Source organism: Humulus lupulus, chromosome 9 (genome assembly GCF_963169125.1).
Source record: "Humulus lupulus chromosome 9, drHumLupu1.1, whole genome shotgun sequence".
NCBI classification, from domain to species: domain Eukaryota; kingdom Viridiplantae; phylum Streptophyta; class Magnoliopsida; order Rosales; family Cannabaceae; genus Humulus; species Humulus lupulus.
Window position 1 is genome coordinate 48,459,144 of NC_084801.1, and position 72,089 is coordinate 48,531,232.

General features: G+C 37.7%; 2 protein-coding genes across 5 annotated transcripts; one reads left to right on the forward strand and one right to left on the reverse strand.

The window, feature by feature from the left end:
* The first annotated feature begins 10,104 nt into the window (after positions 1 to 10,104).
* On the forward strand, positions 10,105 to 14,407 carry LOC133800504 (putative E3 ubiquitin-protein ligase LIN). Of its 3 annotated transcripts, XM_062238487.1 has the most exons (7): positions 10,110 to 11,360; positions 11,484 to 11,634; positions 11,717 to 12,693; positions 12,778 to 12,925; positions 13,095 to 13,328; positions 13,418 to 13,724; positions 14,119 to 14,407. In XM_062238487.1, the coding sequence occupies exons 1-7, from the start codon at positions 10,255 to 10,257 to the stop codon at positions 14,232 to 14,234; spliced, it is 3,039 nt and encodes a 1,012-aa protein (XP_062094471.1). In that variant the 5' UTR covers positions 10,110 to 10,254; the 3' UTR covers positions 14,235 to 14,407. The 3 variants fall into 3 exon arrangements, with proteins under 3 accessions (XP_062094472.1, XP_062094473.1, XP_062094471.1); XM_062238488.1 differs by lacking the exons at positions 13,418 to 13,724; positions 14,119 to 14,407 and having other exon boundaries at positions 10,105 to 11,360; positions 13,066 to 13,289; XM_062238489.1 differs by lacking the exons at positions 13,418 to 13,724; positions 14,119 to 14,407 and having other exon boundaries at positions 10,105 to 11,360; positions 13,085 to 13,270.
* A 2,488-nt stretch (positions 14,408 to 16,895) lies between these two features.
* LOC133800887 (protein argonaute 2-like) lies at positions 16,896 to 29,870 on the reverse strand. 2 transcript variants are annotated; one of them, XM_062238989.1, is made up of 6 exons: positions 29,100 to 29,870; positions 28,846 to 28,962; positions 28,642 to 28,746; positions 27,192 to 28,395; positions 17,454 to 18,797; positions 16,896 to 17,371 (listed from the first exon to the last, which is right to left on the reverse strand). In XM_062238989.1, exons 1-6 carry the CDS (start codon positions 29,845 to 29,847, stop codon positions 17,332 to 17,334), a joined length of 3,558 nt encoding a protein of 1,185 aa, XP_062094973.1. In that variant the 5' UTR covers positions 29,848 to 29,870; the 3' UTR covers positions 16,896 to 17,331. The 2 variants fall into 2 exon arrangements, with proteins under 2 accessions (XP_062094973.1, XP_062094972.1); XM_062238988.1 differs by having other exon boundaries at positions 16,939 to 18,797.
* Between the last annotated feature and the right edge of the window lie 42,219 nt (positions 29,871 to 72,089).

A 72,089-nucleotide genomic window follows, 5' to 3' on the forward strand; every position in this document is an offset into this window, starting at 1 on the left:
GCTAGGAATGAAGAAGGATATAGCGGAGTACATGTCCAAATGTTTGGTATGCCAGCAAGTGAAAGCAGAACATCAGCGGCCTGCAGGTTTATTACAACCACTTAGCATTCCAGAATGGAAATGGAACGACATAGCCATGGATTTCATGACGGGTTTTCCTCGAACGAATAAGCAGCATGACTCGGCTTGGGTAGTAATAGATAGATTAACCAAGTCAGCTCATTTCGTGCCTGTCAAGACTACGTACACAATAGAACAATACGCAGACATTTATGTTCAAGAAATAGTAAGACTGCATGGAATCCTTAAGACAATAGTGTCCGATAGAGGATCGGTGTTTACATCAAGGTTTTGGGGAAGCTTGCAACAAGCCATAGGTACCAAGTTAAGTCTTAGTACGACGTTTCATCCTCAAATAGACGGTCAGTCCGAGCGTACCATACAAATTTTAGAAGATGTGTTGCGCGCTTGTGTACTTGATTTCAGAGGATCATGGAGTAAGTATTTGTCGCTTATAGAATTCTCCTACAACAATAGCTATCAGTCAACGATCGGGATGACACCTTATGCATTGCTTTATGGAAGGAGATGTCGATCGCCGTTACATTGGGACGAAGTAGGAGAAAGGCAACTTCTTGGACCCGAAGCTGTTAGAGAAGCTCAGGATGTAGTAGCGCTAATGAGAAAGCATATGTTCGCTGCTAAGAGTCGTCAGAAAAGTTATGCAGATACCAAGCGGCGTGATGTGGAATTCAAAGTCGGAGATCAAATCTTCTTAAGGATAACTCCTATGAAAGGTGTGAAACAGTTCGAGAGGAAAGGCATGCTTAGTCCCAGGTTTATAGGTCCTTTTTAGATATTGGACACAGTGGGAGCAGTTGCATATAGATTAGCCCTACCGCCAGCTCTAGTAGATAGTCACAATGTGTTCCACATCTCGATGCTGCGTAGATATGTGTCAGACCCATCTCACGTCCTCAAGTAAGATACGATAGCACTCCAGAAAGACTTGAGTTATGAGGAACAGCCGGTTAGCATCCTAGATAGAGGGATGAAGCAGTTACGGTCCAAGAGTTTTCTGATAGTCAAAGTTCTATGTAGTAATAGTTTTGAACGGGAGGCAACGTGGGAGTTGGAGGAGGACATGCAAGCTCGGTATCCGGATTTGTTTGGTAAGTAAATTTTGGGGACGAAATTCTTTGTAGTAGGGGAGAATTGTAGAGTCCTAGAATTTACTTAGCTAGTTAGATAGTAGTAGTAGTAGCTAGTAGTAGTTATAGTATGTTGATTACTGTGGATTTTGGTTCAAGGCGAGACTTAGTTGAACACTCGTAGCAACACTTATAGATTTTATGAGTTTAACCTATAGTTTAAGAATATTAATTATAACATAAGGTTTGATTAATATTGCTGGTCCTAGATATATTATTTAATTATAACCTAAGGTTTAGATAGAACCAATAAGAACACGACACTTTTCATAAGCATGATTATTAATGAATTAAGTATTTTGATGATAAAATAAAGAAATAGAAGCTTTAGCACCTACCAGAAACTGTTAGGGTTGTATTATGACTCAGTCAAAGCAGTTATCCCATTCAAATTATGCTGAAAAAGTGCAATTACGTGTTTAAAATATTCACGTATGCCGATATATCGCAGCATGGGCTGATATATCGCCTAACGAAGGATACGAAAAATACGTTGACGTTGCACGAACGTACGAACGGAGGCTCGGGATTAGGGCAGAGTCGATATATCGCCACCTAGGGGCGATATATCGCCCTTAGTAAGATTTTTTTTTTCTTTTGTTTTTAATTTTGAAAATAAGCCTTAACTACTTAAACCTACCTCTGAACATTTTGACTGAGTCTTAAGCCTCTGATTGATGAATATTCAAATATTTTCAATTATATTCATTATTTTTATTCAAATAAAAAAGGGGTTAGTTTCACTCCTTACCTCTATAAATAGGACCTAGTACCCAGCCTTTCCTCTCATTCTTCAAGCTGTGATCAGAGACTCCAAGGTGCTAGTGTTGCCATAGAGTGATAAACACTTGGATTGGGAAAAAGCTTTGTCATTCTTAAGCTTTATAAAATACTTGGGAAGTGAGGTTTAGTGTATTTCGGTATTGAAGTTAGACCAATCCATAATGTCAACTAAGGTACTCTTATTCTTTAAGTCCAGTTCTCTAAAACTCTTTAGTTTCTTTAGTTCCTTTTATTCAGATCCTAACTTTTGATATTGGTTTTTGATTAGGTTCTTAAAATTTAAAGATCTTTCTTGGTAAGTTTCTTCTTGAAGGTTTAGTTTCCACGTTTATTCTTTACTCTTTAGTAATACTCACATTCTTATTGTTGATTTCAGGAGTGTTCCAAATCCCGTCCTTGTCCTCATCCCGGTATTGGTAAGGAAAATATGATAGATTTTGTATGCTTTTATGTTTTGATATATGTTTATGTTATATGGATGATATGTTTTTAGTTGTTTTAGTATATGAATTGTTTAGATAACAATCACATAATTTGTTTAGATAACAAATATAGAACTTGTTTAGATAACAAGTCCCAATAGTAGATTCCTTTGGCATATGATTGTTTAGATAACGAGCCCCATAAATTTATATGACTTATTTAGATAACTAGCCCCATAAATTTATGGGCATATGATTACCTAGCTAGCAAGTCCCAAGAAGTACGATGGCCATTATAATAGATGTTGTTTTCATATAGCCATATGTTTTATAGTATACGATTATGATATAGCCTCATGTTTATGATTTATGTTGTATGTTGTGAGATTTTCCTTGTTGGGCATTAGACTCATTCCTTTTTTTTTTAGTGTGATGCAGGGAACTAGATATGGAGGCGGAAGGATTCTTGGAAGCTTGGCATGTGTGTTGAGGATGAACGGATTGAGTGGACTGCGAGTCAATCGAGGATGACGTTATTTTTAGTTTTTTAAAAATTATGTTTTTATGTTTTAAATAATGGGTACCCATACCAAAATTCTATTTTACTTTGTAATTTCCACAATATTATGTTGAAGTTTTAATAAATTATTATTATTTCTTATGTATATGTTCTTCAAAGTAATATCTATATTTAGTAGTTCTAATGGTCCAAGGTCTTAGAATAGTTGGGTCGTTACAAGTATAGCCTTTCTGCTTCTCTTGGTACTTTAGATCATTTTCAATTCAATGGATTAAATTATTTTTCGAAGAAATTAATAACTTTTCATATAGCAAGTAGAAATTGATAACTTTTCCAAGAAATTCTAGACAAAGACATTTGATCAAACAATATACAAGCACTTTTAAAACTGTTACAAATACACATAAAATACTTAGAATTAGATGAAACAAATGCATTAAAACTTGTATAACATAAATTTGATCACGCATTGTTATATTTCAACATCATATGATTGCTATAATAATTTCTTTTATCATCACAAAGAACTACAAGTCAAATAAGCCACCAATTTATACAGAGAAACTAGTTCTCTCCATCCCCTTTATTCACAACCCATTTTCACACAAAAACTCAATTACTTTAACAACTTAAGGTATCCCCTCACACTCCCTGAAGGTCACAAGTTAAACTAGTGCCACTCAAACAAAATTTCAAACATGAATTGTCACCATTATATTTGATTGGGTACTGAATACTAGAGTGCACCATTACAAAATTAAAAAGTAGTCAAACAAAATTTGTTGCCTAAATCGCTAATGCCCAAAATATATTGAGTAAATGTGCTATAAGAACTTACCTGAAGAACTCGACACAAAGACAAATTGATGTTTTACATTAGAAAAGTGGGCACTCGATCCTTCCAACTCATAGCGAACAACATCGGCTGTAGAATCGTCCATATCCAACCCACACCAACATAAATTACCAAGCTCTATCTGCCCCTCCACTACTCCAAACAAAATAATTAAACCCAAATTCTGCAAGATTGCTTTTCAGTTTACTCCCCCATAATGTGATCCAAAAATAGACCCTTACCCATTCGACCCTCTCCAAAAAAAAAAAAACAAATCAAACTTCTTCCTTCCAAATGATTATTGCTCGGGTTCGGAGGGAATGATCCTTTTAAAATGAGTCCTTCAAATAGAAGAATAACTTAAATGGGCGAAAAAAATCAAACAACAACAAAAGGTGTTCGGTTACTAAAGGGTGACTAGGGGCATAATGATACTTTGACATCCAATAAATTCAGCAACTAAATCTAACCGTCCACTTTGTAAAATAATAAATCCAATGGCTCAAAACCAACACAGGACTATGACATGAAAAAGATTCTTTTGCTCTATATTTTATTCAGTTTTGTCCTGGAACCACATAACTGGTTGGAGGAAAGTAGTTGGGGAAGAAGAAGAAGAAGAAGAAGAAAGTAATTGCATAGAGAATGGGTAGTATATATTAAGGGTCAGATCGGACCCACTGCACTCACATGTTCCAAACCCTTTCTTCTTTGATTTGATACTTTGGATTGTATTCATATCTTATCAGAAATATATAAATTTTGTATTATTTTCTTCTATCTCCGTAGCTACCACTTCCACTTTATAAGCAAACAACCCAAATAATGAATCTTTGTTTGTTACCTGGGTCCAATCACACAACAATATCCAATATAAATTTAAAAGTGAGTTAATTTAATAAATTTCATCAAATTATATTACGTTGTAGTTAAGAATATATTTTAGTTTTTTTTGTTCTTAAGATTTAAATAGTGATTTTTCTAATAAATTTAAATGGTGAGTTAGTTTAGTAATTTTGATCAAATTATATTATATAGTGGATAATATATTTTAGTTATATATCTCTTTTTAATTTTTTTAATATTATTAATTACACTTGATAAAAAATTAATTATTTATCTAATCAATTATTACTATACTCTATCATTCATACTTTATCTTTATGTATCAATTCTCAATTCTCACTTCACTATTTTATGTTTGCTCTATACTTTTAGTATTTATTTAAAGAAATTTATTATTTAAAAAAAATGCATTGGATTTTTTTTTATTTTGTTTAATGTTTCAAATTTAAAAGTTAAAACTTTTTTGTTAAAGTTAGTAGGATGATTTGATTTTAATCAATTTTAAGTATTTTTTCCCTTTTTCTTCAATATTTTATTGTGCTAAAATGTAATATTTGCACCTTTTAATATTTTATATTCCAAATCTGAATTATAAATATTTTTTTAAAGTTTTAATTTTACTTTTAATATTGATAGATAATTATTTAATTGTTTTCTCAATCTTATTATATGATTTTTTTTAAATAATGAAATTTTTTTAGTTATTTAAGTTTTCTTTAATTTTTTATGTAAGAAAAAAAATGCAACTCTTCTTTATTACAATTAAAGGATATATTAATTAATTTAATTATAATTTTAACTAATTAAAATTAAAATTTAGATTTAGATTTTAACTTAAAAAAACTTAATTTTTTCACACGTGCACGTGCCCTACCTAGTATATACACATTTATTTGAAAAGTAATGGCTTCAAATATATATAGAGCAATACTATTTGCTGTTCAAATTGAAGCTCGTTTTCTTCTATTGGTTGGATGATCTATTTACTCGATTGACGAACTTTAGGGTTTTCTTTTTCCCTTGAATACGGTAATATATCTAGGGTGCTTATATATATGATCCAAAAATTACTATTTGTAATTATTTTTTTCTTAGAATTTATGTTGTTTGCGTATATGAAACAAAAAAAAAATGTTATTATCATAAATAATTATTACAAATTAGATACTTAATTTTATATTTGACTTGCTGATAACTTGGTTTGTAGGTGTTTAATAAAAAATAACTTTTTGTAATAAAAAATTTGTAATTATAAATATTTTTTTAAAATAAACACAAAAAGAAATTTATTTTTGAAAAATATGTGTGTTAGCTCAAGAATCATTTTTCAATAGTTAATTCAAATTCATTCACAATACTATTTCATAAAAAAATGTTTCATTTATTTATCATACAAGTCAAGAAATATATATTTTTGAATTTTAAACATTAATTGATTCATTACGAGTATGATGTTGCTAGTTAGTTATTATTGTTTTTTAGATACGAAACAATTTTTACATTCAACTTTGTATATACGAAACAATTTTTATTGTGACTAATTGGTATTTAGATCATTAATTAAAACAGCGCGCCTTTGTAAAGTTTTACCTACAATATGATGGTGTAATTATTAGTTTTAATAAATGTCATAACATTTATTTGTTTTTACATAAATGCACTTTTTTCTATAATTTTTTTTTTCTATCCGTCTATACATCCATATCTAATATTAATTAATAATTTAAATATGAATAAAATTAGAGGGTAGGTAAATAAAAAAAAACAAATTGGTGTATGAAAACAATCACATTGTCAAATAAATACTGTATACAACTATCTTGAGGTATATGTGGATTCACGTGAATTTTACAAATAACAATGAATAGTCTTTATTGGAGAGACGTTGATTTAATTAATTGTATTTATTAGTCACATATATATATATATTTATAATAATAGGTGGCCCACGTACCACGTATAATATATTCTATGATATATATTCACATCAAGAATTACAAAATTATAAATCAACAGTACTATTACCTATGTCTTAGTAAGGGGACAAAACAACACGTCACATAAGAGATCCGAAAACAGTGTAAAATTTAAAGTATATATTCGATCGATTTTGTTCTCAAACAAAGTTTTTATAACAGCCATCAAAAGATTAAGAATAAATGCATATACGTTTTATACTGTGCAGACCCCACCGATTTATAAATATATATATATATAATTATTTATTATTTAAATTGATGACCATGTATTTTTAACAAAAATAATGATAATAAGTATAGATAAACATATATTTTAAATTTAATTTTGATTTTTTTTTTAATTTTTTGATAAGAACCATCATATCCTATCTAAAAATCAAGAAGTGATTAGTCAAGTTACTTCTATTTTTATAAATAGTTTAATATTCTTACACGATGTAACAAGTAACATTTTTCAGCTGACTTTATATATTTTTTTAATTTGGCTCTTTGTTTGGATCGTGTGGATCGTGTGGATCGAATGTCTGCTAAAAACCTGACTTTTATACCATAACAAGAATCATGAAACTCCATCTAAAAATCAATGGGTGATTAGTAGACTTACTCATATTTTTATAAATAGCTTAATATTCCATGTGAGACAACATACTCCAATAACTTTGAATATTCTACTTTTATAGATTACCAAGTGATTATTTTCTTCACACATGAACTCCTTTCAATATTTGATGACAAATATTCTTTTGAAAATAGTGTTTTCTTCCTCTTCGTAGAAAATTTTAAATGAGTCTTTTTCTGAAAACAAAAATGATCTCGTTTACAAGTAGTGATGAATTCTTCTTTTAAAAGAACGTGATGAACTCGTAAGAGAAAAATGCTAAAGAAATACACTCTTAATCTCACACAAATAAACTCTCTTAAATATTGGGACTAAAAAAAAAAACTCTCTTAAATATTAAGAAGAGAAAATGAAGGAATAGAAGATGTGAATATTTCTAGTTGTTTGGACTATTAAGATCTATGGCAGTAAACAATTAGGATACGAATCTTTTTTCACTAAGATCTGAATCCTTAATCATTATATAATCAATCAATTAAATATACCAAGATAAATGAAAACAATAGTCTTAAAGCGTAAAAAAGAAAATAATATATATAATAATGAACGCAGATTATTCTTTTATTTGCACAAAATTAGTAATTAATGACGAGAATAAACATGTAAAAATCGTCATATTAAATACACCCGACTTCTTAAAGATCACGAATACAGAAAACATTGCAATTAGCAAAGAAAAAAAAACAATAGAAAACATAAATCTAAAAAACAGCTAGTCACGACAAATTTTTAACTGTCGTGACCTGACGATTATTGAATCTGTTGTGATATTTTTTTTAGGATAAAACAAATTATCTTTAAAGACAACCAATTTTAAAAGTTTTACTAACCTAATTTTAAAAATGTTATATTAAATGTATTAAAGTAGGGAATCAAAAATTAGATTTTATTTTTTAAAAATTATATGAAAAATATATATATATATCTTTTCTATATAAAAAATGTGTAGATAAAATTATTGGTTTTAACCGTTTGTTTTATTAATTTTAATAGCATATTTTAAATATTTAACTGAATATATTTTTAAAACTAATTAAAAATAAATATTTATTAATTATATTAATATAAATTCAAAATATATATTTAAAATTAATTAAAAGTAGATATTTATTAATTATATTAATATAAATTTAAATATTATAAAATATTATTACAATAATAATATATAATCCTAATTTTTTACTAATTATATTAATATAAAATTAAATATTATTATTATAATAATATTCAATACAAAACTAGATATTAAGATAAATTTAAATATTATAAAATATCATAATAATATATAATAAATAATCTTAATTTTTATTAAAAAAATATTATTTATGTTTAAAAAGGTTATCATATTATATATATTTTTAAAAAATCATAAACAATGTTTTTGTTTAATTTTTATTAAGTCATTTTTTTATATATAATATTTTTTATTTATTTAAAATTTATATGACAATGATACAAATTTAATAAAAATAATTAATAAATTTTATAAGGGATATTTGCGGCATAAGTACCCAATGTTAGGGTTTTGTACGCGGCATAGACCCAATATTTATTTTTAGTGGCAAAAGTACCTAAAGTCAGTAAAACTGTAATTCCGTCAGTCTCCTCCCTTAGGTTTCCGTTTGTGATGACTGGACCAACACGTGTCACTTCGTGATTGGTCAAACTCAATAATATTTTAAAAATAATTATGATTTGGACCAATAAAAACGTGACACGTGTCTACCTAATGGAGAAGACTGACGGAATTACAGTTTTACTGACTTTTGGTACTTTTGCCACTAAAAATAAATATTGGGTCTATGCCGCGTACAAAACCCAAACATTGGGTACTTATGTCGCAATTATCCCATTTTATAAATAAAACTAAACAAAAATTGCTTGTATCTAGTAGAAGAGATAAGTGAGTAGTTAATTACTTTGGAGGGTCAAGAACAAAATGCTAATAAAAATCTCAAAATGCAAAAATAAAACAATTTAGGGCTATCATTAATTTATAGAAGAAAAGAACCATGCATGTAATAACATATCTATATAACTAGGGCTGGCAATTTTTGATTCGACACGATGACACGACTCAAAAACGACACGAAATAAATGGGTTTGGGTGACACATTTAATTTTCGTGTCATAATCGTGTCGACACGTTTAACACGTTTATTAAACGTGTCATTTTTGGGTCAACCCGCTTAACCCGAAAATGACACGCTTAAGACACGTTTAAGATTATATAAACATTTTAATTTATTTATATTATGTCAATCGTGTCAATTTCGTGTCGTGTCATTACACGTTTAATTGTGTATTAATCGTGTCAGTTTTAGATTTGTGTCAAATGACAAATTTATTAAACGTATTATCGTGTCGACACATGTGACCCGCTAAGATAATCGTGTCGTGTACGGGTTTGGATTTCTGACACGAATAATAATCGTGTCGTGTACAAATTTACTCTAATCGTGTCGTATCGCCACCCTTAGAATATAACCCATCACCTATAGCATTTGTTTGTAAATATTGTGGATATTATATTATGAGTTGTTGGACACTATTATTTTTTTGAGATGTACCAAAGGTCATATTATTAGGATTGGAAAGAAAGATAAAATATTTAAAACTTTGTAATGCCTTGAAGTATTACTACGAGTAGAGAATACTATTGTGAAGTTGGAGCTCAATATCATATGTTGTATTGTAATATTTTTAGTTGTAACATGCTATGGTTAAAGATATTTCTTGGTGTAACGTGATTAAAGAATATATATTATATACAAAAAATATTAAAAAAGACATTGTAAAGTAACCTTCACCTAAAAACAGTTAAAATCCAATAAAGCTAACCTTTGGGTTGTCCTGATATCAGTGTCTCTTAGAAAACAAGATAATATTATCAGCAGTAGTATTATTAGTAGTGCATTCTTCTTCTGTAGCTGTCTTTTGTTATTATCTTTTGTTTTTTTGTGACAGAATGTTAGTGAGGCTTCTTCCAATCACTTCCTTTTCTGTGCTCCAAAAACACCATCTTCAATCAACTCACCTATGGCTTCTTCCTTATCAGAATTGCTCGCCGATGAGGGATTCCAACGAGGAAGTAGAAGACGACTCGAACCCAGACACAACAGAGACAGAATTGCACCACCTGAGAATGAACCCAATGCACCTCTTCCTTTGTACATCTGCCAGGGTGGTGGTGACCATGATCGAATGATAAGAAGAAGAAGGAGTAGCAGTTATAATCATAGCACTTCGTCGAAGAAAAATGGTGAGAAATCTCTTGTGGGAAGTGGGTCTTCGGTGTTTTCGTCGAAAAGGGTCGGTTCGGTCTCGGAGAGATCGAATTCCAAGACCTCTGTTTCAGAGTGTTCAAGACGAGAAGAAGAGCCTTTAGTTGACGATGTTGCTGCTCGAGCTGTGGTTTCCATACTTAGCGGCTATGTGGGAAGGTACATTAAGGACGTGACTTTCCGGGAAAATGTTCGGGAGAAGTGTACTTCTTGTTTGGTCAGGAGGAAAATGGATTTGGATGATGGGATTTTCGCAAACTTGAAACTGGGTTTTGAGAGTGTAGATAAGTTGATGGAAGACAAAGGGAATAGGAAAGAAATAAGGATGAAGACTGTACGGAATGCGGTTCAGCTTTTTAGCACTGTTGCTGCTCTAAACACAAAGAAAACGAAGAATGGTTTGAGTTGTGGAATACCCAATTCACATCTCTCTTCTTGTGCTCAATTCTACTTGGCCATTGTTTATAAGATTGAGAAACATGATCGAACATCTGCTAGGCATTTGCTTCGAGCTTTCTGTGATTCACCATTTTTGGCCAGAACCCATTTGGCTCCTGATCTTTGGGAACATTTCTTTCTCCCACATCTTCTTCATCTCAAGGTTTGGTATACCAAAGAGCTTGATTATTTAAGAGATTTTGACTATGGAAATAAGGAGAAGAAAATGAAAGCTTTGAGTGAGGTTTATAACGACCATATGGATAAGGGAACAGTTGAGTTTGCTTTTTACTACAAAAAGTGGCTTAAAGTTGGGCTTAAATCCCCTGCTGTTCCCCAAGTCCCTTTGCCTGAAAGGCCTTATAACAAATCATCCAGAAGATCAATGGATTCCTCTAGTACACAATCCTCAATTAACAACTTGTAAGTACTAAAACTTAACATACGAACTTAAGTGATTATCTGTGTAAATTATAATTGTATGGCTTATGTTGTAGTTGTATATTTTGCTAATATGGTTATCTGTTTCAATATTGTCACCACAAGATATCGTGCTGTATTTGGATCGATAGCTGAGGGTCAATCTTCGAACGATGATAATCGAAATGGAGACTTGAAGGGTTTGTGGGGTTTAGTGGAAGAGGAAAACCAGTGTGCAGATAAGGATAACTACAACAATATTGGCAGTTTTCTTCACGTGAGTTATTCTATCTTCATCTAAAAGTTTATCAGTTTTTTAGATCAATTGTATTTGAGAATATACTTTCTGAATTTTATAGGGAAACCACTCGAGTCGAAGATCTTCATGCCAACTTGAAAGAAATCAGAAATCTGAAACATGGAGAGATACTCAAAAACCAGACAAGTTTAGATTAATTACTTGCCAGAACACAGTGGCAGTACAAATAGAATGCTTGCTAAATGGGAATTCTTTATCAAAGAATAGCTCTGTCCGGAAAAAGGAGGAAAATACTTATCTTCCAACCAATTTAAGCAGAGCCATTGCCTCCATTTGCTCTTCTAAAAGTCTAAGAGAGTGTGAAGTTGCAATCCGTGTCATTACCAAAGCTTGGTTGGATTCAAATCTTGATCCTGTCATTGAAGCAGCATTGTCCAAATTACCTGCTATTGAGGGAATGCTTGAGGTGTTGTTCGCTTCTGATGATGATGAAGTTTTAGAACTAGTGATATCAATTTTAGCAGAACTTGTAGTGAAGAACGAGATGAATAGATTAATTGTACTGAATTCTGATGCACAGCTTGAAATCTTCATGAGACATCTAAGAAGTAACAGCCTGTTTCTAAAAGCAGCTGTTCTTCTTTACCTGTCGAAGCCAAAGGCAAAGCAGATGATATCAGTAGAGTGGGCTCCATTAGTCCTTCGAGTTATAGAGTTTGGAGACCAGATGCAGACTCTTTTCACAATACAATGCCGTCCTATAGTGGCGGCATTTTACCTTCTAGACCAACTTCTTACAGGTTTTGATGAAGACAGAAACTTAGATAACGCGAGACAAGTTGTTTCTTTAGGCGGATTAAGCTTGTTGGCATCAAAAATTGAAAGAGGGGATGCTGTTGAGAGGACCAATGCTGCTGTGTTCTTATTGTGTTGTATTCGAGCTGATGGAAGCTGTCGAAACTACTTAGCTGACAGTTTGAACATTGATTACGTTCTGGAACTCATTGTACTCGAATGTCACAAGAATCCAAGTGGATCAGCATTTTCTTTGTTGATGGAATTACTCTGCCTTAGTAGGTAAGGACATATTTTTAATATAATTCAGAATCGTCTACCTACCATCTGTTTCCAATTCTAATCAGTTGAGGAATACCTTTGCAGAAGAACACAAATACATACAATCTTGGACAGACTGAAAGACGGTTGGGGAGGCTTGAACACTATGCACATATTTTTTGTTCATCTCCAAAAGGTTCCACTTGAAGAACGCCCGCTTGTTGCAGTGATATTATTACAGCTTGATATCCTGGTAATGTTTTTGTCCTTAAGAAAATAACAATTGGCATCCAATAAAGGAAAAGTTACAAGTTTCAAAGATTCGTCAACCATGAATAATTGTCAGTGCCCAATTTAGTAATTTAAATTATATTCATTTTCATACCTTGGTAGTTCCCACATGGAGTAGCAGTTTTGTGCAGGGGGGTCTTTCAAAGTGCAGCATCTACAGAGAAGAAGCAGTTGAAGCAATTATAGCAGCTTTGGATTGTCAAGCATGTCATGAAAAGGTTCAAGAGCAATCAGCTAAAGCTCTTCTAATGCTAGGTGGTAGGTTCTCTTACACCGGGGAGGCTTCAATTGAAAGTTGGCTCTTAGAACAAGCAGGTTTTCATGAGTGTTCAACTTCAGGGAACTCTTATCAGAGACCGGAAAATGTAAGCTTATCACAATAGCTCTTTGCTGTTTCCCTAGTTTTACTTTCTTAATGATCGGTTTGTTTTCTGTGATTTATTAAAATGATTAGAGAGAAAAGGAAGATGCAGCGGAAAAGTGGCAAAGGAAAGCAGCTTCTGTCTTTTTCAAGAGTGGCAACAAGAGATTACTGGCTGCCCTTTCGGATTGTATAATGAATGGAATCCCTTGTTTAGCTAGAGCTAGCCTTATTACGGTTTCATGGATGTGCATCCTTCATTTGATCAAAGATGAAAATATGCAGACAATGGCATGGTCAGTTCTTGTGCCACAGTTGGTAGCATCCTTGGATTTTGACAAAGATGTAGAGGAAAGAGTGCTTGCATCGTTTTCGTTACTAAATCTTACCAAGAGTTCAGGTATATCCATATACTTGTGTTCAATTCCACACTCAACAATACATACTGCATACTCAGACCCAACATAAGCTAAAACTAATTGGTTAGGCCTCGTTGCAAAAAATCTTCATTCTTCCAATTTATCAATTAAAACTCATCTGGAACTAGGCTAAACCAAATAACTAGGCCTCTAGATTGATATTGGGATGCCTATAATAATCAATAATAAATAGAAGTACTGAGATATTTTTCAAAATCTTGAGTTTGTAGCAGCAAAAGAACTAAAGGTGTCATTTTGCTCTCAAAATATTTCTCTCTAAATTCCTTCCTGTCACAAGTACATATTACTCCTTTTGTTTCGTTTATTAGTCGATTATTAACCCTTATTGTTTTATCTATGTTGGAAAATTTGCAGAAGAATGTAAATCAATGCTCTTATCAACGGAGAAAGGTCAGTTGGTCAGCCATCTAAAACACCTTCGTTTAGTAACATGGACAGCCGAGGAGCTTCTTATGATCATCTCAAGCTGATTATACTCAATATAGTGCCTAGATTGGGATATTTTATTATCCCCGGGAATTTGAAGATTACCTTTTTATATCGTTGTGTAGAATGTGTTTTATTCTTTGACTTTACCCAATAAGAGTTTGAAATCTCAATGTATCATGTTTATGTTGAGTAATATAAATCTACAATTATATTACGGCATCGTCAAAAAATTTCATTTGAAATCCTTTGGTTGGTTTCACACACAAGCTACATACATCCATACACACATCCACACACACACACACACACACACACATATATATGTACTTTCTCTTCGTGCTATCTATCTATATATATATATATATGGAGTTACAAATTCTCTAAAGTTTGAGGGTCAAAGTGAGATTAATTAATAGATTGGACCCTAAGAATGTAGACCAATGTATCCTCCCAAAAAATAAATGATAATAATAAAACAAACAAGGTAATGCAATTGGTGAGGTTATTACTAGTTGTGCAGACAGCTCAAGTTCCAATTCTAAAGCAGAACGAACAATCAACCACGCAACTATTTTGGGTTGCATACATTCAAATTGATGCCACATTGCTTTCAGTATCCACAAAACAGCCATCAGAAACAACATCTTCTATATGTACAACGACTGTAACAATCTACAGTCATGTGCCTTAACTTTAAACCAGAAAAGGTCCCCCCCACTATAGATACTTGCTCCCTTCAAGAAAAAGACAATGGCCATGTGTCATTCCCATTGTTAAAATTCGTTTTCATTCTTGCTTGAATTTTGATAGGGAGAGAAAAGGTAAGAAAATATATAACTGTGAAAAAATATTGGATTTATTTTATCAGAAAATTTTCTGGTAGGGCTTTTCTTTTTTCTTTTTTACATCTCAGATTGCATTTCCCATTTTATTTACAAAACTAACTGAGAAATAAATATTTACAATAATATCAAATCAAGTATACCAAAATATGAAGTTTTTTTTTGGGAAAATTACAAATGGTACGGTATTTGAGAAAAAAAGTCTAAATATACGATTATATAAGTTTATTACAAATTTACGGTATAATTGTTATTTCTCCTATTTGTAACTTCTGCTTTAGTCTCCATCTACAAATTAATTCTTTGTTTTTGCTGAATCACCCATCCAATGATTCCAACAGTAGTATAAATGTTTTTTTTATAATATGCTACTTTTATATATAAATATATATCAACTAAATTTATTTTGTCTTTTTGCTAATATTTTCCATTTTTTTTGTCTTTGTAGTCTACATTTTTTTTCCTATATCTCTTTTTTTTGTTTTTTTTAATATTTTACTTTTTACTTGATATTTAAATAGGTTAACAAAGCATTATATAGACAAAACAATTATAATATTGCTTTAAGAAAACATATAATATTACTATTAAAAATAAACTTATTTTAATTAAGTCAATCAATAAATTAGTAATATATATGTTGAGAGATGTTATAAAAATAACAAAGGATAAATAATTAAAAAAAATTGATCAAACTAAATAAATTTATGTTTTATTTATTGCTTTCGAATTCAATATCCATGATTACTAAAAAAAATCAATATCTATGAGTTACATTAGTTATTGGTTTAATAATTATATATTACAATATAGTTAATGATCGTCACAATATTATTATTTTAATATTTTTAAATTAGAATTATAAATCTTTGTTACAATTATGCTAATAAAAATTATATAATGTTTTTGTAAATATTAGTTACAAAATATATTTTCTAATTATAAAACTAGTTTAAGAAACTTTTGTTACAAAAATAAATTTTTTAGTTACAATTTAATCTCTTTTTAAACTAATTTTTTAAATATTAATTACAAAAATGTAAAAATTGTTTACCATTTAATAATAGATGTTTACAAATTTGTAACAAATATTTACAATTGTAACATGTATTTACAAATTTGTAATAGATTTTCATATATTTTTTATATTTTAATGTATTTTTGTAGATTTCCCTTAATAAAGTGTTTTATAAATAATGAATATCTTAAATTTATATTTTTGAGTTGTATAGTATAAATAAGATGGTTCCTGTAATTTTTTGGTATAATATTATAACAATATGAAAAAATATATTATTTTTATGTAAATTTTGGTTACGATCTCTTAACAATAAATTATTTTCGTAAATGTTAGTTACAAAAAATATCTTTCAAAGTTATGAAACTAAATTTGTAAACTATTGGTACAAAAATAAAAAATTTAGTTACGAATTTGTTCGTAAGTTTTATGTAAAAAAAAAATACAATTCTAAAACTGATTTTTGTAAATATTATTTACAAACATGTAACAGATGTTTACAATTTTGTAACAGATATTTACAAGTTTGTAAACGTTGATCACAAAAAATTGTATTTTACCACTTTTATTTACAATTTTTCCACTCCGTATTTACGCTTTTGCCACTCCGTGTTTTTATCAAAAAATTTCGTATTTTTGTAATGTACCGTATTTTTCATATTTTTTTTAACTCTTAGTGTATTTTTGTAAATTACCCTTTTTTTTTAAACAAAAGTTCTTAGAGCTTGTTCAAGCTTTCTTGATCTTGTCATTTTCAATTTTCTTATTTTTTTTTAAGCATTTTGTGTTGTATCTCATTCTTCTTTGTATTATTCCCAATAGGCATGAACTCACCCCCATCCTAAAACGTAAAAAATTTAAATTTAAATGACTGAGTCTGAGTCGGACGTTAACAACCAAATTGCAAATACCGAAGAGAGAGAACAGATCAACAGGGTGGTACTAGACCTAGCTTCAGAACTTAGGCAATACATTTAAACATATTCTCAATCAACTCTCTGACCCCACGCACATATAATGCATGCATTAAAGTAAAAGAAGCAAACAAGCTATAAAGCGCACCAAATACAAATACCAAAGGTTCCCAGGAGTCACATAAAAGTCAGCAGAGGAAAATCAAATTAGGATAAACAAACTAAATGTGAATGTAGTTCAAAATTCAAATCCACAAACGTACGGCATCTAGCGCCATATCCTACCACGTACTCCTAAACCTTCATCACTTTACTCAGATAGATTATTGACTCAAACTCATTATCTCCACGCACAAACCTCTCCTCAACCAAAAGGGAGAGGAGAAGAGCACCATTTCCATAACCTGTCAAACAAAAAACATTTGGTCCTTCAGTTTATCGTGCAATTTGATTGAATTCTGGACAAGTGAAGGTGAGGGGCACGACCTAGTGACCGTCTCTACAGTTTCCTGGTACTTTCTACCTCTGTATGCAGCGAGGTGGGCATAGAGCACCGGTGGGACCACCGAGACAGGTTTGGTGCAGCGAGCCAAGGAAAAACACATATCAAAGACGAGCTTCTGTAATTGGACAGAAGTAAATTTGTGCTGATCATACAAGACATGGTAGTGAGTGGGCTTGCTAGTCCCAATGCTACCATGGTGACTGCACAGGTAGAAATCAAACTCAAATGGGTGAACGATTGTTTCCTCCACAACTGTGCCAGGGAGAACATTATCCATTAATCCACGGGAATTCTTACGGAACAAACGAGTTTGGTGGCGCTTCTGGGCAACAATAAGAGTGACAGTTGGGTGATACTTTTGAAGAGCAAGTTTTTCTTTCAGACCACTTAACTCTTCATTGAGAACCATATTGAACTGGCCCTCACTGACCCCATCACGGAAGATGATAATTTTCTTTGGTTTGACTTTATTGAGTCGTTGATAACATTCAATAAGCTCCAAACACATGTCCGCGAATTCAGCAATTTTCTCAGTACGGCACTCTTGGGTTCTCACTCTTGCAGCATAGCGGTAAGGAGTGGGCCAATTCATTGAGGCAGCAACAGCAGCTATGGATGGGCTTGTGGTCGTATTCCGAGAGCCAGGATGGTTGACATCAGCCCCTATAAACATTACATGCTCTGAAACAGTCAGAATGCCAAGATGGCAATCCATCTCTACCTGCATATTTATGCCTCCAAGCTTGGCATTAATCTTGAGAGCAAGGTTGGCAAGATAATTGCCGTCTACTTTGTTTGCACGATTAGCCAAGCAACACTGTGTCACAACACCTATTTTTGTTTCAGCGATCCACTTCAGATACTTGTAACCTGGGTCTTTTCTAGACATTACACAAAGAATAAGTTGCAAGGGGCCTTCAAGCTTCGGGCGAGCAGCTTTAAGCTGGATATCAATAAACTGACCAAGTGTTTCCACGCTAGAGAAATTTTCCATTGATCCTGCTCCATATGCCGGATTTTCCGCTATACTTATATCCAATTCTCGGCATCGCCTTGTAAACTTCGGCAAGAAATTTGTGAATTGTAGTTTGTTTCCTTGCTTCTGTTCTTCACTGCTGAAGTCAAGGACAACCCAATTATTTATGCGTGTTCCTTGCACTAGTGACCTTCTAACCAGGTTCCAATCCAAATTTTCGGATTGAAAAATATTTCTCTTCTTAATTCCTTTCTTGCCTAGCCTCAACTCAGGTGGCTGAATGAGACGTCCACGTACAGTGGTCATACTAGTGTTGACTTCAATTTTAAAGCTTTTAGCGATTTCTCCACTGCCAATAGGACATTATAAAAAAACAGAACCAGTATTAGCTGACTGAATCCACATACCACTATCATATGCTAATAGTATTATTGCCACCATATTCTAATACCATGAACTCATATTTCATCTATTAAAACAACTCACCCTGTTCATCCCAACCAATTAGCTAGCTATTGAAGAGGGCTTCAATAGGAAATAATACGAGTGACAAAGTGCATAAAATAATAATAATAATAATAATAATAATAATCAAAACTGCAAAACTTTTACATATGCCAGATACAAAGCCAGGGCCACAAAAACGAAGATCATTAAATTAGCCATTATATAAGTAAACAATCTGTGGTAAAAATAGTAATCATGACATAACTAATTAGCTATATTTCGGTTACATTTAGTTATTTTTAAACAAACTTTCTGAGGTGTCCAAGTTCTTGAAGACCAATGTGTATATATATAGGAGAAGCTCATTATTCTAAGGATGAGGAGAGAAAGCTGAGAAGAGTGCTCTGGTTTTTCAGATTGAAGAGGTTCATCAAGAAGTTCTAATACATAAGGTTTCGACTCAGAGAATTCTTAGAAGAGTTGAGTGAATTCTTGTATGAGTGTGTGAGGAAATCTTTGTATAGTGAGGAGTTCATTCTTGAGTGAAAATCGGAGAGATTTTGGGAGGCTTAGTAATCTACTGGCTTTCTTGTTTAAAGGATTGGTGTTTTTCGGACCAATTTGGAGCTGTTGTAACAGAGGTGTAACATTTGCCAAATATCAATAAAACCCTTGGGGAAAGCTGGATGTAGGCTAACTATTTGTTAGCTGAACCAGGATAAAATTTATGGTGTTCTTCTTCCTTATTTTCATATTTGTTTAATACTTGTTTCTGTTCTTAACATTGTTAAATTGTTTATTCTATTTGATCTGAATCTTTAAGATATTATAAGCTTAGAACTCAGTTTTATATAGCTTTGATCTTCACCTATATTCTCAGTTTTCTTCCTACAATGGTATCAGAAGCCAGGCTGCAAGGTTAACAAGATCATAGCTACAAGCAAATACAGATCAAGATCTCAGTCATCACCATGGCATCAACTTCTACACGGTTTGATCTTGAAAAATTTGATGGAACGGGTTGACTTCAGTTTGTGGAAAGAGAAGATGATGGCAATCTTGATATATCAGAAACTTGATGAAGCCCTGATCAGTAACACGAAGGATAGCAAAGAACCAAAAGAGAAGAAATCTTCAAGTCTTGATGAGAAGAACTTGATTGCAAGACAAGCTCGGTCAGCTATAATAATGAATTTGTGTGATAATGTGTTAAGGCAAGTCATTGGGGAAAAGACAACTACTGGTCTATGGAATAAGTTGGAACAACTTTACATGACTAAGTCTACTGCATCGAAAATATTTCTAAAAGGAAAGCTATATGGCTTCAAGATGAATGCCATGAATACTCTAGAGCAGAACTTTGATGAAATGACAAAGCTGGTATTAGCCTTGAACAATATGGAGGAGAGTATAAAAGAAGAGGATCAAGCTGTGATACTCTTGAATAGTTTACCAGATCAGTTCAAAGCGATGAGGACTGTCATAATGTACAGTAGGGATACATTGACTTTGGAAGATGTCTTGAGTACACTAAGATCACGAGATGCAGAAATGACTTGGGACAAGGCAACCAGACAACAAAGAACTAAAGAAAGTTTAATTGTTCGTGGCAGACAACCAAAGAAATACTCTCACAGAAATCATTCAAGAAGCCATTCACGTGGACATCACATGTCAAATTATAGGCCTAAAGAAACAAGAAAATGTCACCATTGCGGCAAAGTAGGATGTAACGACCCAAATTCGCTAATAAGGCTTAAGGGCCTTGATTAGCGTGCCAGGAGGGCATGATGGGATTTATGTGTGATTTTAATGATTTAAATGCATGGTTATGATTTAAAGCATGTTATATGACTATTTGTTTATCTGAGATGCATGACTATGTAAGTTAGTGTGCATGTAGGCCCGGATCGTGTTAGAAGGGCATAATTGTAATTTTGGCCCTAATTGGGCGTAACTGTATTGATATGTGTTGATTGTTGAGGCCACAGTGGTATGTGGATGTATCTGTGCTTTGTGACTCGAGGCGATCCCAGTGAGCAGGCTAGCGGAAAGTGTTGACAGGAATTTATACCCAGCTCGGGGCGAGCCTGGGGGTACGAACAGGAATTCAGAGAAATAGATTGAGATTTATTTTGATGATGGGGGATAATTATTTGGTGATTTATCAGGTATTGGGAAGCAACGGGAAAATATTAGAGACACTTGAGGATTAGCGGGAATTGGGTGAATGACTAAAATGGCCCTACTTGAACAAAAGGATTTAGAATTTATAGGGAGGGAGTTTTGGTCATTTGGCTTTTGGAGATAGGTTTTTTTATAAGGCTTTATAGAGAGAGGGAATGCTGAAAGAAAAAGAAAAGAAAGAAGAAGGAAAGAAAGAAAAGAGAGAAAACAGGGGGGGTTTTCTCAAGGAACGGTTTGTGCGTTCTTGCACCGTTCCTCTCCGTTTTTCTTGGGGAAAAGCTCGGTGGAGAGCTAGGATAGGCTGGGCATCAAGAATCTTAAGGTTATACTTGAAGATTTGGCAAGGATTAGCAAGAACACATCAACTTTTGAGGTAAGTTTTAGAGATTTCAGTTTTAAGGGTTTTTGATGGTTTGAGCTGTGTTTTGAGCTGAGTTGATGGGAATTTTAGGGAATTTCTGGGCAAGCCTTGATGAGGAACAAGGTAAGGAGGTCTAGGGTTGAATCAAGGTCGAAATTTGCATCAATGGTAAGAATTCTAAGCCTTTAACTTTGTTGTTGACTGAATTTCTGAGTTTAGGGTTGATCATGGTAGATTTTGAGTTTTGGGTTGCTTGAGCTTGGGATTGAGTTATTGGGATGCTTGGGATGAGTGTGAGGTGTTTATAAGCTTGATTTTGGGTTTGGAAAAGGTTTGGGGAAGTTTGGTTTGAGATTGGTTGGAAGAAATCGCAGAAATGCAATTTTGGGATTTCTGGGCTGCAGCTAGCGCTAGTCAGTGGGCGCTGTAGCGCTAGTCCCTGTTTCTAGGGGGTGCATTCTGCTTGTAGCGCTACAGCGCCCTCTTTAGAGCGCTGTAGCGCTGCACTGTTCACAGAGAGGAATTTTTGAGTTTTGATGTTGGATTTTGACCTAGGGTTCGGGGCTTGTTTCCGCCACTTTGTTTTGGGGATTTGGGACTTCCCGGGGGGCTCGGGATTGGTCCCGAGGCTAGGTATTCGGACTTGGGGTTCGGTGTTGACTTTGACCTATGTTTGTGCCTAGGTGTGCGCTAAGGCTCGGGTGGGATCGTGCTCAAGGAGTCAGGTGATCTAAGCTATTGATTGGAAAGGTAAGAAAACCGTAACACCCGATAATAGGGCATGGCCCCAGATTGTATTATGTGTAAATCTTAACCTTAAATGAACCGTGATGTGTGTGAATATTCATTTCGAATGTACTATATGTGTGATTATGATGAAATGAACGGCAAGGGCCGAGTACGGCGTAGGTCGGGGCGGCCGTGGGGCCGAGTACGGCGTAGGCCGGGGCAGCCGTGGGGCCGAAAGTAACACCTAGCACATGGGATGCTATAGTCAGGGCGGGGCCCGGTGGATTCATGTGTTATACTATATTCAGGGTGGGACCCAAGGGATACATGAGTTATCCTCGCGGTGAGAACCGATACCCCAGGCTTCGGTAAGGCTCTGGGGCGGCTTGGCCGTGTTTGCTTAGTCTAATGGTTGACTTGTTTATCTGTGGATTATCTGTTATGATAAACTGTATAAACTGCATATGTTATGTTCTGCATGAGTTTTCTTGCTGGGCTTCGGCTCACGGGTGCTCTGTGTTGCAGGTAAGGGCAATGACTGAGTCAACCAACCATGAGTACGGAGGGCGTGAAGCGACGCGTACATGTTTGGCCTGCCCGACTGCTTTGGTTGGGGGTTTATTCGAAAATGGCTGTAATAATCTATGATTTTATGATTTCTTAACTGTAACCTTATTTCAAGATGTAATTAGTTTCCAAACCTTATTTTGGGATCCCAAATGTTTAATGATAGAAGTTTTAATGAAACGACGCATTTTCAAAGATTACAGCCTTAACTTTTAATTAGTCACACTTTTGCTCAAAACCTCGGTTAGCGAGTTCATTGCACACTATTTCGTCTTAAAAACTCACTTAGTAACGGCTCTAAGGAAGTAGGGCGTTACATAGGACATCTCATCAAGAACTGTTGGGAGCTTAAGAAAAAAAAAAGAGAAGAAGAGCCCAAAATCACACAGCAAGATGGCAACACATGAGACAATTATTACAGTTCAGATGGAGAAGTTCTTGCAGTCTCACAAGACAGGAAAGTCAAAGAATGGATATTGGATAGTGGGTGCACTTATCACATGTGCCCCATTAAACACTGGTTTATGGATTTACATGAAGTAGAACAAGGCAGTGCATTGATGGGTAATGATCACAAATGCAAAGTTCTTGGGATTGGCTCTATAGCTATCAAGAATTCTGATGGGACAGTTAAAACTTTGAATAAAGTCAGTTATATACCAGATTTAAAAAGGAACTTGATTTCACTTGGAACTCTTAATGATGAAGGGTATAATTATAAAATTGGCAAGGGTACTATGAGGATCACAAAAGGGCAGCTAGTGGTGTTTAAAGGGATTAAAAGAAATGGTCTGTATGTGTTAGATCGGGAAACAGTTCTACTAGCTCAAGCTTCATTTGTAAAACAGAATACAGTGGACTCACAGACATGGCATCTCAGAATGGGTCACATCAGTGAAGCTGGACTCATTGAGCTTTCTAAACAAGGTATTCTGTCAAATTATAAACATATAAACTTACCATTTTGTGAAGTTTGTGTACAGGGCAAACAACATAGACTAAAGTTTGACATAATCAAATTTCGAGCTACAGGGATATTGGAATATGTACATTCTGACTTATGGGGACCTAGTAGAACAACCACAAGAGGAGGTAACAATTTTTTTTTTTCAATAGTGGATGATTATAGTAAAAAGGTTTGGGTCTATCTACTTAAACACAAACATGAATGTCTTGACAAATTTAAAATATGGAAAATATATGTTGAAAATCAAAATGGTTTTAAAATCAAGACATTAAGGACAAATAATGGTTTAGAATATATTAATCATGAGTTTGATAAGTTGTGTTTAGATTGTGGTATAGGAAGACACATAAAAGTGGTAAGAACTCCTCAACAGAATGGGACAGCAGAACAAATGAATAGGACCTTGCTGAATAAAGCGAGATGATTGTTACTTGAGTCAAGATTGAAGAAATCCTTTTGGGGAGAGGCTTTAAGTACAACATGCTACCTGATTAATAGAAGCCCCAACAGAACAAATAATTTCCTTACACCCGAAGAGAAATGGACAGGTAAATCACCTAACTTAACTCACCTCAAATTTTTTGGATGTTTAGCCTATGCTCATCAAATTAATGACAAGCTAGAAAAGAGGGCTGCCAAATGTATTTTTATAGGATATCCTCAAGGAATCAAAGGTTACAAATTATTTGACATTGAATCATCCAAAACTATTATTAGTAGAGATGTAGTGTTTAATGAGCTTGATTTTCCTTTTAAAAGAAATGAGAAGGGTACTGTTTTTTACATGATGCAGGAACCAAGCAACATGAAGATCAAATAAAAGGATTAGAGATAGAAATAACTCATTCAGAAATCAATGACAAGAATGATGACATAGATGAACAACAAGATGACAATGTGAAAGATTATCAGCTTGCTCTTGACAGACAAAGAAGAGAGATCAAGCCACCTATTCGATATGCTAAAGCAGATATAATTGCTTTTGCTTTATCTGCTATGACATCAACACCAACTATGGAACCAACCAGCTATTTTGAAGCTGTTAAGAGAGAAGATTCATACAGATGGAAGGCTGCAATGGAAGAAGAAATGAAGTCCTTAAAGAAAAATGAGACTTGGACATTGGTACCTAGACCCGAGGGACATAAGGTGATAGGGTGTAAGTGGATCTATAAGCTGAAACCAGGCATAACTCCTACAGATCCTATGAGGTATAAGGCATGGTTAGTGGCCAAGGGTTACTCACAAACTGAGGGAATTGACTACTTAGAATTTTTTTCACCTGTTATCAAGCTTAAAACAGTAAGAATGATGCTTGCTTTGGCTGTGCAATTTGATTGGGAGGTAGAACAAATGGATGTTAAAACAGCCTTCTTGAATGACAAGTTGGAAGAGGTTATTCTAATGGAGCAACCCGAAGGATTCAAAGTTGAATCTAAGTTGGAAGATTTGGTGTGTTCCCTTAAGAGGTCATTATATGGCCTTAAACAATCACCATGGCAATGGTACAAAAGATTTGATGAGGTAATGTCTAAAATTGGGTTCAAAAGGTCTGCCTATGATACATGTCTTTATTTCTCAGATTTGAATTCAAATTTTCCCACTTTTTTGCTCATATATGTGGATGATATGCTGCTCATAGGAAGGAACATACAAGAATTCAACAAAGTAAAAGAAGTATTGAAGGGAGAGTTTGAAATGAAGGACTTAAAAGCTGTTAAAAGGATTCTTGGGATCGAAATTCATAGAAACAGAATTGAAAGAAGGATGGTACTTTCTCAATCTCAGTGTCAGTATGTGCAAACTCTTGTGAACAAGTTTAAGATGGCAGACTCAAAAAAAGTTCTTGTCCCTCTAGGTGGTCATTTTGAGTTATCAAAAGAGCAATCTCCTACAACTCAAGTTGATATAAATCAAATGAAAAATATACCTTATGCTGAAGCTATTGGGAGTATAATGTACTCCATGATTAGTACCAGACCTGATATAGCACACTCTTTGAGTGTATTATGTCAAATCTGGGACAAGAACATTGGAAAGGAGTAAAATGGTTACTAAGGTATCTCAAGGGAACATATGATGTTGGTTTAATCTATCAAAAGAGAGGGTTACAGATTAATTTGGAAGGCTTTGTTGATGTTGATTATGCATCAAGTAAGGATGACAGAAAGTCCATCACTTCCTATTGTTTTCTCATTAATGGTTGTTGTATTTCATGGAAATCTCAGCAACAACCTATAGTGACATTGTCTACCATTGAATCTGAATTTATGGCAACAACAGAAGCTTTCAAAGAGGCTATATGGTTTTCGGGTATACTAAGGGAGATTAAAGTTTTGAAAGAAAAATCTATTATATATTTAGATTCTCAGTCCTCAATTCACTTATGTAAAAATCCTGTTTCTCATGAGAGATCCAAGTATATAGATGTGAGACATTTCTGGATAAGGGACAAGATTGAAGGAGGAGAAATAACTCTCGAAAAGGTGGACAGTGAAGAGAATGCAGCTGATGCTGGTACTAAGATTTTGCCTGTTCTTAAGTTCCAACACTGTTTGGAACTTATGAATGTTGGAAAAGGCTAAATCTGAGTTTTTCCCCAAGGTGTTTATAATTAGTCATGTCATGATTAAGGAGGAATTTGTGGTAAAAATAGTAATCATGATATAACTAATTAGCTATATTTCGGTTACACTTTAGTTATATTGGTTTCTTGTTCTTTTTAAACAGAACTTGCTGAGGTGTCCAAGTTCTTGAAGACCAATGTGTATATATATAGGAGAAGCTCATTATTCTAAGGATGAGGAGAGAAAGCTGAGAAGAGTGCTCTGGTTTTTCAGATTAAAGAGGTTCATCAAGAAGTTCTAATACATAAGGTTTCGGCTCAGAGAATTCCTAGGAGAGTTGAGTGAATTCTTGTATGAGTGTGTGAGGAAATCTTTGTATAGTGAGGAGTTCATTCTTGAGTGAAAATCGGAGAGTTTTTGGGAGGCTTAGTAATCTACTGGCTTTCTTGTTTAAAGGATTGGTGTTTTTCAGACCAATTTGGAGCTGTCGTATCATAGGTGTAATATTTGCCAAAGATCAATAAAACCCTTGGGAAAAGCTGGATGTAGGCTAACTATTTGTTAGCTGAACCAGAATAAAATTTCTGGTGTTCTTCTTCCTTATTTTCATATTTGTTTAATACTTGTTTCTGTACTTAACATTGTTAAATTGTATTCTGTTTGATCTGAATCTTTAAGATATTATAAGCTTAGAACTCAGTTTTATATAGCTTTGATCTTCACCTATATTCTCAGTTTTCTTCCTACACAATCAGGCAAGAGTTAAAAGCATTCAAGAAAGGTCTTAATTATCAGAAAATAATCCATTAACTGAGCAATTAAGATCGTCACTGTAGTATATATTCTATGGCAAGAGTTTTACTAATATTATTGTTAAACAGACAAGAATGAAATTAATAAGAATGAGGGTTTGCATACCCGTAAGGACCATCTGTTGAACGCGCTATTTTCGCTATCTTATCTGCTCTTATATCTGGCTTCATCAAATTAACATTACCTCTTTTCATGCCTTCATCTTTCGGTTTATCACACCTTTGCCACTCAACAATTTGACAGAACTCCATTGGTACATAGTTACGTCTATCGCTTCTCCCTATATCCAAGCATGGTAACGCTGACTTCTTAATTTCAATGCCATATTTCTCCTTAAAATACTTCAACAGTTCAACCTCCCTGTCAGGAATCTTACCAGCTGGATCAACAACAGCAAACTTAGTACATTCAGCAATTTCGGGAGCTAACCCTTTTACGACGAACTTTTGTTTAGTTTTACGGTGAGTCACGTAAACTTTCAATCCCTTCAACACTTCCTCGACTGATTTTCTACGGGACTCGAAATCGTTGGGTGAACAAAAGTAATTATATGTATTAAAACTTGTAATTTGTTTCTTCAGGAACTCCAAAACTGGCACACGTTTACTCATAGCCAGAGTAGAGTGGTCTAGGCACAAGGATAAACCCTGAGAAGTAGGCTTTAAGCTATGCTGAAATCCTTCATAGTTATAAAACCCACAATCCGGGCCCAGGGTGTTTTTAGACTCTCGAGTGTCGTAAAAGCTCCGGCCAGAAGAAATCATACTCCTAGCCGGATTCTCCTTCATCACCAAATCCAACCCCTGTAGTACTTCACGAAGGTTCTCACTCGACGGAAGCCGTCCATGTAAGTATTCATCTAACTTGCGCAGACTCGAATCTTTGTTACTGCATGGTACAATGTTGACAGTTAAGTAGTCTTCCACCGGAAATATTCCACCTTTTCTTTTTTCTTCTTCCGCACAAAACAGAATCTTCTGACCATCGTAGGCAGTTTTCTTCCATGGTGGTAACTCTGTAGGATAGTCACTGAGTAACTTCTCTATGATCGTTCGAAGATCAGAATTGGGGATTTTCACAGACCGATCACGTCCAGCCTTTGGGAAGACACTTACGTCATAGCGATGTATACTTATCTCAGGATCGAATGTCACAAGAAAGTGATTGGCGAAGAGCTGAACTTTTTCTCGTTTGTCACCATCCTTATTAGGCGGAGGCCGTTTTATTGGAACTAGATTGTTTGCGTTTCCGGATGGTTGAGACTGCGAACTTGAGATTGTCGTCTTTTGCATGTCAGAAATAACGAGATCTGTGAACAGAGTATATATATATTTATAATCCCATCATCATTCCGAAAATTATTATTCTTACATAGTGCAATGTATCATAACTAAAGTAGACAAATAAATTAAACAACCATTCCTAAATCAGTCCAAACTTCTAGTTTCTATAGTAACATTTCTATTTTGTTTTTCACTTAAACAGAGGGAGAAAGCAAAGTATATGTGTGTGTACAACAGTATATATATATGAAACAATTAAAAAAACTCCATACCTAAAGAAGAAGTCTCGGATTCAACCGCTGTAGGCTGGCTTGTAGCAGAAGGTAGCGGTTTCAATCCTCTGTCAGGACTCCCCCAAACTCCACCTCTTCCTACGCCTGGGCCATCAAATCAATATTTCTATTTAAATTTTCAACGAAATAGCAATGTAGGTGTGTGTCAGTGTGTATATAATATTTATATATACAAATCCGTACCCAAAGTAGGCGTCTCGGGCTCGGTCGAATGAGGCGGACTTGTACCAGAAGGCAACCGCACTTTCAGTGCGCTGCGAGCACTCCCCCAAACTCCACCTCCTCTTCCTACACCACGGCCTGAAAAATATCCACAACTCCACCTCCTCTGGTCAAATTTTTACCGAAATATAGCCAAATAGCAGTGCGTGCGTATGTATATATATTACACACATATATATATATATATATTTATAGATATGAAAACAACTCTGTACCTGAAGAAGGTGTCTCGGATTCAAGAGGAGCATTCGAACTTGTACCAGGACGAAACTGTTCCTTCAACCCTGTGCCAGAACCTCCCCAAACTCCACGTCCTCTGCCTACGACAGGGATAGAAAATCCCTGACCAAACTTAATCGGACTCGGAGAAGATAGTGTCTCCGTCTGACCGCGATCGCCACTAGATTGGCTGCCAGTGCCACTGCCACTACCACCAGATTGGCTAGACAAACGCCTCGTTTGATTCCCAGGACGCAGAGGACTGAGAGCAGGATATTCTTCTTCCTTCTGGTTTTGCTGGTATCGATCTCCAGCATGGCGACCACCACCATCTCCACTTGTACCAGCACTATTTCTTCCTCTACTTCTTGCTCCACCAACGCCGCCGACACCAGCATCTCCTCCTCTACCTCTTGCTCCACTAGCACCAACATCTCTTCCACTACTTCTTGCTCCACAATCGCCATCAGCAGAAACTCCAGCATCAGTAGCTCTTCCCCTACCCCATGCTCCACTAGCACCAACATCTCTTCCTCTACTTCTTGCTCCACTATCGCCAACATCAGCAAATCTTCCCCTACCCCTTGCTCCACCAGCATCAGCATCTCTTCCTCTACCTCTTTCTCCACTTCCTCTACCTTCCCCGCGGGCACAACCACCAACACGTCGGCCCTGGCTTCCGCCGACATCGCTGCCTCTTCCTCTTGCTCTACCCCTGCTAGTACTGCTTCCTCCACTCTCCATTGGATTTTTAAGCGGGAGCTCTACCCTGCTAGTCACTGATTTTGAGTGTTAGTACGACACCTTGATTTTATATTCTTACTACTGAGAATAGGAATGAAAAGACGATTTTACCCCTCTAACGGTTTCTTTTATTTATACTTGTTTATTTTATAAATTATTACAGAGTTGGGTTTGGAGAGCATCGGGTTCGCTCTTTTCGACAAAATTCTCTGGCCACGTCTCACACGAGAGAATTCAACATTCGGGGTAAGAAGCTCATGTCCTAAATTCTAAATTTTCCAACAATATTCTAAATTTTGTTTGATTTGTAAATATTTTTTAAAGTCAAATTATAAGGAAAAAAAAAGGCATTGCCAAACATATGTCAGGTACAAATGGATTCAAATCATCATTTCCATTAATAATTTTTATATTTCATAAATCATCACGTCACAATTTACCAAATTTGTGTAAATATATTTGTTATATATATATTAATTGTTATATATATGTATTAAATATAGCAAAATTTTCACATATATATAAGTATACCCTTAAAATTATATGTTACCATAGTAATGGTCTTAAGCACAACATAAACAAATTAATTAAAACTAAGTTATATAGATAATGAATTAGGCAATTAAAGAAGAGAGGGATATGAGAGGTGGCCAAGGGGAAGCTCCACAAAATATCCTAGTATAATTAATATTACTAATTTTGTGGACGCAGATTCTCTGTTTTACTTTTCTGTACAATTTTTAATAATTACGTAATCATGATTACATTTTTAGTGATTTGCTATAATAAGTTAATAAATTATTATTTATAAAGTTTTTGTTTTAAGAATTAAATTAATAATAATTTTTTTAAAATATATTAATTATTTATTATTTTAGAGTTTAGATTTTAGTCCTTTTTAAATATTTCACATTCCATCTATCCAATACATTATATCCGATCCTGAATTCTTACATATCATAAAGCGAACCAGAACTAAAATTATATGATCCTGAATTCTTACATATCATAAAGGCAACCAAAACTAAAATTATATGAACCTGAATTCTTACATATCATAAAGCAATGATAGTACTTTAAAGGAAGACAGTGAGGCAAGGCTAATGAAGGTAGCATGGTTGACTTTACCAATAGGAGTACTTGTTAGGATGCTTTTTTTGTCTTTTGGTGGCAAGAATTATCTTATCTGATTCATATAGGCAAGCTATCTTTGGTTAATAGTAATTTGCTATATCTCTCTGTATATGGTATTTGGTATTTCCCCCCTTTTTGCCATCTTTTAATGAAACTATCTAGCGGAAGATTACTCCGTGTTATACCCAAATTTCGAGATTAAATATATAGTCTCGAAATGTAGGCTCAAAAATGTTAAACTCGAGATTAACAAGTATTAGGAATACACTTGTATAAATTGACAAATGGTTCTAGATTTGCTATATGCATTCTAGCATGCATGCTCGAAGATATCAACTTTCTCCGAGGAATGAATTCGACCGAATTAGTGGACGAGGAGGAGGCAACAACTAGAATGATGAGCTCGAAGCTTTTCTAGTTTCGAAAGTGCGTCAAGACAACAATCGAGCTCAACGACGCGTTTACCACATGGTAAAGCTTTAAGGAAATCCCTATTTCGTAGGGATTCGGTAAAATCGTGTCTTGAATCCCTATTTCCAAGGGATTGTTATTTTAATTGATGCACTTGATTGTATTATTTATTCAGATATTTATTTCAAATTTGAATATTTGATTGTAACTTCCCTGAATTGGAGGGAAGATACTCCTACAACCAGGTCTATAAATAGCCAAGAATGAATCATTTGTATAGAGGCTGAAATTTGTACTCAAGAAATTCTGCCAAATTGCTTTCATTCGAAGCCTTGAGAGAGTATTCATAATAATAGTAACTCGTGGACGTAGGCAGATTTTAACTACTGAATCACGTAAAAATCTCTGATTTCTTCTATTGATTCTATATCATTGTTTAGTGCTCTTCATAATTAAGTTGACGAAAAATGGCATCAATAGTTTGGTACTTTCGTTGAGAACATTAAGCAAATATATATATTGTTTAATCAAAACCTCCTGCACAACATCAATGGCTGCCTTGAACATCCCCGGAACTGGTGGACAACCATTACCCCAAATTCCCAAGGAGTGTACTCCTCAGGTTGAGAACCACCCACGGAGGCCCGGGAAGCAGCCCATGGTAGATCAGAGCCCCGATTAGGGGAGTGCATCATCAGCGTCTAGAGGGTGGCCTAATCAGACCCCCAGGCCTGATGAAGACTTGTACTATAATCCTGAAAGGTACATACCGATCATTGAATTGGAAACTCGCAAATTACGTGAGCAGTTGGCTGCGATGAAACGAGGAGTTGGTGAGGCAACCCGTTTGAAGTACATGTACCGCCTCAAAGGGCCAAAGGACAACCCCGAAGGAGTACGGCTGTCAGGATGGCTGAGCAAAGGGCCCAACAGCCTCAACCGAGGCCCAGGACAAACACCGTCAATGGTCAACCTGGAAAAACGCTCAAAATCCTGCTAGGAACAATCCTACAAGAAATGTCCCTGCAGGAACTGAGAATAATCGAGTTGTTCCGATAGCTCGGAATGATAACCCTGAACCTGTCAGGAACAACCCGGAGCCTGTCCGAGCCAATGCTGAACCTTCTAGACCAAATAACGGGAGGCCACCGCCCTCGCCAATAAGGCATCCACCTTCTCCAATAAGACATCCCTCTCCAACTCGATAGGCACCCCAACCAGTTCCCAATGGGAACCGGGCAGGGGATCGGACACCCCAGAGGCCCTCTCGGAGTGCTCGAAGTGGGAGCCGAGACAGAAGCCATAGGGCTCGACCTGAGCAAGGGGTGAACGTGAGGCCCCGCGAGAGGCTCGTCGAGGACATATGGCACCTGAACCATCGGAAAATCATATGTCGAGGTCATAAACAACTGGGGCGAGGGTGTAAGTAGAAAATCCACCTCGTAACAATCGAGCCACGCAACAACAGTAACAAGAGAGGAATGTCAGCTTCCTTAGTGGAAGTCTGGACCTTAGTTGGTCAGTGAGTGTGTATAACACCGAGCCCAGAAATAATGGGAATTACGAGAATGACTATCTTAATCTTTGAGATCATCTGAATCAAAATCAGGGGCAGACTAACCCGCCAAACCTGGACTTACGAACACATTTAAATAACCAAAGGGAGCCTTTGCAACCAGCGCATGGGAATCAGTATAACCCTGTACTAGGATAAGGAGTTGGAGTTCTTGCGAACAATAACCAGCTGCCACTAATGCAAGCTCCCCCTCTGATGGATTTGGTCCAAGAAAGGATCAAACACCTTGAAAAGACATTCAGGCTTCTTCCAGAAGAAAAAAATAAGGACAAGGCTTACGACTCCAATGATGAGCTCGAGCCTTTTGCTCCCCACATCTCAAATACCCCATTTCCTCATGGCTTTAAGATACCCCATGTGGCACCCTACATTGGGACTTCTGACCCATATAGCTACATGAGTACGTTTAACACAATAATGTGAGCCAACAACGTTGGATACGAGCTAAGATGTATGCTCTTTTCGACCACACTCACTGGACCAGCAAAAAACTGGTTTGACAAGTTCCAGAGACACTCGATCTCATCACGGGAACAACTGTCTTGGAAATTCAAGAAGCAATTCCAAGCTATGAAGGGTGTCAAGCCTGAGGCCTCAACATTGACTAATGTTAGGCAGCATCCACGAGAGTTGTTAAAATGTTACCTGGCCAGATTCAACATAGAAGTGGCACGAGCTCGAAATGTCGATGACAGTGGTCATCTCATGGTAGTAAAAGCTGGAGTATTTCCAGGGAGTCCCCTTTGGGACAACATGCAAATAAAACCCGCGAGGACGATAACTGAGTTCAATACTAGGGCTTAGAGATTTGTCAATGTAGAAGAGGCGAGGTCGGCACTCAAGCTGACTCCTCAACCCATAATAACTACAACGATAAACATTAACTCAACCTCGGCTATGCCCTCCATGTTGCATCCCTCAGGAGATAACCCTTCCAAGAGAAAGAAGAATGAAGGGAATAACTCGGACGCTGATGGGGGCAAGAAGAAAAAAGGAGAAAAATACTTCTCTATTTACGCAGTCTATACCAAGCTCACAGATACTCGGGAGAACATTTTTGTCACAAATGAAAACCAGGTTTCTTTCAGACGACCTGATTCGATGCGAAACCAGAAGTCTAAGAGGGATACCAAAAAATTCTGCAGATTTCATAGGGACATTGGTCATACCACTGATGAATGCAGACAATTAAAGGACGAGATCGAAGATTTAATCTCGAGATGATAATTTGGGCAGTATGTTACAAAAAAAAATCCGACCCAAGCTCTGCCTGTGCAGAGGGTAGCTCCTACACAACCTACCCAATAGATTGCGACCCCACACACAAGGGAGGATAAATGACCTCCCACGATCGATAGAGAAGTTGTAATAACCATTGTTGAGGGACCAAATATCACTGGGTCGGGTAGAAATGCCCAGAAGAGATATGTCAACGAGCTCAAAACAAGGGATGGATTTCCCTATGAACCTGAACCCCGAGCTCTAAAACAATAGAGGGTTGAGTCCCAACCCATTACATTCATCGAAGAAGACGCCTCGCACATCCAATTCCCTCATAATAACCCTTTGGTCATTACTTTTAGATCACCAATAAGAGGGTGCATCGAGTCCCGATCGATAACAGGAGCTCGATCAACATCCTCTATAAGCCCACTTTAGAAAAAATGGGACTCTCCGTCCGAGACCTAAAAGCCTGTGCGACGACATTGTATGGATTTTTGGGAGAGGGAGTAGCCAGTACGAGATCTATGAAGATCCTCGTAACCTTGGGAGACTATCCAGTCTCAGTAGCCAAGATAATGGAGTTTATCGTAGTAGACACCCTTTCAGCCTACAATGTACTGCTTGGAAGACCAGCCCTAATTAGGCTGGGGGCAGTTTCATCTGTGAGGCACCTGGCCATGAAATTCCCATCACCCAATGGCATTGGGACGCTAAAAGGAGACCAACTGGGCGCTCAAGAATGCTACAACAGCTCGATGAGGGGAAAGAGCCAAACAAGGGCACAGACGCTTGTTATCATACACGAGATAAGTGAGACGGTGTATGAGGTCAAAGAAGAGATCGACCCCAGATAGAGGAGGATAGGGCCAATCTCGTACCGATCGAAGAGCTCGAGGACGTTGAGCTTGATGATAAGGATACCACTAGGGTGGTAAAAATAGGGAAGAACCTTGCAAAGGATGAGGGATATCAATTAATCTGCTTCCCACCTAAACAACAGAAAAGGAGGCTCCTAGATGATAAAAGGAAAAAGGCCTTGAAAGAGGAAGTCGAAAGACTGAAGGAAAATCAGTTTATTCGAGATGCTTTCTATCTCGATTGGATAGCCAATCCAGTGATATTTTCGAAGCCCAATAGAAAGTGGTGAACTTGCATTGATTATTCGGACCTCAACAAGGCATGTCCAAAGGATTGCTTCCCCTACCTCAAACCGATCAGCTCGTGGATGCTACCACGGGTCACGACATCATGTCATTCATGGACGCATATTCTGGACATAACCAGATAGCCATGCATGCACCCAATCAGGAGTATATGAGCTTCATGACCGATAAAGGCTTATACTGCTACAGTGTGATGTCTTTCGGACTCAAGAACACCGGGGGCACATATCAAAGATTGGTAAATAGGATGTTTACCGAGAAAATAGGGAACAACATGGAAGTGTATGTGGATGACATGCTGGTCAAATCCAAGCATAACTGCAACCATGTTGACGATCTTCCAGAATTCTTTGCTATACTCTGAAAGTACAATATGAGACTTAGCCCACATAAATGCTCATTTGGGGTGTCTTTCGCGAAAGTTTCTCGGGTTCATAGTAAACGCTTGGGGCATAGAGACAAACTCGGATAAGATCAAGGAATTAATTGATATGCCCTCACCTCAGGAGCATAAAGATGTCCAAAGTTTAACTGGACGAATGGAAGCCTTAAGTAGGTTCATATCGAAATCTACGGACATATGTCTTCTGTTCTTTAATCTTTTGAGAGGGGGCAATAAATTTGAATGGTCAGAAGAATGCGAGCTCTCTTTTCAAGCCCTTAAAAAGCACCTCGCTGAACCACCAATCTTATCCAAACCAATCACAGGGGAAATTTTGTACTTGTACCTCGCCACAACTGAGCATGCAATTAGTGCAGTACTTGTTCGGGAGGACAAGAAAGTACAAAAACCTGTTTATTATGTTAGTAAAAGGTTACTGGGGGTAGAGTCGAGATATCCATTAATGGAAAAGCTAGCCTTGTGCTTGATACATGCATCTCAAAAACTCCGACCTTACTTCCAGGCGCATCCTGTACACGTGTTGACTAATCAACCATTGAGACAAGTGTTGTCAAAACCTGAGGCATCCGGGAGACTGTTAAAATGGGTGGTCGATCTCAGACAATTCGAGATCACATATCATCCGAGAATGATGATCAAAGGACAAGACTTGGCGGATTTCATAGTTGAATGTACAGGAATCACCAATGAGGAAGTCATAACCCCAGCCTGCGAGTTGTGGATACTTTACGTCGATGGGTCTTCGATTGAGAACGGATCGGGGGTAGAAATTATCTTAATCACACTGATAGGAAATCGTTTCACTCAACCTTACGATTTGGCTTCGAGACGTCAAATAACGAGGCTGAATACGAAGCACTATTATCAGGACTTCGGATAGCTTCCGTCAACCAGGTTTTAGGAGAATAACAAGCTCGGGGGATCAAAATGGAAGCTTACTTGGAGAAGGCCAAAGCAGCAGTCGGGCAAACCAAGTTGTACGCCATTGAACAAGTTTCGCGGTAGCAAAATTCAAATGCAGATGTGTTGGCTCGACTCACCACAACCAAGTAAGCCAATACACTCAATGTGGTGTTGGTCAAATTTCTACCAATTCCAAGCATAGTCGAGCCTAAAGAAGATGACGTCAACATGATAGACTCACAACCTATGGGCTTACAGGACAAACAACTCGAACCTCAACAAGCCACACCTTTTCTCCTTGGCTTACGGTTGCGAAGCTATGCTGCCTATCAAGGTTGAAATCCCAACAATTAGACCTGAAGCATATGACCAAACCTCAAACCAATCTTAGCTCGAAGAAACTCTGGAGCTAATCGAAGAAAAGCGAGACGAAGCCCAATTTAAAAATGTCGCATATCAGCAAAGGGCTACAAGGTCCTTCAACAAAAGGGTTCGAGAAAGAAAATTTGGATTGAGAGATTTGGTGCTCATGCGTGTGCTGGTCACACGAGACCCCTCTCCACGCGTACTCGGGCCTAATTGGGATGGACCTTACCAAATTGAATCAATTATTCCATCTGGTGTTTATAAACTAGCGAGATTAAATGGAGAATTGGTTCCACAAGCTTGGAATGGTGAATATCTACGACCTTATTATCAGTAATGTAAGAATGATGTTTATTCAGTTGTAACCAAGCTTATACTTAATTCTTTCTTTTTATTAATAAAGCATTGATTTTTATTCCAATTTTATAAATTTTTATTGTTATACTTTTTGCAAGCTCTCAAAATTCAATAACCTAAGATTACAATCATAAGATATTAAAGGGGCATAAATGGTATAAAATCATACCATAAGCTCAAAAAAAATATAACATCAATAAGAATAAACTCTAATAGCAGTGTATGGATTGTTAACCAAGCATGAAGTAAACAATAACATTGTATGGATTATTAACCAAACACAGATTAAAAAAATATGGAACAAACCAGCAAACTCTAATCGACATGATTAAAAGTTGGAATTTTAGATAAACCAATAAAATTTATAAGTCCAGACAAAGTTGGAAATTTTTTCAAAATAAGTTTTGATCTCGCAACCTCGAGACCATACTTCAGGAGGAGAAAAAGTTACTATAGTTAAGCAAAAAAAAAAAAAAAAAACTAGACTAACGAGGTTACATGCCAATAAGTATTTTTTTAATGAAAATATGTGGTAAAATTAATATTCGACCTTGAAGATAACGAAGTCAAAAATGTGCAATCGAATGAACCACGTATGAATATATGAAAATTCGAACTTAAGCATGACAGTAATTGTATAGATAAACAAATACAAAAGCAAGTACTTTATAGTATGCTCGAAATATTTCGAAGCTAGAAATATGAAGTATGCGATAAAGGAAAAAAAATGATAAAGGTAGATAATATGCATAAAGATTTCGAGAAAGGGATTTAAGCATAAAAAACTACCATTTAAATATGAATTTGTCAAATAACTCAAACCTTGAGTTATTATTGTCTTTGCTCGAGGGGCATCAAAAAGAATTAATTACAAAATAAAATATAAGGGACGTAGTCCTTGTAAAACATGGATCATTTATGGCTAGCAGGAGCAGACTCAGTTTCTTTGCCCTTCTCCTCTTCACCGCCACCCTCCAAGGTGGTGCCTATTACCTCTTCCTCAACCAATTGAGCCTTCCACTTGGTCAAGAACTCCTCTTCCTTATCCATAAGGAATGAAGTATCCATCTCGAGATTCAACAACCACATTCTGTACATGGTTCGATCGTTGGCCCACTCTTTCTTGGCATTGAATTCCTCGAGCATGCGTTTCTTCTCATCCTCAAGGATTTCATGAGAGGCGTTATTCTCCTCCTTCAAGCGATCGATCTCGGCCTTGGCAGCGTCAAAGTCGATCATCCTAGTGTCGAGCTCAGTCTTTAGATGACTAGCATTGACCTCGGAAGAGACGAGCTTAGCCTGGGAGGCTTTGAGGGCATCCTCGGCCTTAGCTTGGGCCTCCCTAGCCTCTTGAAGCGATGTTTGGCTCTAGCTTGGACCTCCTTGAGCAAACCCTCAGCTTTAGTCTGGGCTCCCTTGGCCTCCTTTAGGTCATCCTCGGCCTGGATTCGGGCTTGGTGGGCATCATTGACTAACGTCTCGACAGCCGATATCTTTGAGGAAAGGATGGAGCACTAGCGTATGAATCTGAGGAGGGTCTGGAAGACAAAAAAATAACAGTTAGAGTATAAAGAAATAACCTTGAAAATAAAATTCAGGTAAAGTAGACTTACAGAAAACCTGAGCTTCATAGTTTAGTCAAAGAGGACCATTGTGTTATCTTGTCTCAAAAACCTCCACACGTTAGCATCGAGGTTGTTGCATGATTGGCCTTCCTAGGACAGTAAGTCCGAGCATAGGTCGACCCCTAGGGTCCCAGCCACATTTTCCAAGGGGTACTCTGGCATGTGCGGCATAGCATAAAACTTTCAGATTACGATTGGAGTCGGGGCACCCATGGGTTTCGAGGCTGTAAGGTCCATGAATTTCTTGCCTTTGTCCCCAGCGGGGCAATGCGAGGAGGAGGAGGATGAGTTTTCTTTCTTTGAGGAGAAGGCACGACAGTTTGGGGCTTGTCTGCGGTGGTCTTTGAGGTCGTGAGAGAGGTGTCCTCTACCACCTTCGTGGCGATGGGAGGAGTCTGGGCCTTAGGCTTGTTGGGGGCAGCCTTCGAGGTCGCCAAAAGAGGGTCCTTAGTAGCCCTCGCGGCCTTTGAAGGAGAAGCACCCTTCTTCAAGGTAGCACGCCCCCATTTCTGCCTCTGGCCTTGGGAGGCATCCCAAGGATGTTGTCCAGATCGAAATCCATCTCACCTGAAAAAGAGGAAAATGATCCATTCTATTGAGAAAAGAGAAGCTATATAAGTCTAACATTGAAATGACCAAGTATAAGGAACCTAACTGGAGGACTCCTTTGAGCTCGAGCTAGGGGACCAGGAAATCCCCCTATCTTCTGATGAGGCTAAGGGAGTCCCTCCCTAAAAGTTGGGGACATTCTCGAAAGGTCCCTATAGTTGTTGGTCCCGTATTGGACGACTATCCCATCCCAAACTTCATTTAGACTACACATCGTTTGGTATTTTCCCAACCAACTATCAAACCTATGTACCTTAAGATTTACCCCTAACCAGACCATAAAATTGTTTTGGGGATCGTTAAAAAGGACTATGACATTAGGTTTTTGTCTAAGCAGGATAGGAGACCACTTGGACAGGTCGAGTACGACTTTACCTCCATCAGACAGACTCATTGAGGCCTCGTCTTATGCTTCATTACACGAGCACGAGGGTTCGATGGAGCGAGGAGCAGGGCCTCACGAGCTCAAACTCACGCGCTTCCCCCTAGTAGGAAGTTTGGCTGTTGGTAGTGGGACGTCTTCCCACCTCACAAACTTGCGAATCCCGACATCATTTGTAGATTCTTCTTCTCCCACGAGACCACATCATCAAAGCCTATCCTCATGAAGGAGCTAGTTGAGGGACTGTCGGCCATATGGGAGCTTGAAAATTTCCTCTTGGTGGTCCTTCATGTCCTTAGTGGGATGCAGGCGATGATAGTTTGCTGAGAAAATTGAATAAAATGAGCAGTGTGAGCTCAGAGTATAAAAAAGACAAGAATTTAATTAAAGGGTGTTGAAACAAATTACTTACGGATTCTGTAACATCCTCCTAATCCAGGACCGTTACACTGTGTTGTTTAAATAGTTCTTAACTCACTAAACGAATCATTTGAGTTTAAATTGTGTAATTAAAACTAACCACAAGATTAGGTACTAAAAATTTCGGTCAACAGTCAACGATTTCATTAAAAAGGTTTGACTACAATACTTGGGATCCCATCGTAGTTTAAAACAGTTACAAACCCAAAACCGAATCAAAAGCTAACCTAGGCAGCAAAATCAAGGTCCAACCCCAGTTCCAACTGATAACCTCCACTGTGGTGGACGATAAGGCCGCATATGTACACTCCACCCCTTGAAGCTCTCCAACTCATGGCTGGTCCAACTTTTCATTTAGCACCCATGAGCCAAGGCTCAGCAAGAAAAAATAAACATGCTTATAAGCAGTACATTATCAGATCTTAGAATCATAACTAGCATGCCAGCATTAATAACCCTACTCAAACATGCAATCAACTCATACAAGTGACTATAGAGAGTCACACTAGGGATTTAGTGCCCATCTCTCACATAATCATCCTTTGAACTGGCCGAGCGGGTTCGATGTTTCACATTGTAGACGTCCCTAGGGGCGCCCAAGCGTGTATCTCACTTCCAGGTCGACTTAACCCTATCGACGAGTGTTCAACACGCTATTACCACCCTCGACTTCTAAGTCGAGCCTTAAAACCCTCGACTCATAAGACGAGTCCTTTAACCTTTAACTAATAAGTTGAGTCTTTCAATCTTCGACTGATAAGTTGTGCCTTTAATCGTCAACTGATAAGTCGAGTCCTACCATTCGACTGATAAGTCGAGTCTCAACATTCGATTGATCAGTCGAGTCTTACCCTTCGATTGATAAGTTGAGTCTTAACCTTTGACTGATAAGTCGAGTCTCGACATCCGACTGATAAGTCGAGTCTTTTAAAACCGACTGTACCCTTGACTATTAAGCCAAGCCCTTCATCAGGTAACACAAATAGACCTTCATCTTATAAGCTAATCTTCCCCAATATGACATACAACTCAACAGTTATTGCATAACACAGGTAAATACAACACATTCAATATGTTTAATAAAATAATCACATCATAACATTAATTATGTACTATAATCGAGTCGAGCCCTAATACGCAGAACGGGTGTAGTTTTCTTACCTCAGCTCCGAGTATAATGTATATTAAGAACGACCCTTGAGCACAATCCCGATTCCAAGCCCCCAGCGATAACCTAGTCATAACCATAATATAGGATCCCGTCCATAACGAGCAAATAAAGGCTTCTGGACTGAGTCCTAGCCTCCGAGACGTCAAATTCTACTAAACCGGGCAATAGGATTGATCCCAAGCCCTTAGGGTTGAGTTCCCACACTCAAAACCCTCCTGGGCTCAAAATCCCTTAAGCGTTGCGGCCCCAAGCATGTGATCTGCGACCTGCCCAAGTCAGAGGCCCCAACCTCCCTTCTCACTGAACACACACCGCGGTTCAGCCTTACAGGCATCGCGGTGCGACCTCACATCAGAACCCTTCCCTGGCTCTTGGGTTCAAGAGGCATGCGACACCCCAAGAACAAGGCCGCGGCCCGGCCCTACGAGCCCATAATTCTCTGGTGTTTCTTCAGCCAAACCCAAACAAAACCACCCCAAATCAATTCTAAAACCACAATTCAATTCCCATAACAAATTAAACATCTTCCCATCAATAAAACCCAACTTAAAACATGATGGAAAACACATTGAAACCCAAAATCCAGCACTTGAGCCACAAACTCAAGAACATCAAAAACTTTAACAGAATTCGAACAAAATAGGGGTTAGAACTTTACCTCAACTGCGATTTAAGTCCCCTAGCTGTAGCTAATCCAATTCTAGAGCTAAGCCTCCCAATCTCCCAAGCTTCAACCAACAATTCCTTAGATTTCTTCAATTAACTTACTTAGAGAAATAAGAGAGAATGAGAGAGAGAATGAGAGAGAGAAAGAGAGAGATAGTCGGTTGGTGTTGCTGATTGTTTGAGTGTTTACTTCCGTAAGGCTTAAGTCACTTAAGCTAATCCCGAGGCTCGGGGTACCAAAAACGTCCTCGAGGGAAAAATGGTTAAAATTCCCAGCATTCCTACCTAATATCACTTACTCCTAATATGTCCTCAATTATTCATTCCCATTACCCGATAACCCGATAACATGCTAAATACCCAAAATACCCCTTGACTCACCCCAAGTCGGGTATAGGTCCTGTTGTGACTTTCCTGCTAATCTGCTCTATAGGATCGTCTTATGCCGAGTAACCCAAATAAACCCACATAATAATGTGGTCTCACACATATATCATACATATGCTCATATATATACAATTATACCCATAACGGGCCAAATTATAAAAATTTCCCTTTTAATAAGAAACGGTCCCACATGCATATTTAATACACCTAAAGATGCATATCTAGTCATATTATAATATAACTCACGTAATCATATAATCATAAACATATATATCACATATACACATAATTCTCATAAATATCCATCCTGGCCCCCTAATCAAGGCCCTAAGCCTTATTAGGAAATTTGGGACGTTACAACTATCCCCTCCTTACAGAAATTTCGTCATCGAAATTTTACCTAAACAACTAGGGACACTGAGTTTGCATATCTGCCTCCAGCTCCCAGGCCACTTCCTTGACCTTGCTATTCCTCCATAATACCTCAACTAAAGGTACAGTCTTGTTCCTTAGGACCTTGTTCTTCCTGTCTAAAATCTGAACTGGCCGCTCTTCATAGGACAAATCTGTCTCCAATTCCAGATCCTCATAACTCAATACACGAGTCCCATCTGATACATACTTCCTAAGCATGGAAATATGAAATACGTTGTGCACACTAGATATTGCAGGAAGTAAGGCCAACCTATAGGCCACCTACCTGATCCTCTCTAGATCTCAAATGGTCCTGCGAACCTAAGGCTCAACTTGCCCTTCTTCCCAAATATCTTCACCCCTCTCAGTGGTGAAACCTTAAGGAAGACATAGTCTCCCACCTGGAACTCCACGTTCCTCCGCTTTGGATTTGAATAACTCTTCTGTCTACTCCGAGACGCAAGCATCCGAGCTCTAATCTTTGCAATAGGCTCAATGGTCCTCTGTACTGCCTCAGGACCCAAATATTTCCTCTCACCCATCTTATCCCAGTGAATGGGAAATCTGCACTTCCTACCATACAACATCTCATAAGGTGCCACCCCAATAGTTGACTGGTAGTTATTATTATAGGAAAACTCTATCAGAGGCAAATATTAACTCCAGGACCCCTCAAAGTCCAATACACATGCTCTCAGCATGTCCTCCAGTATCTGGATGGTACTTTCAGACTAAACATCGGTCTAAGGATGATAAGTAGTACTAAACTTTAGCTATGTACCCATTGCCCTCTGTAAACTTCCCCAAAACTTGGAAGTAAAGATAGGGTCCCTACCAGGCACGATAAACCTCGGAGTCCCTTGAAGGCGAACTATCTCTCTCACATAGAGATCTACATATTGGTCCACCGTGTAAGTTGTCCTCACTGGTAGAAAGTGAGAAGATTTTGTATACCGATCCATGATGACCCAGGCTAAATCGTGCTGGCCCACTGTCCTGGGAAATCCTACCACGAAGTCCATCTTGATATCCTCCCACTTCCACTCTGGGATATCCAGAGGCTGCAATAGCCTTGCTAGCCTTTGATGCTCTGCCTTGACCAGCTGACAGGTCAGGCACCTTGCCACGTACTCAGTCACATCCCTCTTTATCCCAGGCCACCAATATAAGACTTTCAGATCCTTGTACATCTTCATGGTGCCTGGATGTAGAGAATAAGGGGTAGTATGAGATTCATCCAGAATCTCCCATCTGATCCCAGTGTCCATCGAAATGTATATATGATCCTTATATCTAAATAAGCCCATGCTTGACACTGTGTAGTCCTTAGCTACTCCAGCTAGGAAGTCCTCTCTAATCTTCTCCAACTGCAGGTCACCTAACCGCTTCTCCTTATTCCTCTCTAGAAGAGTTGACTGCAGGGTAATCCTGGCCAACTTGCCCACCACTAGCTCAAACCCTGCTCTAGTCATATCGTCGGCCAACTACCTGGATATCTGCCTGACACTATACAACTGTCCCGGACCCTTCCAACTGAAGGCATTTGTGACCACGTTGGCCTTTCCTGGGTGGTAGAGGATTTCACAATCATAATCCTATACCAGTTCTAACCAACATCTTTGCCTTGTGTTCAAATCCTTCTGGGTGAAGAAGTATTTCAAACTCTTGTGATCTGTGTATATCTCACACTTCTCACCATATCTCACACTTCTCGCCACACCTTCAGTGCAAATACCACTGCTGCAAGTTCCAGATCATGTCTAGGGTATCTCTGCTCATACTCTTTCAACTGACGTGATGCATAGGCAATCACCTTCCCTGTCTGCATAAGGACACAACCTAGACCCTGCCTCGAGGCATCATAATAAACCATAAACTTGTCCTGATCTGTAGGGAGACTCAGAACTGGCATAGTCATCAAACTCTTCTTCAGTTTTTGGAAGCTACTTTCACACTTGTTTGACCATATAAGCCTCTGATTCTTGCGTGTCAGCTCTGTCAACGGTGACACAATCTTGGAAAACCACTCCACAAAGCGTTTGTAAAAACTTTCCAATTCTAAGAAACTTCTAATTTCTGAAGCATTCTTTGGCCTTGGCCAATCTCTGACTACCTCAATCTTCACTAAATCCACCATAACTCGCACTTCTTGAATTTTGCATACAGCCTATGCTCTCTCAGCCTCTGTAGTACCAATCTAAGATGTTGCTCGTGCTCTATTTCTGATTGAGAGTATACTAGTATATCATTGATAAAGACTATCACAAACTAATCCAGGTAATCTTTGAACACCCTGTTCATCAGATCCATAAATTTTGTATGGGCATTAGTCACTCCAAATGACATCACCAAAAACTCATAATGCCCATACCTGGTGCAAAAAACTGTCTTCGGTATATCCTCCTCCCTGATCCTCAGATAGTGATAACCAGATCGAAGATCTATCTTGGAGAATACCATCCTACCTTGTAACTGATCAAACAGATCATCAATCCTTGGCAGAGGATACTTGTTCTTAATAATCAACTTGTTCAGTTTTCTATAATCAATACACATTCTCAGAGAACCGTCTTTCTTCTTCACGAAGAGAATTGGTGCGCCCCATGGAAAAAAACTGGGCCTGATAAAACCCAAGTCTAGTCATTCCTGTAACTGAAACTTTAGTTCCTTCAGCTCTGTAGGAGCCATCCTATAAGGTGCCCTAGACACTGGCTCTGTCCCTGGCGCCAATTCAATCACAAAATATATCTCCCTGTGTGGAGGTAACCCTAGTAGATCCTCTAGGAACACATCCAGAAACTCACAAACTAGTCTGGTCTGTCCTAGTCCCACTGGCACGACCTGAGCGGTATCCACCACACTAGCTAGGAATCCTATGCATCCCCCCTGCAGTAGGTCTCTAGCTTTAAGTATAGATATCATAGGTATACAGGGTCCATGCCCAATGCCCACAAATACAAAGGGATCCTCACCCTCTAGCTCAAAGGTTACCATCTTTTTCTTGCAATCTATTGTCGCCCCATATCTGGCTAACCAGTCCATACCCAAGATCTTATTGAAGTCGGTCATAACCAACTCTATTAGGTCAACTGACAACTCTCTACCATTCATTGCCACCGGTAGCGACCTGACCCATCTCCTGGAAACCACTAACTCCCCAGTAGGTAACAAGGTTACAAAACCTACTGCATAGTATTCCCATGGCCCACACAACCTATTGATCTCCCTACTAGATACAAAGGAATGCGTAGCCCTATAATCAATCAACACAGCATAAGAAGTGACATCACTAGAAAGTTGACTTGTCACATCTGAGGGTCGAGCCTCAGCCTTTGATTGAGTCAGTGCGAACACTCGAGCCAGAGCCAAGAAATTCGCCTTCTTTAGTTCTTCCTTCTTCGCCCTTAGGCAATCTTTCTTGAGGTGCCCAACTATGCCACATAAGAAACATACCTTCTCCCGACACTCTCCCAGATGACATCTCCTGCATCTGGCACATTCTGGATAAGTCCTCTAGTTCTCCTTGCTGCCTTAGTGGCCAACCTGTGTACCCCGAGGCCTCCTATCTGGGCCTGGAACTGTAATGGTAATCGGGGTCTTCCTCTTTTGGTCACTAGGGCCTCCGCCCCTACCAAATCCAGTAAAAGGAGGTCCCAGCCTCCTAATGTCCCTTCTGGCCGTGTTCTCGCGCTAGATCTTGTTCTCAATGCCCTCAGCAGTAAGGGCCTTCTCCACTACCTGAGCATAAGGCGTCACTCCAGGTACTGAAGTAATTTTAACATCCCGGGCCATCATAACATTTAGCCCTTGAACAAACCTCTCCTTCCTTATCACATTAGTTGGCACCAAGTCTGTAGAAAACTTGGCCAACCTGTAAATTTTTAGAGCATACTCTGTAACAGTCATGGTGCCCTGCACCAGATTGCTGAACTTGTCGGCTTTTGCAGCTCTCACTGCATCATTATATTATTTCTCATTGAATAGTCCTCTGAATTCTTCCAAGCTCAGGGTCTTCACATCTTTGGTCTGGGATACAACTTCCCACCAGATTCGGGCATCTTCCCGAAAGAAGAATGTGTCACAAGCCACTCTATCATTACTTGCCACCCCCATGAAGTCCAGGATGGAGGTGGTCATACCTATCCATTTCTCAGCTCGCAGCGGATCTGGCCCTCCCTCAAAGGTAGGAGGGTGCTATTTCTTGAAGTTCTCATATAGAGGCTCCGACCTATTCTCAGCCCCTGGCTATTGCTGTAATACTGGTGCCACAGCAGGTGGCACAACCGATGCCGCGTTCCCTGCTAGAACCTGTTGCTGCCCCAACATGAGGATTTCTTCATCTTGTATCTATATCTTGGATTGCATATCATCAAGCACCTGTTGCCAATTTTCAGGATATGGCGGAGGGTTCTGATCCTGGTCGTTATTCCTGACCTAACTTTCAACGTCGGCTGACTCATTTGATTGCCCTGGAAGCATAATTCCAAGTCTATTTGCAATCAATGACTCGGTACATTAAACAATAATAATGGTGCCCAACACCACTCCCATGGCCCAACACAGAACAATTAAGCATACAGATGCAAAAACAATGCTAATAAGCAATTCTATATCTTTCACATACAACAATTATGCTAATAAGCAAGTCAATTTATATTCATGCTCAATTAGGGTGATAATAAGAACATTCGTTCCATACATTTAACAGTCAAGGGCCAGGACCTATCACAATAACTCATGCTCACTAAACAAACATGCATATAAGCCATTCATATGTCAATTATGCAGGTAACACAAATTAACATAAATAGTTATCGAACCCTGAGTCGAGCTTTTCTTCAGCGGCAAGTGTACATGCCCAACCAATCTTCAGGAACACATAAACCTAAACCGATATGATATAAAGTTGTAACGTCCTCCTAATCCAAGACCACTACACTATGTAGTTTAAATGGTGCTTAACTCACTACACGAGTCATTTGAGTCTAAATTGTGTAATTAAAACTAACCAAAAGTTTAGGAATTAAAAATTTTGGTCAACAGTCAACGATTTCATTAAAAAGGTTTGACTACAATACTTGGGATCCCATCGTAGTTTAAACGATTAAAAACCCAAAAACAAACACAAAAGCCAACCTAGGTGGCAAAATAAGGGTCCAAACCTAGTTCCAATTGATAACCTAGGTCGTGGCAGATGAGCAGGCTGCATATGTATACTTTGCCCCTAAAGCTCTCCAACTCATGGCTGGTCCAGCTTTTCATTTAGCACCCATGAGCCAAGACTCATCAAGAAAACATAAACATGCTTATAAGTAGTACATTATACAATCTTAGAATCATAACTAACATGCCAGCAATAATAACCATACTCAAACATGCAATTAACTCACACAAGTGACTATAGAGTCACACTAGGGCTTTAGTCCCATCTCTTACATAATAAGCCTTTGAACTGGCTGAGCGGGTCCCATGTTTCACATTCTAGACGTCCTTAGGGGCACTTAAGCGTGTATCTCGCTTCCAGGTCGACTTAACCCTATCAACAAACATTTTAGCACACTATTACCACCCTTGACTTCTGTAGTGTCTTAGAATTTTACTTAGCTAGATAGTAGTAGTAGTAGTAGCAGCAGCGGCGGCGACGGTGGCAGCAGCGGCAGCGGCGGCAGCAGCAGGAGCAGCAGGAGCAGCAGTAGCAGTAGCAGTACCAGTAGTTGTTGTTGTTGTAGTATGTTAGTTTTCATGGATATTGGTTCAAGCCGGGATTTAGTTGGAAACTCATAGCAACAGTTATGAATTTTATAAAGTTTAACCTATAGTTTAGAAATATTAATTATAGCATAAGGTTTGATTAATATAGCTGGTCCTAGAAATATTATTTATTATAACCTAAGGTTTCGATAGAATTATTAAGAGAGTGACACTTGTCACAAGCTTGTTTATTAAGGATTTAAGCATTTTGGACGAATAATTTAATAAAAGAAAGATCTAGAAGCTCTAGAACTGTGATCCAGCTAATAAAAGAAACATGATCCAACAACTGTTAGGATCACGTTTTACTCAGTCAAAGCTGTTTAATCATTTTCAAATATACTGAAAGAGTGCAAAAATGTGTTTGATATATCAATGTATGCCGATATATCGAAGCTATAGGGGCCGATATATCGCCTACAGAAGATAAGGAAAACTCGTCGAATTCGTACATACATAACCACAGAGGATCGGGAATATGGGGGAGGCGATACATCGCAGCTATAGGGGCCGATATATCGCCTACGGAAGATACAGAAAACACGTCGACTTCACATGAACGAAACCACGGAGGCTCGATAATATGGGGGAGGCGATATATCGCCTATAGGGGGCGATATATCGGCTCCACACTCATATTTTGAAAGTCCGTGGAATCCGAGCTAGAAACAGCCTTAACCACTTGGACTTGCTCTTGAACATTTTTGACCGAGTTCTGGGCATCTATTGAAACGAAAATTCAATTATTTTCAATTTATATTCATTTATTTATTCATTTTAAAAGGGGTTAGTTTCACTCCTTGAACTCTATAAATAGGACCCAGTACTCAGACATTTCACTCATCATTCAAGCATTCATCAGAGCATCCAAGCTGCTAAGTTTACTATAGAGAGAAAACACTTGGGTTTTGGGTTAAAAGATTTTCCAATCTAAGCTTTTCTAAACACTTGGAAAGTAAGATAGAGTGTTATTTCAATATTGAGGTGTAGATCAAAGTCATAGTTCATCCAAGGTATTCTTATCCTCAAGTTCAGTTCTTCATAGTTCTTTAGTTTTCTTTCATATTCTAACTATTTGTTATGATTCTTGGTTAGGTGGTTAAGTTCTTTGAAACTTAAGGATTTTGGTAAGTTTCTACTTTGATGGTTTAGTTCTGTTTTTCATCTCTTTTTCTTTAGAAACTCATGGTTTTTACTGTTGGTTTTAGGAGTGTTCCAATCTCGTTTTTGTCTCCATATCCCAGTTTTTGGTAAGGAAAATAGGTTAGATTATATGTGTTTATTTGATATGTTATGATATGTTTTGTGCTATGATATGATATATGTTTTGTAGTCGCTTGGGCATATGATTTGCTTAGCAAACCCCAAGAATTTTTATCATTTTCGTGGTTTAGAGTTATGATGTACCCTACCTTAATTAGTAGACAGAGGACCTAGATGGGTTATCATATACTATAGTTGTGATCTAACCTACCTCGATTAGTAGACTGAGGACCTAGATGGTTTTATCACATACCACGTTAATGAGTTAATGGCCATTAATATTGTAGTCCTATATGATATATGTTTTTACGTCATATGTTTTATAGTATATGCTTTATGATATAGTCTTATGTTTTATGATTTATGACATATATGTTTTTAGTAGATTTTCCTGCGGGACATTAGGCTCATTCCTTTCTTTTTAGATGGTGTAGGAAAATGAACTTGGAAGGGGGGTGGAGTCATGGCTGCTCAGCATGTGTATTGAGGATGGATGGATTAAATGGATTGCTGGAAGATCGAGGATGACGTTGCTTTCAAGTCTTTTAATTTATGTTTGTATGTATTTCCACACTTAGTTTTTAAATAAATTCATTAAAGTTTATGTTTTTATGTTTTATGTAAACAATGGGTACCCATACTTTCTTTTGTATTTTGTACAATATTTTGGGTTTTAAATAAAGTTATGTTATTTCTTATGTATGTATCCCAAACTAGTAGTTATGTATAGTAGTTTTTAATAGTCCGAGGTCTAGAATTAGTCAGGGCTTTACAGTTGGTATCAGAGCCCACCATTCATATGCCTGAAGTTTTCCTTGATACACACGCACAAGCTCCGAATCCAGCCGCCAATGTAAGTGTTATGTTATGATTATTATGTTTATGTTTATAGCTAACGTTTTAGTCATTGTATTTTCAGTTAAAAATGGATGGAGCCTTGACCTATCAGGATATTCGAGTCATTAAGGCATTGAAAAAGATTAGAGAGCCAAGGAATACAATAGGAGTGCTAGAAAGAATCACTAAAAGATTGATCTTATTTCACAAGGAGATAGTCCACCTTCAAACTACTAAGAAAATTATGATGAGAGCTACAGAACAATATATCTAGTAATTAGGATTTTTAAATATTGTCCTTCTGTAATTTCAACATTAGAAAAAATATGAGAGACTATAGATGATGAAGATGATTTACCGGTAGCTATGAGATATTATTTTCTCATACTTAGGTTCACCTCTAAGTTGAAATTTCAATTCACTAATGAACAAAAGCATAACATCTTCATGAATCTTCCCCGAGATAGTTTTGAGGCTCAAGATAATGATGATTTTGAAGAAATAGATGATGATATGCTAGATGAAGGGTCAGATGTAGAAGATCCTTATTTTTAGATTTACTTTAGTTATTTTTAGTTTAGTTTAGTTTAGTTTATTTCTTTCTTCATTTTTTTTCATTTATGATTGTACTTAGTGAAAATCTTTTTCCAAATGAATATAATTGTTATTTTTGAATGACATGTATGAGTTTGATTTTTTTTTTTGATAATCATAATAAATAATAAGTTCAATAAATAATGACCAAGTTTAGTGAGGGTGAATACTAATCAATGGACCGAGTTCTATATTGAGAGTTTAGAGGGCCATAGTAGTGGGAACGATTTTACTGATCCCAACCCTCCCTCAATATGGTTAACTTTGGAACAACGACGAGTTTCAAGCCTGAGAATTAAGTAATATAGGATGGTTAGAAACAGACTTAGAAAATAATAAAGACAACTGCTTTTCTAAGTATAGAAACACACCCTAATTATAAAGAAGACTTACATAATTTTTCATAAGAAATCATAACTGATAGGTCCGAGTTATGTTTGCTTAGACTAAGTCTTGGCTTAGAGCCTACTAGGGTAAGTTCTAACATGTTTTTCTCGACTGTTAGAACTTTGCTGAAGATGTCGCTCAGAAGGTCTGCACGCACAGCCAGAAATTCCTCTAGCACTGCCAATGAGACTAACGAAGCCCCTCCAGTTTGAAGAATGGGAACGCGAGCTACCAATGTTGCTGCCAACAGAAATGCACCACCACCTCCAGTTGAAAACACCGCTGAGATTGTCAGACTACGTCAACAAGTGGAAGAACAACTCCAACAGACTCAGCCGCAACCTCATACTCAACCCCAGCCTCAGCCACAACTGCAGCCTCAACCAGCAGCTCAAGCACCCCAGAAAGTAGGTCTATATGGGGGATGGCCGATAGCGAACTATGCGCCTTATCCAGCTCAGTACATAGAGCCAATCTACAAGCGTTTTCATAAGCAGCACGCTCCAAAATTTGAAGGGATAACCGACCCCTTTGAGGCAAAAGAATGTCTCAGGAATGTTGAGCCGATACTTGCACACATGAACCTCGGCAACACAGATCGCATATCTTGTGTTTCATCTCTTCTGAAGAAGGATGCCAGAATCTGGTGGGATTTAGTATAGAAAACTCACGACGTTGCCACCATGACATGGACTAGATTCGTCGAGCTCTTTCACAAGAAGTATTACAACTTGATAGTCATCGCTACAGGGTAGAAGAGTTTGCCAGTCTGAAGCAGGGTAATCTTACAGTAGTCGATTATGCTCGACAATTCGATCGACTAGCCAAGTTCGCGCTAGAATTGGTTCCAACTGGCTTCTTGAGGGTCACCAAGTTCACTAGGGGATTGAGACCCAAGATTGAGCTAGGAGTCAAGCTAGAAAATCTTGGAAAAACTTCTTACGCCAATGCTCTAGAAACGACTATAGAGGTGGAGAGGCTCCAGGAAAATGTTAGTAAGGAAGAGGCCAGTAAGTCTGAACCCAAGCAGTAGAGTCAGACGCAAAATGGTTGGAACCACAACAACAACCATCATCATAGCAAAAATAATGGGCAAAAGAGAAGGCATCTTGACAGTAAGGAGGTTGATGGTGACAAAAGAGCACAGAATAGTAATGGAAGCAGTAGGCCGAGTTATGTAGAATAACCGCAATGCTCTAAGTGCCAGAAAAGACATCCTGGGGAGTGTCGTACGAACACCAAGGGCTGTTACAATTGTGGCTAGGAAGGTCATCAGAAGAGGGAATGTCCACAGCTCAAGCAAGAAGAAAAGAGGGACAACAAGATGGTTCCAGCCAGAGTCTTTGCCTTCACCCAGGGAGAAGCCGAAGCTAGTAACAAAGTGGTCACATGTCAGATTCCTATTCTCGATAATATATGTTCAGTATTATTTGATTCAAGAGAAACACACTTGTATGTCTCATTAGGAATGATAGAGAAATTAGACAAACCTTTTGAAAGATTTAGAACTAGGTTTGTGACAGAATTGCCTTCGGGCGAAGTAGTCCTATCATCACGAATAGTACGAGGTGTACCAGTCAAAATCGAGGGCACATAACTAGAAGGAGACTTGATAGAGCTAGAGATCAAGGACTTTGACATAATACTGGGCATGAATTGGCTAGCAAGGCATGGCGCAACTATCGACTGTCGACGTAAGCATGTGATGTTCAAAACTCCTGACAGTCAGAAACTATACTTTATAGGAAAGGTTTCAGGACTACGGACACCACTTATATAATCTCTCAAAGCTCAAAGGATGATAGAGAATGGATGTCACGCATTCTTAGTAAGCGTCATGGATGTGGTACAAGAAACACCACTAAAGGTTGGAGACGTCCACATTATAAAGGAATTTCCAGAAATATTTCCTGACGACTTCCTAAGGTTGCCGCCGACTCGGGAAACTGACTTCACAATCGAACTAGTACCGGGAATCGAGCCTATCTCAAAGGCACCATATTGGATGGTACCAATCAAACTCAAGAAATTAAAAACGCAGTTGCAAGAACTCTTAGACTTGGGTTTCATTAGACCAAGCCATTTGCCATGGGGAGCACCGGTTCTATTTGTGAAGAAGAAGGATGGAAGCATGCGGGTGTGTATAGATTACCGTGACCTGAACAGGGTGACGATTAAGAATAAGTACCCGCTACCCCAGATCGATGACTTATTTGATCAACTCCGAGGAGCGACTGTATTTTCAAAGATTGATATACGGTCCAGTTATCACCAGCTCAAGGTACGGGAAGAGGATATACCAAAGAAAACTTTTAGAACTCGATATGGACATTACGAGTTTCTAGTTATGTATTTTGGTCTTACCAACGCTCCAGCCACATTTATGGACTTAATGAATCGGGTCTTCAAGAATTACTTGGATAAATTCGTCGTAGTGTTCATTGACTATATTTTGGTGTACTCCAAGGATGAAGTCGAGCACGAGGAACATTTAAGATTGACCATGTTGCGACTAAAGGATCATCAACTTTATGCCAAGTTAAAGAAGTGAAAATTTTGGCTTTCACAAGTGGCGTTCCTCAGCCACATAGTATCCAAAGACGAAGTTGCTGTAGACCCAACTAAGGTAGAGGCTGTGAAGGATTGGCCAAGACCTAAGAATGCGTCTGAGGTTAGAAGTTTTCTCGTGCCAGTAGGCTATTATCAGAGATTTGTAGAAGGCTTTTCTAAGATAGCTACTTCGCTTGCCAACCTGACCCGAAAACAACAAAAATTCATCTGGATAGATAGAAGTGAAGAAAGCTTCCAGTTGCTCAAGGGTAAGCTACGCTCAACATTAGTACTTTGTGTACCAACAACCAGTGATAAGTTTGTAGTATACTATGATGCATCGAAGCAAGGTTTGGGTTGTGTACTGATGCAAAGTGACAGAGTGATAGCCTACGCCTCAAGGCAGCTGAAGGAGTACGAGCAACGCTATCCAGCGCACGATATGAAGTTGGCAGCGGTGGTCTTTGCATTGAAAATTTGTCGCCACTATCTTTATGGAGAACATCATGAGATTTATATGGACCACAAGAGCTTAAAGTATTTATTCACACATAAGGAGCTCAACGTGAGGCAGCGCAAGTGGTTAGAACTAGTAAAGGATTATGACTGCAAAATCCTATACCACCTAGGGAAAGCAAACGTAGTTGCAGATGCGCTAAGCCGAAAAAGTTATGGAAATCTAGTAGCATTATCCAGAATAGAAAAGCCGCTCCAGCAAGAGCTGATTAAAGTCGGAATATAAGTAGTTATTGGTAAGCTGGCTAACTTGTCCATCTAGTCAAATTTGTTAGAAAATATACGGAACGGGCAAGGACATGATGACGCATTAGTAACACATATAGTTGTAGTCAAAGAAGGCAAGGCCACAAATTTCTCCATATCAGGACAGGGGTTCTTATGATATAAAGGACGGGTATGCGTGGCCAATGACCATGGAATTAAGATGAAGATTTTAGAAGAGGCACACACTACCCCATACTCAGTTCACCCGGGGTCGACCAAGATGACTCATGACCTTAAGGCACTATATTGGTGGTCGGGAATGAAGAAAGACACAGCAGAATATGTGTCCAAATGCCTAGTATGCCAGCAAGTAAAAGCGGAACATCAACGACCTGCAGGCTTATTGCAACCGCTTAATATTCCAGAATGGAAGTGGGAAGACATATCCATGGACTTCGTGATAGGATTACCACGAACAAATAAGCAACATGACTCAGCTTGGGTAGTGGTAGATAGACTAACCAAGTCAGCTCACTTCCTACCTATCAATACTACGTACACAACAGACCAGTACGTAGACATTATGTTCAAGAAATAGTACGATTGCATGGAATCCCTAAGACCATAGTATCATATAGAGGATCGGTGTTTACATCGAGATTTTGAGGAAGCTTGCAACAACCCATGGGTACTAAGTTAAGCCTTAGTACGACATTTCATCTCAGACCGACGGTCAGTCCGAGCGTACTGTACATATTTTAGAAGATCTGTTGTGCGCTTGTGTACTAGACGTCAGAGGATCATGGAGTAGGAATTTGCCACTTATAGAATTCTCCTACAATAATAGCTACCAGGCAACGATCGGTATGACACCCTATGAGTTACTTTATGGAAGGAAGTGTCGATCACCGCTACATTGGGATGAGATAGGAGAAAGACAACTTCTTGGACCTGAAGCTATTAGAGAGGCTCATGCTGCAGTGGTGTTGATTAGAAAGCGTATGCTAGCTACTCAGAGCCAACATAAAAGTTATTCGGATGCCAAGCAGCGAGATGTGGAATTCAATGTCGGAGATCAAGTCTTCTTAAAAATATCTCCTATGAAGGGAGTGAAATGGTTTGGGAAGAAAGGAAAACTTAGTACCCGGTTTATAAGTCCTTTTGAGATATTGGACAAGGTGGGAACAGCTACATATAGATTAGCCCTACCGCCAGCTCTAGCAGATAGCCACAATGTGTTTCACATCTTGGTGTTGCGTAGATATGTGTCAGACCATCTCACGTCCTCAAGTACGATATGATAGAACTCTAGAAAGACCTGAGTTATGAGGAATGACCGATTACCAACCTAGAGAAGGGGATGAAGGAATTACGGTCTAAGAGTATTCTGATAGTCAAGGTCCTATGGAGTAATAGTTCAGAACGGGAGGCAACGTGGAAGTTGGAGGAAGACATCCTAGCACGGTATTCGAAATTTTTTGGTAAGTACATTTCGAGGATGAAATTCATTAAGTAAGGGAGAATTGTAGCCTCTTGTAATTTTACTTAGCTAGATAGTAGTAGTATGTTAGTTTTCGTGAATATTGGTTCAAGCTGAGATTTAGTTGGAAACTCATAGCAACAATTATGGATTTTATAAAGTTTAACCTATAGTTTAGAAATATTAATTATAGCATAAGGTTTGATTAATATAGCTGGTCCTAGAAATATTATTATTATAACCTAAGGTTTAGATAGAATTCTTAAGAGCGTGACACTTGCCACAAGCTTGTTTATTAAGGATTTAAGCATTTTGGATGAATAATTTAATAAAAGAAATATCTAGAAGCTCTAGAACCTTCCACCAACTGTTAGGATCACATTTTACTCAGTCAAAGCTGTTTAATCATTTTCAAATATGCTGAAAGAATGCAAAAACGTGTTTGATATATCAATGTATGTCGATATATCGCAGCTATAGGGGCCGATGTATCGCCTACAGAAGATACAGAAAACACGTCAACTTCACACGAACGTAACCATGGAGGCTTGGGAATATGGGGGAGGCTATATATCACAGCTATAGGGGCCGATATATCCCTTACGGAAGATACGAAAAACACGTTGACTTCGCACGAACGAAACCATGGAGGCTCGGGAATATGGGGGAGGTAATATATCGCCTATAGGGGCGATATATCAGCTCCACACTCATATTTTGAAAGTCCATGGAATCCGAGCTAGAAACAACCCTTAACCACTTGGACTTGCTCTTGAACGTTTTTGACCAAGTTCTGGGCGTCTGTTGAAACGAAAATTCAAATCTTTTCAATTTATATTCAATTATTTATTCATTTTAAAAGGGGTTATTTTCACTCCTTGAACTCTATAAATAGGACCTAGTACTGAGCCATTTCACTCATCATTCAAGCATTCATCAAAACATCCAAGCTGCTAAGTTTACTATAGAGAGAAAACACTTGGGTTTTGGGTTAAAAGATTTTCCAATCTAAGCTTTTCTAAACACTTGGGAAGTAAGATCGAGTGTTATTTCATTATTGAGGTGTAGATAAAAGTCATAGTTCATCCAAGGTGTTCTTATCCTCAAGTTCAGTTCTTCATAGTTCTTTAGTTTTCTTTTGTTTTCTTTCAGATCATAACTCTTTGTTATGATTCTTGGTTAGGTGTTTAAGTTCTTTGAAACTTAAGGTTTTCGGTAAGTTTATCCTTTGATATTTTAGTTCTGTTTTCCATCTCCTTTTCTTTAGAAACTCATGGCTTTTACCGTTGGTTTTAGGAGTGTTCCAATCCCGTTCTTGTCTCCATATCCCAGTTTTTGGCAAGGAAAATAAGTTAGATTATATGTGTTTATGTTAGGGGTGTTCGTGGTGCGGGTGGTGCATTTTTCTCTAATTTTTTGGACCGGCATATGCGGTTTGAACAATTTTCCAAACCGCAACCCACACCACATAGACCTCAAACCGCACCGCAAAAATGCGGTGTGGTGTGGTGCGGTGTGGGCGGTTTATACCTATCGCCAAATAATTTAACAATTAAATATTATAATTAAGAAAGATTCATAATAAATCTCATAACCATAGAGTGTTTAAGAAAATAATTAAATGTACAACAAGCTAATAAACTTTAAGCAAAACAATAAAAATATAACAAACTAATAACAAAGAAAAAATGTAATATAAAAGTAAATGTTATTTTAATTAAGGAGGAATATATTTAAATTGAAGTAGAATATGTGTTAGCATCCTATGAAACATTATATTTTTTTTTTCTAGATAATGTGTATATTATATTATACTATATAAATATTTATGTATTAACTTTAAATGTAGTAAAATTGAAAAAAATAATATAAAAAGTTAATATATATAATGATGCGGTGCGGTGTGGTTTGGACCGCGTTTATAAAATTTCAAACCGCAAATCGCACCGCACCGCGCGGTTTGGAAAAAATACAAACCGCAACCGCATCGCGAAGGGTTCTAAACCGCAAATTGCGGTGCGATGTGGTGCGGTGTAGGTGGTTTGTGCGGTGTGGGCGGTTTTATGAACACCCCTAGTTTATATGATATGTTTTATGCTATGATATGATATATGTTTTGTAGTTGCTTGGGCATATGATTTGCTTAGATAGAAAACCCAAAGAATTTTTATCATTTTCGTGGTTTAGAGTTATGATGTACCCTATCTTAATTAGTAGACAGAGGACCTAGATGGGTTATCATATACTATAGTTGTGATCTAACCTACCTCGATTAGTAGACTGAGGGCCTAGATGGTTTTATCACATACCACGTTAATGAGTTAAGGGCCATTAATATTGTAGTCCTATATGATATATATTTTTATGTCATATGTTTTATAGTATATGCTTTATGATATAGTCTTATGTTTTATGATTTATGATATATATGTTTTCAGTAGATTTTCCTTGTTGGGCGTTAGGCTCATTCCTTTCTTTTTAGTTGGTGCAGGAAAATGAACTTGGAAGGGGGGGTGGATTCTTGGCTGCTCGGCATGTGTATTGAGGATGGATGGATTGAATGGACTGTTGGAAGATCGAGGATGACATTGCTTTCAAGTTTTTTAATTTATGTTTTTATGTATTTCCGCACTTAGTTTTTAAATAAATTCATTAAAGTTTATGTTTTGTGTAAACAATACTGGGTAACCATACTTTATTTTGTATTTTGTACAATATTTTGGGTTTTAAATAAAGTTATGTTATTTTTTATGTATATTATGTATAGTATTTTTTAATGGTCCGAGGTCTAGAATTAGTTGGGGCATTACAACTTCTAAGTCGAACCTTAAAACTCTCGGCTCATAAGTCGAGCCCTTTAACCTTTATCTAATAAGTTGAGTCTTTCACTCTTCAACTGATAAGTCTTGCGTTTAACTGTCTACTGATAAGTTGAGTCCTACCCTTCAACTGATAAGTTGAGTCTCAACATTCAACTGATGAGTCGAGTCTTACCCTTCGACTGATAAGTCGAGTCTTAACCTTTGATTGATAAGTCGAGTCCCGACATCCAACTGATAAGTTGAGTCCTTTAAAACCGACAGTACCCTTGACTATTAAGCCAAGCCCTTCATCAAATAACACAAATAGACCTTCAACTTATAAGTTGAGCTTCCCCAATCAGACATACAACTCAAAAGTTGTTGCATAAATGATAACTCCATTTTAGTGTTGTTTTAGGATGTGTTTTTGTGGTAATCTTGAGTATTTATGTTTGTACGCTTGTTTTTGTCTTTGTTGTAGGTCGGTGCATTGAATCATGAGACAAATGTGAAAAGAAGAGGAAATGGTGAAAAAAGGATTTTTCAGTGGTCGCTTGACTCAAAATGGCGCTAAAGACGAGTTATAATAAGTTTCTGATGAAGGAAGGATGTTGAAAGGCTAAAATTTAAAAATAATGGAATTACAGTTGCGGCATTGGCTTAAGGGTCGCGACTCTAGTCAAGTCAAAAGCTCAAGGTTGCTGAAAAGAATTAGAGCCATGACTTGCTCTTATAAGTCGTAGTGCTAGTGGAAGTCAGAGGCGAACCCAGGTGGTGCATCTACATGCGGGCCACGACTCGGGTTTAGAGGGTCGCGATGTCTGAAGACCTGACCAGACTTTGAATTGCCTTAAAAACGACTCGGGCTGCGACCTAGGAAAGGCCAAGTCGCATCTGCCTATAAAAGAAAAGGAATTTGTGGTTTTCTTTAGTATAAATTCAGACTTTATGTTTTAATTAGGGTTAGGTCATATTTTAATTACATGTTTAGAGATTAAATTTGGACTCGAGACTAGTTTTTCTGCACTTTCATATTTTTTATTTCTTCTTCAAGTCTTTGAATTTTATGTTTATGAATAATTCTATTTAATCTTATTATGATGTTCTATTGATATTTCTTATTTATTTTAATCTATATAATGTTTGCTTAATGCTAGTAAATACCTGATCAATATTTTCTTGATTTATGATTCTGATTCAAAATTCGAAAGAAGATAATTGAATATGTTATCATTATATAGACATAGGTTACATATTCGACGAAAGTACCTGTATGGCTTGTGTAGTAATTAGGTTTCTATGCTTAATGCCTGATATATGTTTAAGTTTATCACAGAGATGTAGAAAACCTGTATATAGGTTGAGATCTTATTTCTTGAAAAATAATAGGAATAATTTTTTGTTGACTTGCTATTAGAATAGAAAGAAAGAAATTTTGAACTAATTAATAAAATTAATAGAATGAAAAGTTGATGATGTTAACACCCTAGGTTTTTAATTATTGAATCAATCTTTATTCTTGTAAAGTTTATTTTAATTTTAAGTCTTAGTTTAAAAATCACTATATTTTTTACAGCCAAATAGAAATTTGGAAGCATTTATTAGTAATTGGTTGATAGTCCTTGTGGGAACAATATTTTATTTACTATCTATATTACTTGAATCGATTACGTATACTTGCGTATATTTTCACAATCAAGTTTTTGGCATCGTTGCCGGGGATACATTCAAGTATTCGTCCTCCTACTGTAAAGGAAAATTATTTTGAGATAAAACCATCGATTATTCAGATGGTACAGAATTGTGTCCAATTTGGGGGATTACCAAACGAGGATCGAAATCTCCATATCACAAATTTTTTAGAGCTGTGTGCAACATTCAAAATGAACGGGGTGAGTAATGATGCTATCAGATTAAGATTATTCCTATTTTCCTTAAGAGACAGAGCTAAGAGTTGGTTGAATTCATTACAAGCCTACTCTATAGTTACTTGGGAAGACTTAGCTCAGAAATTCCTTGGTAAATAATTTCCTCCTGCGAAGTCAGCCCGATATAGAGGAGAGATCAAAAACTTCCATTAGCTGGATGGGGAGTCGTTATCTGATGCATGGGAATGCTTTAAAGAGTTGCAAAGGAAGTGACCACATCATGGAATAGAGAAGTGGCTGCTGGTGCATACATTTTACAATGGTTTGGGGGGAAATACAAGGACAATTATTGATCCAACATCGGGAGGAGTGTTTATGAGAAAAAGCGCTAATGAAGCTTATGAACTACTGGAAGAGATGGCCATGAATAACTACAATTGGCCTACTGAGCATGAGAATAAGAGGGTGGCATGAGTCTTAGAGGTCGATCCTATTGCTTTATTGACTGTGCAAGTGGCATCTCTCAACAAGCAATTGTAGCACAATAACCTTGTTTCAAAAGCAATGCAAGTACATATTGTCATGAGTTGTGAGATTTGTTGGGGATCACATTCTTATGAATAATGCCCAAGCACAGCTAGTTTCTCAATAAACGTAAATAGTATGCCTTTGGAATAGGCACAGGTTATTTGTAACTTTTCAAGACCTGCACCCAACACCTACTCAAATTCATATACTCTTGCGTGGAAAAATCACCCTAACTTGTCTTGGAAAAATAACCAAGGTTTACAACCACAGTATCCACCTCAAAAACCACCTCATCAACCAACTTATGGACTACATTATAGGCCTTATTATGATCCAAACCCACACCCATCTCATCCACCACCACATCCTCCAGTGAACTCACCAACAACTCAACCAGACCAATTAAATCAATTCATGACAGAGACAAAGTCTTCAATCAGGAATTTGGAGACACAAATGGGTCAGTTGGCTAAACTACTTTCTAGTAGACAACAAGGGAATTTTCCTAGTTCCACAGAGATAAATTCAAAAGAGCAATGACAAGTTGTCTCTTTGAGTAGTGGGACTAAGTATGATGGACCTACAGTGGATGACAAGGGAAAGAAGACAGAGAATCAACATGTTACTAGTCCAGCACAAGAGGAGGTTACTGAAGACCTTCCAAAGACAGAGAAGCCAAAATACACAGACCATGCACCAAAGATTCCTTATCCTCAACAGTTTCGAAAGGCCAATCTTGACAAAAAATTCTCCAAAATTCTTGAGGTATATAAGAAACTTCACATTAACATTCCTTTTGCAGAGGCTCTAGAACAAATGCCTAGTTATGTGAAGTTTATGATAGAGATATTGTATAATAAGAGAAAAATGGAGGATTAAGAAACTGTGGCATTAACGGAAGAGTGTAGTGCAATTATTCAAAAGAAACTTCCTCAAAAGTTAAGAGATCTGGGCAGTTTCACTATACCTTGCACCATTGGGAACTTTCATTGTGAGAGGGCTTTATGTGATCTGGGTGCAAGAATTAATTTAATGTCGTTGTCTGTATTTAAAAGACTTGGATTGGGAGAAGCTAGACCCACTACTGTTACTCTTCAACTGGCTGACTGTTCATTAACATACCCCCGAGGTATTATAGAGGACGTTCTAGTAAAGGTAGATAAGTTCATTTTCCCAACGGATTTCATTGTATTAGATATGGAGGAACATTATGACATACCTATTGTATTGGGACGACCATTTTTAGCCACGAGGAAAGCATTGATAGATGTCCAGAAGGGTGAGTTAAGGCTCAGAGTACAAGGTGATGAGGTCATTTTTAATATTTTTAAAGCCTTGAAATATCCTTCAGCTAGTGACAGTTGTTTTAATGTTAATGTATTGGAAGAACAAGGTATAGAGGTTAAGTCTATTGAGGATCCACTTGAGTTGAGTTTGGTTGCAATTCCTAAAGAGTGTGATGGTACTGAAGCCAGTGAATATGTTAAGTGGCTGAACTCATTGGGGCAAATTTATAAAAGAAATATGAGGAATTATGGCAAGTGCCTGAGAGACCTCTCCCATCTATAGAGAAGCCATGAGTTCTTGAGTTAAAGACTTTACTAGATCATCTTAAGTATACTTATTTGAGTAAGAATGACACTCTCCCGATTATTATTTCAGCTTCATTGTCTCTGATTGAAGAAGAGATCCTACTTACGGTGTTGAGGGCTCACAAGCTAGCAATTAGGTGGACTCTTACAGACATCAAGGGTATAAGCCCTTCAACGGTGATGTACTGTACATTAATGGAGGAGGATAGTAAACCTAGTATCAATGCTTAAAGGAGGCTCAATCCTTCAATGAAAGAGGCGGTAAGGAAGGAAATTCTTAAATGGTTGGATGCAGGGATAATTTAGCCAATATCTGACAGTGCATGGGTTAGTCTTGTTCAGGTAGTTCCGAAGAAGGGTGGCATGACAGTGGTTAAGAACGATAATAATGAAGTGATTCTAACTTGTACGGTGATGGGGTGGAGAATTTGCATACTGGATTTTATAGGAGGTTTATAAAAGACTTTTCAAAAAATTTCAAAGCCCTTATCTACTCTACTTATGAATGGTGTGGTGTTTGACTTTGATGCTGATTATTTAAGGGCATTTAACACGCCGAAGGAGAAATTTGTTTCTGCTTTGATTGTTGTATCACCGAATTGGGAACTTCCTTTTGATTTAATGTGCGATGCGAGTGATTATGCAGTAGGAGAGGTTTGGGGACATCAAGTTGACAAGGTATTTTGAATGATTTATTATGCTAGTCGAACCTTGAATGATGCTCAATTAAATTATGCAACTACTGAGAAGGAATTACTTGCAATTGTCTTTGGTATTTAATTGGTAATAAGGTGATTATTTATACAGATCATTATGCTATTAAGTACCTTCTGAGAAAGAAGGATGCCAAGGCCTGCTTGATTCGATGGGTCCTATTATTGCAAGAGTTTGATATTGAAATTCGTGATAAAAAGGGGAAAGAAAATCTAGTTGCAGATCATTTGTCTAGATTAGAAAAAGTAGAAGAGCATAATGAGAAAGAGGAACAAATTGATGAAAACTTTCCAGATGAACAATTATTTTCCATTGAAAGTGAAGAAAAGCTACCTTGGTTTGCAAATTATGTCAATTATTTTATAGCTAAAGTTATGCCTCCGGCCATGTCAAGGCAATAACTCAAAAAGTTCCATTCGGAAGTCAAGCATTATTATTGGGATGAGCCCATTCTTTTTCGTCATTGTGCTGATCAAGTAATTAGAAAATGTGTCCCGGAAGAGGAGATGATTTCCATTCTTACTCACTGCCATACTTTACATTGTGGTGGTCACTTTGGAGGAACAAGGAGAGCAACAAAAGTTTTGTAATGTGGGTTTTATTGGCTTATGTTATTTGAAGATTCTAGTGCCTTTGTTAAGAGTTGTGATCATTGCTAATGGACCGGTAACATATCAAGAAGAGATCAAATGCCGATGACTGGAATTCTGGAAGTTGAGTTTTTTGATGTATGGGGAATGTATTTTATGGGACCTTTCCCATCATCTTATAATAACAAGTACATTTTGCTGGCAGTAGATTATGTTTCTAAATGGGTGGAAGCAACAACAACTTCTACTTGTGATGGTAAGGAGGTACTTAAATCTTCATAAAAATATTTTTACCCGGTTTGGTACTCCAAGAGCAATTATTAGTGTTAGAGTAAGTCATTTTTGTAAGAAGCCATTCAAAGCTGTATGCGCTCGTTATGGAGTTCATCATCGAAAAGCCTTGTTCTATCATCCACTTGCTAATGGTCAAGCAGAAGTGTCAAACTGGGAGATTAAAAGTTGTTGACGGTGAAATTTCGTCAACGAAATTTGATCGGAAAACTCAAAGGTAAGTTAGATGATATTTATATAAGAACTTAGAATAAACTTTAAGGAAAAGTAAACACAGATAAAAAATGGAGCAAGCTTTGGTATATTTCTCAATAGCCTCTGCATACAATGAATTTTCCAACCCCTCATTCGGAGGGGTCAAGCTCCTTTTATAGTTGGGCTCTAATGGCCCCTTATACATGGTGGTCCCTTGGGACAATATAGTACATAAGTACACTATCAGGGTAATAGCACAAGTGGTAGTGGTATGGGAAGAGTGGTGGAGCAGAAGATCATGGTGTCAGCCTGGTACATAGTCAAAGGCATGCATATAGTGCCTCCACTCTCTGTACAAATCCGTACCTCCACTACCTGTGTGATACAGGTGTCAGGGTCATGCTTCTGTCCTCCTCATGGTTGTACGTCATGCACCCGTACACGAACGGGTACTATGTACCCGATGGTTATTCTCGCCTCTCCAAGGCATGTATCTGCTCAAGGCTATTCCACGTCCTACTAAGTGTAGGGAAGCTAGTGTGTTGACATGAATGATATACTCAGTCATCTATTCCACTATTGGCTCTATACCTAATAGTTATTGGGTCTCTCCTATTGCTCTTCACCTCATGTGACTCATAGGGAGAGTGGTGCCCCGTTGGCGGCACTTACCTCAGGAAGAGAGATAAGGCCTCTTCAACGGGGCCTGCTGCGTGTGTGATGAGGCATGATGCCTACAAATGAGATGAGGGTCTCATCTTGTGAAACCATCACTTTGCAGCCCCCACACTACGAGGCTCCTGATACATGGCCGAAGGGTGTTTAGTGGAGGCTATGTCTCTTGAGGCCTTTGACGTGGCCGGTGAGCGAGGCGAGGCACTCGTGGCCCTTGGGCGAGACCCTTGAGGGCATGGCCACTAGGCATGCGGTCGTGAGCCCCTGGTGCGCGCGGGCGCGAGGCCCCTGGTGCGCGCGGGCGCGAGGCCCCTGGTGCGCGCGGGTGCGAGGCCCCTGGTGCACGGGGCGCGAGGCCCATGTGCGCGCGGGGCGCGAGGCCCCTGGTGCGCGCGGGCGCGAGGCCCCTGGTGCGCGCGGGGCGCGAGGCCCCTGGTGCGCGCGGGGCGCGAGGCCCCTGGTGCGCGCGGGGCGCGAGGCGCATGTGCGCACGGGCGCGAGGCCCCTGGTGCACGCGGGCGCGAGGCGCATGCCTTGGTGAGACGTGGAATACATCCTAGGTGCGAAATGTTTCCTTGGCGTGAGGTCCTCGGTGTGGGACACCTCGGGGCAAGGCTAGGCTCATGAGGTGTTGGCATGTGCGGGGTGCAATGGGGTGTTGCTGGAGTGGTGTTCGCGAGGCTGGGGCCTTAACTTCGAGGGGCATGGATAAGGGCCATGTGTGCATGACAGAGGCGTCTAACAAGGTGATGCAGCTTGGAGGCCTGGAATGACCTCGCGAGGCCTAGAGCCTTGCGAGTGTCTAACACTTTGATGGCCTGTAATAACCTTCTGCCTTCATCGCGTACTTGGCGCCTTTGGTGCCCCTTAGCTACTTACTTCTTTAAGGGACTAGAAACTTCTTTTGTTTGTTTTTCTTATTTGGTGGATTTTTGGCATCCACAAAAGTATTTTGGAGAAGACTGTAAACACATCAAGGAAGGATTGGTCGAAAAAGCTTAATGATTCATTGTGGGCATATTGCACAACCTTCAAGACTCCGATTGGTATGTCACCATATCGACTGGTGTTTGGGAAGGCATGTCATTTATCATTGGAACTTGAGCACCGAGCTTATTGGGTAGTAAAAAGGCTAAACGTTGATCTATTTATGGCAGGATATAATAGACTTCTAGAGTTGAATGATCTCGGTTAATTTCGAAATGAAGCCTATGAGAATGCAAAGATTTATAAAGAAAAGTCTAAGGCTTTTCATGATAAATGGATAATTAGAAAGGATTTCCAGCCGGGAGAAAAGGTGCTATTATTTAATTCTCGATTGAAGCTTTTTCTAGGAAAATTAAAGTGGAGATGGTCAGGTCCATTCAATGTTGTTATTTCATTGCCTTATGGAGCAGTGCAGATTCATAGCGAGAAGACTGGACACTTTAAAGTGAATGGTTAGAGATTAAAGCACTATTTAGAAGGGCCGGTTGAAAAATGCAAGTCTGTGTTGGTTTTGGAACCCCTTTGAATTGGGTCTTCAACGTCTGGCTAAATGACGTTAACGACAACGTTGTAGGAGGGATTCTTATACTATATTTTAGTTTTTGTGTTTTAATTCTTAATTAGTTAAACAATTTTATTTAATTTTGTTTTGTTTTGGATTTGTAAAGATTTATTTATTATTGTTAGTAAAATGTATGTAAAAATCGTGCAATTCGTGAAAATGCTGTTTTCAAATTAGTCTGAAGGTCAAGTTGCAACTTGAGCTTGTAAGTCGTGGCTTTAAACTAAGTCAGAGAGCATGGAAAATGAAGGAGGAGGTGGGCCACGACTTGAGATTATAAGTCGTGGCCTCATGTGAAGTCAGAGAGCAAATAGGGATCGGAGGGTATAGGCAGGCCGCGACTTGATAATGGAGCATTGCGGTGCCTGCGAACTAGAAATTGAAAAAAAAATTGAGGCAAGTCGTGACTTGATAGTGCTGGGTCACGGTGCACCTCCATCAGAAAGGGAAAACATGTTTAAAATCATTTTTTTCCACTCAACCCCCTCATTTCAAATTTTTTTGCTTTCCCACACAATTATTTTTGTAGAATCTCTCTTTTTTTTTTTTCACTATTTCCTTTCCTTAAAACAACCATCTCTCTCATTTTTACATTTTCCTTCTTTTTAACACCCATAAAACAAAACCCACATCTTCCTAGATCCAAATTTCCTTCTTTCTTTCTTTTATTCAAACCCTAAATTGTTCTCTTTGTGATATTGAAGATTGGAAGAGCAATTGAAGAGGGGGAAATCTATAAGACTCAAAGGCACGTAATTTTTCCCTTTTAATGTTCTTCATGTTTTTGATTGAAGTAATTTTGTGACGAGAGATTGATTTGGAATTTGGAATACATTTTTAGTATATTTTTTATTCTTTGAGTTGGGATTATTGGGGTGTTATTCAGTTGGGGAAATAAGATAAATCAGTGGAAGTGCCACTGAATTTTTGTTGTAATATTTGGTGCATTGTGTGATTATAGGACCACGAAAACAACCTGCTAGGGCTACTTCTACTAAAAATACTAACCGCCCTTCCACTTCCTGCACCCAACCGCCTCAACCACAGCCAGCCCCGCCACCACCACCTCCTCAGGAATTGATCCTACTCGTTTTATTAGTAAGGATGCCTTTGATCTTTATCAAAGGTTATCTCAGCGTTAAGTAATTCAAGAACGAGGCATAGAATATCAAGATGACCATTACCCTCAGGAAACTTATGACATGATTCGGGCTGAAATTCAACGTCGCAATTGGCAAAGTTTTGTAGACCATAAAATGCCCAGGGCCAATTGTTCCATGGTCTATGAATTTTATGCTTATTTCCCAGGCGCAGTGAATAGAAAGGTCTTTGTGCGAGGGGTTTTGGTGGCGTGTCACATTGATAATATTGATGCATTATATCGATTATCGATGTTGTCACAAGAGGACGATGAATATTATCAACTGGCATATCATACTGAGATTGATTGGGTTGAAGTGGCTGAAACATTAGGCATTCCTGGTGCTACTTTTGTGATGAAAGATGGACAACCGAAGCATTTCAGACAATTTCAAATGAATAGGGTGGTGAAGGCTTGGACGCTCTCTGTGAGTGTGAGGCTTATGCCTAACACTCACTTATCTGAAGTGAGAACTGATCAGTGTCTTCTTGTCTATGCTATCATGACGGGACTCTCTATAGATATTGGATGAGTTATCCGAACTAGTATCTGAGATTTATGCCGAATGACTACCACTGCTGGTTTAGGGCATGGATAGATATTATTGATTTATGTGAGGTGTGGGAGGTACCTAAGTATCCTAGTGATATTAATAGGAAGGGAATGTGGCCCATTTCTTGCGCTTCTGTGTTTAAATTCAATGCCCCATCTTTGGAGCCACCTGCACCACAACCCTGGCTTGTGAGAGTTGAAGAAGAAGGAGATGTAGTTGATGCACCTGTCCATGCCCATGCTCAACCAGAAGAGTCAAGGGTAGCTAAAGAGGAGAGGAGCTTATCCTCCATTTTTGGCACACGAGGCTCCACCGGATACGCAATTAGCCAGATTGGATTACATCATCCAGCAAAACCAACACACTAATAATTATTTGGGGGAGCTTCATGATTATAATCGAGCCTAGGTAGACAGGAAAAATGAGTTGGTTTATCGGTGGTCAAATCAGGAGGAGGACATGCATTATTTTCCTTATCCACCACCTTGGCCTCCTTTCCCTGATCCACCACCCTTTTGACATGATTCGCACCAGGTAAGTTTTCTTTCTTTACTTATTTTTAAACATTGGGGACAAGTTTTAGTTTAAGTTTGGGGGAGGTAGTTTATTTTTCTGTTCGTTTTGTTTGTGTTCTTTTTTTAGTTTGTGTTAGTTGTTTGGTGTAAATTTTTGTTTTAGTGTGTGTTTAGTACCAACATGAATGATGGTTGACAACAAGTGCCAATGAGAACAAAGTGAATGTTATGCGTATAATCCAAAGAAAATGAAATCTGATAAAAAATATGTGTGCTTGATTGAACACTCTGTTAGTTCATTTTAGTTTAGACAACATTTGTTGAATATCTTGTCATGATTTTTAAATTAATGTTTTTGATATTGATTATGCTTGCTGAAATTGGTTAGTGGATTGATGAATGGAAAGTGGAAATTATTTTCTACAATTCTAGAACTTGCTTACTTGTTATTTGAGACGAAATAATATATCATGTATGCCTAAGAATATGATTTAGGCTATCATTTGGGTCGTTTGATATTTTCGTGCCGACCTGAAATTAATTGATCCTTTGGTTAACCCTTTTGAGCCTAACATTGTATCTTTTTGTAAGCCACTATTTAAGCCTAATACTTGAAACTTGATTATATATCCGTCCCTAATATTCTACGAGCACATGATTGAAAAAAAAGTTACGGGGATTGATGTGTAATGTGGTTTATTTGTGAATATAGTGGGATTAGACAATGAAAAGTGCAAAAGATTAGAGAGAGTATATATTGAAAAAAAAATACAATAAAAACTACACTCCCATTATGAATATATAAAAAAAATCAAGTTTGGGGGAGTGTAGTCATCATCTGAATTTTTTTTTATTTTTTTATATCTCTCTAAATAAAATCAAGAAAGGGGATTATGGGATTATATTTACTATGGGAGTATAGTTGGTGATTTTTAATCATGTGCTTATAGTAGAGTGAGCTTAAAAATTACTTTCTCATCTACCTTTACCTAAGCCATCATTACAAGCTTATACAAGTCCTATTGATTCTTATGCATATCATGATTTATATCAGTGGAGAATAGCAAGTAAGTGAGCTTATGAATTATTTGGTTTGAATGGATTGATTGGAAAGAGTTTGGCTAGCATAATTGATTTCAAAGACGTTTATTTAATGATTATGACTTGGTAATCCAAAATGTTAGTAGACTAAAGTGTGTTGATGGAGTGTTTTGATCGAAATTCTGGATTGTATAAACTGCTGAGTAGTTTTTTTGAGAATTATATGATTAGCATTCATGATTTTGAGGCATAAGTGTTGTTGTTGGTATAATTCATGCTGTGGGTGTTGTCCAGCGTTGCCTTTGTTGTTAGAGTTTAGGTTTGTTTTGAGTCCTTTGTTCGAGGGCGAGCAAAGAGTAAGTTTGGGGGAGTTTGATAACTCCATTTTAGTGTCGTTTTAAGATGTATTTTTATGGTAATCTTGAGTCTTTTTGTTTGTTTTTTTGCAAGATTACGCTTGTGTTTGTCTTTATTGTAGGTAGGTGTGATGAATCATGAGATAAATGTGAAAAGAAGAGGAAATGGTGAAAAAAGGAGCTTTCAGTGGTTGATTGACTCAAAGTGGCGCTAAGCATGAGTTATAATAAGTTTTTGATGAAGGAAGGATGTTGAAAGGTTAAAATTTGAAAATAATGGAATTAGAGTGGCGGCATTGGCTTAAGGGCCGCGACTTTAGTCAAGTTAGAAGCTCAAGGTTGCTGAAGGAAATTAGAGCTGCGACTTTATCTTATAAGTCGCGGCACTAGTGGAAGTCAGAGGCGAACCCAGGTGGTGCATCTACACGCGGGCCGCGACTGGGGTTTAGAGGGTCGCGACGCCTGAAGACCTGACCAGACTTTGAATTGCCTTAAAAACGACACGGGCCGTGACCTAGGAAAGGCCAAGTCGCAGCGTGCCTATGAAAAAAGGAATTCGTGGTTTTCTTTAGTATAAATTTAGACTACATGTTTTAATTAGGGTTAGGTTAGATTTTAATTATGAGTTTAGAGATTAAATTTGGTTTTGAAACTAGCTTTTCTGCACTTTCATATTTTTTATTTCTTCTTCAAGTCTTTGAATTTTATGTTTATGAATAATTATTTTGTTGTTTTGGTCATGTTTGATATGAACTAAACACTTATATCTAGGGTTTAATGTAGTCACTTGGATTTCTATTTAATCTTATTATGATGTTCTATTGATTTTTCTTCTTTATTATAATCTATATAATTTTTGCTTAATGCTAGTAAATACCTGATCAATATTTGCTTGATTTATGATTTCGATTCAAAATTCAAAAGATGAGAATTGAATATGCTATAATTATATAGATATAGGTTACATATTGGACGAAAGTACTTGTATGGCTTGTGTAGTAATTAGGTTTCGATGCTTAATGCCTGCTATATGTTTA

What these genes read in the sequence shown, in the direction of transcription:
- LOC133800504 (XM_062238487.1), top strand. Translation starts at nt 10,255, where the DNA reads ATGGCTTCTTCCTTATCAGAATTGCTCGCCGATGAGGGATTCCAACGA. An exon ending in GAATTACTCTGCCTTAGTAG is followed by an intron (nt 12,694 to 12,777) that starts GTAAGGACATAT and finishes ATACCTTTGCAG; the next exon opens with AAGAACACAAATACATACAA. An exon ending in TATTACAGCTTGATATCCTG is followed by an intron (nt 12,926 to 13,094) that starts GTAATGTTTTTG and finishes AGTTTTGTGCAG; the next exon opens with GGGGGTCTTTCAAAGTGCAG.
- LOC133800887 (XM_062238988.1), bottom strand. Translation starts at nt 29,847, where the DNA reads ATGGAGAGTGGAGGAAGCAGTACTAGCAGGGGTAGAGCAAGAGGAAGA. An exon ending in ATCCGAGACTTCTTCTTTAG is followed by an intron (nt 28,396 to 28,641) that starts GTATGGAGTTTT and finishes CTCTGTTCACAG; the next exon opens with ATCTCGTTATTTCTGACATG. An exon ending in TCAACAGATGGTCCTTACGG is followed by an intron (nt 18,798 to 27,191) that starts GTATGCAAACCC and finishes TCCTATTGGCAG; the next exon opens with TGGAGAAATCGCTAAAAGCT.